Here is a 72,089-nt window from a genome sequence, read left to right on the forward strand (position 1 = left end):
CTCATATATATGGATTTTATCTACAGGAGGCTTACCAATTCTAACAAGTTCTATACCTTAAGGTATTTCAGGAACCGATTGAGAGACAGGAGGGTGTGGCGGTTGTTGTACAGCCAAATTTGTTCTTACAAATTCTGTAAACATTCATTCATCATTTGGAAGAAGACTCCATGGCTCTTATATACAGGCCTTCTACTACTTGAGGCTGCTCTTTGAATTCAAGCTTGAGCATCGCTCTCAGCTTTTTCGCATTCAGCTCAGATGGATGAGATTACTATATGAAAAACATATTTTAAAATGGTCAGAAGATATCACACTATCACAGGTTATATAATGGCATGTATAGCTAGACTCGTACTTGTTATGTTAGTTTGAGAATTGGCTAAACCTAGATCTGATACCAATAAATGTAACACCTCTAACACTTATCCGTCGCTGGAATAGGGTTACGGAGCATTACCTGAATTTAGATATAAAATACAGATAATTTTATATCATTACTCATTCATATCAGAAATCAACCATAGTTAACCATATTGTCCCTTATATGAGCCATCGAGGCCCAAAATATACAATAGAGATGAGTCAGGACTAAACCAAAAACTTAGAGAATTTTTCGCAAAATTTCAAAATTTTTCCTAGGTGCAAGGGACACACGCACATATGGCCAGGTCATGTGGCTCACATGGTCAAGAGACACGTCCGTGTCTTATCCCGTGTGGGCATTTGAATTAGAGGCACACAGCCGTGTACCAACCTGTGTCCAAATTTGGGTGCTTTCTGACTTGGGTCACACGGCCAAGCCACACGCCCTTGTGCTAGGCCGTGTAAGCATATTGACTTGCATTTTCTAAGGTGCGCCCAAGCCACATGCCCGTGTACTAGGCAGTTTGAAAATTTTTGAGCATTTTGTTTCTCAATTTTTAAGATGCAGGGGACACACGGCCAACTCATGTACCCGTGGGCCATACGGCCGAGACACATGCCCGTGTCTCTACCTATGTGGACGAAAATTGGTCATTTTTAAGGCCACTTTTCTCACCCAATTTGTCTTTCACCTAAACACATCAATTTTCACACTTACAAGTCATAACAAGACCCTCAATCCAAGCCAAAATCATTCTTCATACATCACATATGTTCGAATACCCAAGCTTTCCAAAATAACCATACACCCCTATATGCATATTTTACCAATTTAGCTATCTTAACTCATTCATCAACATACCTATAAACTATCCTTCATTCAACTACACTAAACATACAACAAGCATGATAAAACCACATGTTTACATATACATCAAAATATGTCCAACAACAAGCCATACCAATGGCTAATTTCAACCAAACATTTATATGCCAACATTGGCCCATTTTAGCTTATACATATCATTATAACTAAAAATTAGTTTGTTACATATACCGAGCTAAGTTGATGGATAGTGTGAGATATCTCCGCCAATGCTTCCAACCCAATGAGCTTTCGTAGTACCATAAAACAGAGATAATGAAATAGAGTAAGCATTTAATGCTTAGTAAGTTCGTATAACATAGAATTTAACTTACCATTCATTTACACATAAGGTAAGCATACAAAATACATCCAAGGAAATTTGGCCAATACCCTATACACATATCCTCGTCAAATATGTTAGTCATATATTTCACATGAATATCAAGAAACTTATATGAGCTCATTGTAACGCTCGGGTTTGTGCAAGTGTACACAGTCGTTATCAAGTAATAAGTAAGTATCGAGTTATTGTCTCCACGAGGATTGTATTTGTGCTAAGTCACTTAATTTATAAAAGTGTATTAACAATTTGATAAATAAAAACAATATAATTGAGAAGTGATGAAAAATTAAGTATATGAAACTAAATGTAATGATTCCTAATGCAATTTATCCTAAGTATGCAAACTATATGAATGAGATAGATTTTAGCAGAATTAACACAATAAGCAACAATTATAACATAAATAAGCTAGGACAATTACTTTAATTAAACTCAAATTACTATCAACATGCTTATCAATATTCGGAAAAACATTCCATAGCAACTCGATCTTTCATGAGTTTGGAAACCACATTAGGTCCTTTCGAAATCCTTTACTTAGTAAATACGCATTTTACTGATCCTTATTTACTAAGGGTTTCTTAGTATTCGTGCGAGGTAACAGGGACGTGTTAGGTTCGAAACAGTTTAATCACACAAATCTAAAAACTATACAGATAACAGAGCCTGGTTAGGGATGTTATGCAACCTGCAATTTAATCGAGTTAGGATCTAAATTGAGCATGCACATTTCAATTATGCGTCCATTAGCCGTCGTCTGGTTAGGATCGCTTAGCTAATTCAGGTGCATTTCAATTACATATGAATGAAATACAGACTTGATTTTAATTGAAAACATGATCAATTGAGGCACACAATATTATAAGCATGAATCAAATAATTATTATTAAATCAAAGCAATCATCCTAGCTTAAATAAAATTAAGCTATCATTGTTGTAAACAAGAACAAAGAACACATAGTAAACTTTCTCGAATTAAATTAAAGTAAGAAAGATTAAACCCAATTCAGAGTGGCTGTCACCCAAGACTCTAACTGATGAGGGCTCTTTCTTTCCTTCACTTTACTCCTTTGCTGTTGGCTCTCCGAGATGGCCGAACAAGGGTTCTTTAAGAGGCTAATTTGCTCAAAATATTTATGCAAAGATGATGATAGGCGTGAGGGCTAAGAGATTTGAGAGAGGAGAGAATGATGAATGAGTGAGGGATGAATGAAGGATGAGGGATGAGTGATGAGGGATGATTGAAAAAGTGAGAAAAGGGCTCTTATTTATAGGTGAGGCATGGGAGCTAATTTGCTAAAAATAGGAGTGTCCATCTTTCAAAACTCCTTCCAAGGGTGGCTGGCCATGAATTGAGGAAATGTGGCTAATTTTGCTTGATTCTTGGTCAATTTGAGTGCCACAACAACTCAAGACTAAGACTCGGTCATCAGCAGATCTTCGGGCAATTATCTGATTTCTTCAACTCTTCAAGAACCTTGTGTAATTAAAACAAAATATGGCTTATGAACCTCCATATTCAGCTGAATTTTGGGTTGACTTGGCCCTCCATTTGGACGGTTTTGTAATCAAATTAAAGCTTTTAGACCTGTCCAAAAATAAATCAATAAGTTAGAGGACCAAAGAATTAAATTTTGCCACCTTAATTAAATTAATTAAAACCCAAATTATTAATGAAATATTTTAAAATGAATTATTAAATATAATTTTATATTTTATTATTTATTTAATCATGCATAGCTCACTTTATGTCATAAAAATATAATATGGTCAATTTAATATAAAATAAGCCATTTTATGGATGAAAACTATACAATAAAGCATAAAATCACATTTTAATAATTTCTATGTCCTGTTTTCATATTTTCACATATTTCATTAATTTATTAAACAATTACTTGATTTTAACAACAAATTTAAGTAAAAGGTGATAATTTATATAGAAAAATTCCTATATATTTTTCAGTTTACACTCATTAAATACCAAATGTTCATGTTCATAAACTTTCCATGTCATGTATTCATATACATTTACAATTCATATCCATGATAATTCATTTCGAATTCATATTGTTTCATATCAGAACTTTGCCCATTGAATCATTTAAAATATATCGATGGATACACAGGTAGTACATACGATGTGCACAAATTTGAAATCCATCAATTCATATTCGGGAATGCTCTTACGAGCACATAAACGGGAAGCTCTTTCGAGCCATTAATCGGGAAGCTCATGTGAGCCATGTAACAGGAAACTTCGGAGAGCCATTAACGGGAAGCTCATACGAGCCAATATCAGGAAGGTCTAAGCAAGTCAATATTGGAAAGCTCCGGGGAGCCAATTAATCGGGAAGCTCATGAAGGAGCCTTTAAATGGGAAGCCTCGAAGAGCCATATATCGGAATGCTCATAAGAGCTGCAGTATGTCCACAACATATATAGGATCACAACCGATCAGGATGCTCCGAAGAGCTAATAACGGGAAGCTCGCAAGAACCATATAGCGGGAAGCTCATGAGAGATAATAACGGAATGCTCTTTCGAGCTGTGGTGTATCCGTAACACATGTAGGATTACAATACCAATTCCGGAACCTTGTATCCATCGAATTTCATTTATTCAAACATGACTTAATATTTGACGGTCATTGTCAGATATGTAATTACTTTCATATACATGGAAATTTGAAAAATTCACATGCATAACATTCAATTCAATTTAAAACATACAAATATACAATTTAGTTACACGAACTTACCTCGACAAGTGTTCACGTATGTAAAATCCACTAATCTAACACTTTTTTTTCCTTAATCTAACTCCTTATTTGATATTTCTGGATCTATACGAATAAATTTAACATCAATTTAATACATTTCATATTCAATTCAACCCAATTCACATCTTAGGCAAAATTACCATTTTGCCCCTATACTTTTAATTAATTCCAATTCGTCCTTAGGCTAGGAAAATGAAATTCATGCAATTTAATCCTTACTCCAAGCATAGTCGATTTTTACATATAAAATTGCAGCCCATGTATTTCAAAAAATTTATAATTTTTCCATAAATTTTCCATCTTTACAATTTAGTCCCTAAATCACAATTTCATCAAAATTCACTTTACAAAAGTTGTTTATCTATCAACAGCCTTTCATTTTCTACCATAAAACTTCATAATTCAATTATATTCATACATAGAAAAATGCTATTACTTTGAAAATCTTACAAATTAATCCCTGAGATAGCTATATTAAGCTATTACGATCTCGGAAATATGAAAATTACTAAAAACGGGACAAGAAAACATACCTAATTGAGCCAAATAAGTTGGCTTGAGCTTAGGCTTCCATGGATAGGGTTTCCATGTTTTTAATTTGGGAAAGATGGTGAAATTAGATGATATTTTTTTATTTAATCATTTATCATCTTTTATTATTTTTTACTTTCCAATTTAGTCCTTTTTTGTAATAAATTTTCCAATAATGAATCATCATATTTATCTACTAGCTCTTTTTAATGGTCTATTTTCCATATAAGGACCTCCAATTTTGAATTCCATAGCTATTTGATACTTATAGCTACTAGAACTCAACTTTTGCATATTATGCAATTTGGTCCTCTCCATCAAATTAGACATGTAACCAATAAAACTTCTCTACAAAATTTTAATATGATATTCCAATCATAATGTAGACCATGAAATAATATTAAAATAAATTTTTTCTGGACTCAGATTTGTGGCCTCAAAACCACTGTTTCAATTTCTTTGAAAGCGGTCATTACACTCAAACATGCCTCAAAATTATTATAAAACCATCCAAAATAAAATGTCCAAAGTCCAATTACAACCAAAATCAAACTAATTCTCGAGAGTACCATAATTCCCAAATACAGTCTCTAAAATGTGTAATAGAGTCTCTACCAAGCCTAAATATCTTGGAACTCTCTTGCTCGACTCCTCAGCTCCTCAATCCCGACGATTATTTTCATGAATGTGCCAGTGTGAGCTTTAAAAGCTTAAATGAATGTTAATAAAAATGAAAAGTAAATCAACATCTAATTCATGCTTAACTCACAATCAATCATTCACCAATTGACAGCCACACTATTTAAACATGTCGATTTAATTTCCAAAAGCAATTTCCATACAGAAAATCAATTATCCATGGCTTTCAATCATTAATTGATATAGCAACCATCACAATAAATATATATTGGCATACACTTAAATATCCCATTGAGTGGAGACTCATGCTCAACACTCCCTTATTTACTCCAACAAATAGTCCACCTAGAACCTCATTGCTCACAAATAACATATCAATATGGTGAGTACTCACAAATCCTATGGAATGCCAACTATATCGAATGGATCCACCATGCATATTGCCAATATATACAATCAAACATAGCAAATAAGTTAGTCATTATGATGCTCAATTTAATGTGACAAGATGCCTATGTATAACATGTAACATAATCATTTAGCATCCAATTAAATCAAACAATTCATTTTTCAATTCTCATATTCAATTATCAAATGTAGCACCAACATATCATGGTCAAAATTTTCAGTACACAAGTTTTAAAATCATCCTTAAAATTAAAAAAATTAAATAGCACAACACCACCCAAAAACTCACTTACCATTTTTTTCCATACAAATTCAGTTTATTGCACATTTATTACCAATCTTGCAGAATCAACCATTCAACCATAATTAATTAATTGAAGTCATTAATTAGGATACTAATTAAACATAATTGAGGGTCAATTTACCAAATCGCCCTTAGAAACACTCACCACAGAATTTTATTCTACCACAACAAATGATCAACTAGGCAATTTCTAGCTTCAATTCCAGTTGTCTTAGTCCTCTTCAAGATTCGGAGCTTTAACAGAGATAAAGTAGACATTATCACCTTTCCAAAGCTATATTAAACAAAAATTTAATTAATTATACTAATCGAAATTCTTTTACAAAGATACCTTACTGAATTTGTAACATCAAGTCGAAAACTTGATTCCTCACAAAATCGATCACTCCGGCCCTCCTAATCACTTCCAAGCATCAATACTAGACCAAATACACATAAACTAAGCATCAATTTCACATTTAAATCAATTTCACAAAAACCCAGAAAATCAGTTCATGAAAATGATGAAATTCGAATTTCTTCAAATTACCTCACTAATAATGTTTAATCTTGATAAATAAGATCAAAAACCTTTTAATAGATCAATTTTGAGTTGGAACATCCATTGATTTGTTGATTTCCTCTCAACATTTAAGATTCACCATTAAATCACCTTAAGCTTTTGAAGAAGATGACATGGATGAAAAATCATATAATTATCACTCAAATCATGTAAAAATGTTTCTAATCATCATAAAAATAAGTTTAGAAATAATAATTACCTTTGATTAGTTTTAAATCCTTTGATTGAAAATCTTGATTCAAGAGTCTTAAGAAATTTCAGAATATTTTTTGTTACTTTTGTGAATAATTTCGAGTGAAAAGAGAGTATTTTGATAAGGAAATTGTTTAGAAGATGATAGTAAAACCATGCAAAGAAAACAAAATTTATAACTCTCTAATATGATGTAAATGGTGTTAAAAATAGGCTAAGTGCATTGTTTTTAAAACTGAAACAACCCACCATAATTTAAAAATTGGGGAATTTCCCTAATGGCCACTCTCACATTTCCCTTTACTATTTAATCATTTCCTCTAAAATTTCAAATTTTAAGGTCTATTTGTCAAATAAATACTCTAATTTTCCTAGTTTTACTACTAAATACTATTTAGTTAATATTTAAATTTAACTCAAATTAACCCCTAATAAAAAGTATTTTAAAATTCTATTTCACCCAAATTAATTATTTTCACTAATAATTATTTAATTACTTTAAAATTAATTTTTAAAAATATTTTTATTTTTTGGATTATTGTTTAATCGATTTTAAATGAAATTAACCACCTAAATTAAATTAACTATAAACCCCATAAATTCCTAGTTTATCACTCAAAACACGAAAAATATATCCAAACCCAAAAATATATTCAAAACTACTAAACCCAGTCTAGGGATATTACAATTTATTTGTTTATTTTTATCTTAATAAAATGCCATGTCAAGAATTTGCACATAACTTAATGAAAAATTATGCCACATAAATAACGAGATGAGTGAAATGTAAAAATTAAACCAAAATTAAAGTTTGATGTATACAAATACACCAAATTAAAGATGATGTATAACATTCCAAATTTTATCAAAGTTCATGTATAATTTTAATGTTTATCCCATTTTATTATTATCTTCTATTATAAATTATTTATTTTTTACCCTTTGTTATTAATTGATTACAAAATGCTATCATTTACCTATTATGTTAAAGACCATATAGTATTAATTTATAATTATTTTTAAAATTTATTAAAATTGTTAATATGTTATCAATAATTTATGGAATTATTTACTAATAAATTAATTATATTTTATTATTTATTATTTATTATTTATTATTTATCAACAATTTATTATATTATTTAACATATATTATTATTTTATAATAATTTATCTTTTAATTACAAAATTACCATATATTATGAATAAATTATAGAATTAAAATTATTTATCATTGAACTATCTTAGAGGTTTGAATTCGGTCACCTAATTATTAAATTATTGATTTACATTCATTTATTAAGGAAGCTAAAAATATTAACCATCTAATAGTAAGAGACTAAGATTATTTTATTACAAACCACAACAATCAACAGTTATGATATTCCAATTATGAAATTTTAATAATGTCTAAAACAAAATATTATTAATTAAATTTTAAAATTTTAAACTTATATAAATTAAATAAAAATTTTAAAAATTAAGTGACAAAATATAATTTAATTTTCAAAAACATTAACGTTTTTATATAAATTCATATGTTGTGGCAAAATAAAGTATTGTGACATAACATCTTATAGATGCTGTTATATTGTTATGTTATCGTATCATTATTGATTAATGATTGAATGGCCAACATATTCAATGTTATTAACTATGGTGCTTAAGATGATTTTGATAGTTGAATAGTTAAATTAAACATATATTACTATTACATGTTAAATTATATGTTAAATTTATTTATTATTTGTTATTAATCATATATTACTATTTTATCAATAGTTTGCTACTAATATTATTCATTATGCATATCATTTTATTGATCTTTATATTACAAAATTTATTACAAAAAATGTTGAGGTAGTTTTTGAGCAGTACTTAGGTCAATACCAACCAGTCATGGCATTGTTTGCTTAGAAAACTTGTCATGTTGCTTAGAAAACTTGTCATGTTTAAGCAGTAAATTTTTGCAACAAAACATTTTTGGGCTTTGAATTTTGTTGATACTTTGGATGTTAGTCAACCCATCTTTAATATTCAAATTACACGTAGCAACATACTTGGAGATTGATTTGGATTTGGATCCAAGTAATCAAATTCTAAAGTTTGATTGATTAGATCAAATTGGGCAAAACTTGAAAGTATATCCTGAAAATTCAAGATTTTTCCTGCGGTGATTGAAGATATTTGTTATGCTAATTATCTTATTTTTTTCGAGATAAAATTGATTATAATTGATATAATATGTTAGCAAGTATCAATCTCTTATAAATTGAGGAGAGTTGTATGGGTGAGGTACTAAACAAAGAGCACTTATTATTATTCCTTGAGGAACGTTTCTTTTAACACTTACAAAAATTTCTAAGCATTTGACCAAATTTGAAAATTACTTTGAAAATAATTTCTCATGGTTTAACATGAAGTTTTACAAAATTTGATTAAGGAAATATTTTGTTATATCAAATCATTTGAAAATTAAAGTTAACACTAATAATAATTAATTAATTAATTAAAATTTTATAAAAATCTAAAAAATATTAAACCACTTGACTATCGATTTCTATTCAACTTTTCAATTTTATCATTTTCATATAGTTTTTCGATCAATTGATTCAATATTTTTGTTCGGACTATTATACCCATTAATTTTAATCCATCCAATTTGATATTATTCTAGTAATATTAATCACATCATTAAAGTAAAAAATTATATTATCTCTAAATATCTATAAAATCTTTCAGCATACATATCAATGTTTTTAATAAAACAGACAAAAAGATGACCTATAGGGTGACATATTGGGAACATATTACGAATTCATGACATATTTAGACTAGTCGCGAAGTGGGCAAGTCAACTAAGATGAAGATTCTAACCTTCATAGCCATCGGCTAAATCTTTTATACTTGCTGTTTCTTTTGAGCTGTACACAAAGCCTCAGTTCATTAACACAAGAAAGAACAGAAAAAAAGGAACAAAAGATGGGTGAGGAGCAGCAGGGAATTCAGATTCCCAGAATCAAACTGGGAACTGAAGGACTTGAGGTTAGATTCTGCTCTTCTTACACTACTCATGACAAAGGTTGTCTCTAAATATGCCCTGAATTTTTGTCATTTTTTTATCTGTTCCTCCAAGATATGCAGACTGTAGCTGGATTTATTTGTCTCAGTTCTTTTGTTTTGTAGGTTTCAAAGTTGGGGTTTGGCTGTATGGGTCTCACTGGAGGTTACAGTTGTCCAGTCTCTGAAGAAGTTGGGATATCGATTATCAAGCATGCATTCCACAGAGGAATCACTTTCTTTGATACATCTGATATCTATGGACCCAAAACTAATGAAATTTTGGTTGGAAAGGTAGACATGCTTGGACAAGCTGTTCGTATTTTCAAGTCCAATTACCCCAGCTTCTATTATTGTTCTTGTCTCATGAACCTGTAAAACCAATATCTTCCCTTTTCAGGCATTGAAGCAGCTACCAAGAGAGAAGGTACAGCTAGCCACAAAATTCGGTTTCGAAAAACTGGATTCAACAGGTATCAAAGTAAACGGTACACCTGAATATGTCCGTGCCTCTATCGAGGCTAGCCTAAAGCGCCTAGATGTGGACTATATAGATCTCTACTACCAGCACAGAGTTGACACCAACACTCCTATAGAGGATACTGTAAGTGCTGCAGTTGAAAGCACCATAAGATTATTTGTTCAATACATAATACCAAGTCCTAGATTTTCCTTCTTTCATCTTCTTATTGGGGGGAAACTATCGTTTAACTGGTTGAGCTTTCTGACTTTAGATGTCTGAACTCAAGAAGTTAGTGGAAGAGGGGAAAATTAAGTACATAGGTTTATCTGAAGCTAGCCCTGAAACTATAAAGAGAGCACATGCGGTTCATCCTATAAGTGCTTTCCAGACAGAGTGGTCGCTGTACACTCGTGATATCGAGGATGAAATAGTCCCCCTTTGCAGGTTCGTTCGTGTATCTTGAACCATTGAAACTTAAAAAAAAATGTAAAGTTTACTTCAGATTCGAACTCTAATCTTGCTAATCGTGTTCTATGCAGGGAACTTGGAATTGGGATCGTTCCTTATAGCCCTCTTGGTCGCGGTTTCTTTGGTGGCAAAGGAGTGGTGGAAACTGTGCCTGCAAATAGTCATCTGGTATGGGAACTAACTTATTTATGTCTTTAACCTATCCTTAATCTTTGTGTAGAAAGTAAACTAATACCCTCCCAACTTCTACCTTTTAAGCTATATTTCCCAAGGTTTCAAGGAGAAAACTTGGACAGAAACAAGATGTTGTATTTGAAAGTGGAGAAGTTGGCTGAGAAGCATGGATGTAGCCCTGCACAATTAGCACTTGCCTGGGTTCTTCATCAAGGGGATGATGTAGCACCGATTCCCGGTGAGTCACATTCTGTAATTTTCAACATCTATTTTCTCTTTTCGATAGCCTTGTACCAAGTACCAATGCATATGCCTTGTTTAGATAATAGAACTAGGACCATAGTTTTGATCCTTTCTTTCATTCTTGTTTTCACAGGAACAACAAAGATAAAAAATCTGGATAGTAACATTGATTCAGTAAAAGTAAAGCTCACAGCAGAAGATTTGAAAGAAATTTCTGATGCGGTTCCGATAAATGAGGTAGCAGGTGATGTTTTGCCTGATAGATTTTGTCAATTACACTGGAAGTTTGGTAATACACCACCAAAGGGGAGCAAAGTTTCAACCTGAAAAAAACCATGGATGCCAAGTCTGCAGCAAAATATGAAGTTTTGGATGAACGGACTCTCCAACAACTCAAACTATTGAAAAATTGTATCAATGATTTGGTAAGCAATTTGGTTAAAGTACTAATGAAGGGTTGAGTGAGAGTAGAAGCCTGCATTACCAAACCAAAACAATAAGCAGTTTTGTATTGTGTTTCTGTCTGTGATATGTAGCTAGTAATCTTCCAAGTTATGTAGTTTGAAAATGAACCAGGTTGTTTGTTTATCACCTGAATGCTGCTAGTAACAGCAGCATTATTGTATTAGGTTTCTACTACCTGCTTTACTTGGAGAAATAAAAAAAATCTACTTTTTCCAGAAAATTTAACACAAGTGAATGCGTCCCTTGCTCTAAATCTATTAAAATTATTGATCTCTTCTTTTGTTTCATTTCATTTTTACATGAGTAAAAGCTGTATCAAATAACAATATGAGATATCTTTCTAAAATAAAATAAAATCAATTTGTGGGATTTATATAATATGTTAAAACATGTGCACAACGAAGCACCAGTGGCCTAGTGGTAGAATAGTACCCTGCCACGGTATAGACCCGGGTTCGATTCCCGGCTGGTGCATATTGTGGGAGCAATGAAGAGAAATTCGCTTTTGTGATGTTTGGGTTCATCTCTGTCTCTGATCTTACGATGAAAAACTGCGCTTTTGAGCTCTTTTATTCTTTTTTTTTTCTCTATTTTAGATTCTAAATATCATTTTCCAGGTGAAGAAAAGGAATTTATGAAAATTCTAATTCTGAATTTCGTTGAATTTTTTCTTTAAAGTTAGTATACTTTAATTTATCATCTCACCTTCAATTTTGCAAAAACAAAAAAGTTTGCCAATTTATTGGTGCAAATCAGGGATTTAAATTGCGGTGGCAGTCGTGTTTAAGTTCGCGTTACGTTTATCACGGTTGCGGACATAAGAGATACTATTGCGGTCACTACAGGTATTGCCGTCGTGAATTTTTTTAAAATTCGCACAACTTATTGTAAATCATAATAATTATAATTAATATTATAAAAAGTCACTTTTAATAATTTTAGTGTGTTTTCTAACACTTATGAACTTTTATTAATATGATATGAGAATACAACTTTTATTATCATTAATTATTCTTATTTTTATTTACGAATTTTTAAATATGTTATATTAACTAATAACAAAGTAAAAAAAAGGAAATATTAAACATTTATCATATTTAATAAGTTTGAAAGTTTTTATAGATAAAATAATTGAAAATTCATACACGAGAGATGTCTTCAATATTTCTTGACAACTTTAAAGATGGTGAAGATATAAACATTCTATCTGCAAAAGGAAAAAGGAATAGATAAATGTATAGATTCTCATTAATTATTCATATTTCCTACCACTTATTCTCACTCTCATTCTACTTTCATATATAGTTTAACATGTTTCAATTCTTAATTATCTTTTCATAAAATATATTCCATTTATTTATCTAAAGATATATTTTAATGTTTTAATATCATCAAAATTAAGAACATTAACAAAAGTTTTCTTTAAAAAAAAACATACCTTACAAATAATGGTAGTGGTACGATTTAGTTTTCACTAATTAGTGGAATGACGAGGAAGATCAGATCCTTCACCTTCACTTTGAGAGCATTCTTGACTTGATTCTCTTGGCCTTTGTCCAAAAATATATCCAAAAAAAGTAACATTTTCACCTTGGTTTTCATATAATTGATATGGAGGATATATTTGAGGAGAAGGATACATGAGAGGTGGAGGTAGGTGATACATTGGTGGTAGAGGATGCATTTGAGGCTGGTATGGCACACCATAATTAGGAAATGGTGGATAATAACCATATGGTTGTGGATAACCATGTGAAGGTTGAAAATATAAAGGTTGTTCTGGTGGATAAAAACCTTGAGTGCTAGTAGATGAATCATTGTACCCAAGGTTACTAGAACTCGATCTCCTACCAGATAAAGAGCCTATAGAAGTATGCTTATTGCCTTTTCGTTTTGATGGAGCTCTAAGTTCACTTCTATCTCTCCTAGGTTCAGGAAACATATTTCCATCAAACTCTGATCTATCACGAAAATATCCACTAGTGGTACCAACCCCACTAGTGGTACCAACCCCATATTCTCCTCCATACTGACTAGAAGACCTAATTTCACCTCTATCAACACTATATCCATCATCCTCATCAATTGGACTTAAACCACCACCATCGGGTCCATCGCCACTCTGACTTGGCATTGAACTAGAACTTGAATGAGACAAATTTTGTTGTTGAGATTGATCAACATCCATTTCATCATCAGAGGTATCCACAGGCAACACACCGGTATTTTCACCATCTAATAATGGATTCTCTTTCTCATGAAGCCATTCTGATAGTGGATCAACATCTTCAAAGATATGATCAAGGCTGGTAGGATTAAAACTAGCGTTTATATCATCAGTGTTCATTTTTTTTTTTATGTCTTATCTGAATTCATTTTTTTTTGATGTCTTATCTGAAGCCTCATATTATAATAGGTAAACACTAGTTTCTCAAGTTTTTTATACTTTAACCTATTTCTTGCCTTAGTGTGAATATAACTAAATGTGCTCCAATTTCGTTCGCAATTTGATGCTGAAGTTGTTTGACTAAGCACTTTAATTGCTAATTTTTGTAATTCGGGGACACATGTGCCTTATATTATCCACCACTCAGCTGTATAATATTATTTAAATTTCAAAATAACTTCAAAATGTACAATATAATTAAATAATATAAATTAAATTAAATAATTTAATTAACTGTTTACCCAGATTCATTTGCTTCCAAGCTCTTTGTGCTTGTGGAGTACCGAATGTCTCATGTTTATCTCTAAATAGTAACAACTGCATAAATAAAAGATAGAGTAAAAATAAAATAAAATAAAATTCTATTTCAAAATATGTAACTAAGTTACAAATAATAGTACTTGAATATAACCTGATTAACCATTCTGACTTGAGTATCAAAAGAAGGTTCTAATCTTTCAATTACTGATCGTGTACCTTCTAATGTTTCTATTAGTACATTCTCAGAATGCTCCACCCCAAATTGAAATTGAGGATCAAGAAAATAACCTAAGTATAATTTATAAGAATATCATTAAATAATAATAATCTAAAGCTTAAAACAATAAAATAAAAAAATAGTTCTTAATTATATGAAACATTTTATCTTACCAGCTGAATGCAAGTCGGAATGCATAAAATTCCATCTATTGTCAATAATCTTTTCATACTCGGTGAAATATCAACAATCTTGTTGAATTGCTCGTTTAGCTCTATCAACAGCCTCATAAATAAAGCCCATTGTTCATTTTTCATCGCTATCCACAAGTCTCAATACTATTACTAGGGGCTCGTAAACTTTTATGAGGTCGTTGGCTTTTTTTCCAAAAATCTTTTCCCAAAACAATTTTTTTGGCTTCATAAGCTGGCCCTGACTTTTACTGTCCCCATTTTGATTCTTTAAATTCCTATATATTCATAAGAAAAATTTTAAAATAATATAATTTAAATTATTTGGAACTAATAAAATCATTAAAGGTTGCTATATTTAAGTAATTATATTAACTAATTATAAAATACTAACCTTGCTTTTGTCTTGTTATCTAATTATATTTAAGTAATTATATTAACTAATTAAACATCTCTCTCAGACCTTGCTTTTGTCTTGTTATCTCTTCAAGTTGAATGAAATGAGTTACAAATCGAGTAAGAGAAGGTCGAAGTATTTGTTTCCCTTGTGTATACTTCTTCATCAAATCAACAGTCCAAATGCGATTGTGTATAAAGCAAGTTACTTTCTTTGCCTTATCTAACACTTTTGCTACACTAGGCTTTTTCTCAATATCTTCAAGGCATAAATCTAAACAATGAGCTACACATGAGGTCCAATATAGATGTTTTCTTTTCAACATTAATTTTTTTCCAGCAGCTTCCATTGCTACCTCATTATCAGTCACTATTTGGACAATATAATTTTCTCCAATTTCTTCTACAACTGAATCTAGTAAACTGTAGTAGAATTCAGCATCTCTACTACGGACACTTGAGACATCTACCGATTTCCAAAAAATGGTTCCTTTACTACAATAAACAAGGAAATTAATGATGTGCATTTGATTCAAACTATTGGTCCAACCATTACACATTAGAGTTGCACCCAATTCTTTCCAATAAGTCTTTAGTCCATTTATCCAATCACGAACTCGTTGATACTCTGACTCCAAATACACATTTGAAATCTCATAAGGTGTTAGGAGCTTTACACCTTGTCCAACTTCTGTTGACACTTGAATTAAGTTATACAACCATGGAGAGCTTGCTAATTGAAAAGGAAGTCTTTCATATATTAAAAATTTAGATACCGCTTCACCTATCTTCCTTCGAAAACTCTTTAAAAAAGAGTCATTGACCTTTGCTTGCTTTGAACTTTTGCTTCTAACCAATTCAGGTATAGCTCCCCTTAAGGTAAACTCAGACTCACTTAGGATGGATTTACTTGTTCTTTCTCTATGATATTCTCTAGCTGATCCATGAGAAGATCGCCCTTCTTCATAAATGTTATTCCAACCACCAATACTTTGTTTGAATTCTTCCTTCTATGCCACTCGTGTTGTGATTGGATACTTTCTCGAGTTGCTTGCCTTATAGCAGAAACCTCATCAATGAATTCCTCGTGTTCATCCTCATCTTCTCTTAATTGAGGTAAGAATTCATCTTTTCTCCTCTTTTTGTCTATTTTCTTTGTCTTACTTTCTTTTAGTATATTCATCATACTTTCTCTAATGACACCTGTTAATAAAATAAAAATAATTCACACTTTATATTATTATCAATTATATATAATCTTTATAGAAAATTTACAATAACATTTAAAAATAATAATAAAGTATCACATACCAGTAACATTAGGGCATGGTGCAACATTGCCAGTTTTATGAGCAATGTGCTCTTTAAATCGTGTTATTCCTCCTTTCACAACTTTTCCACAAAGTTTGCATACGATATTTCCTTTCATATTTGGCACTGGAGTTCCAAAGTGCCAACCTATATCATTACTTGGTGCACCCTCCAATCCTTTAGTCGAGAACTCTTCACGTGGTGGCACGCTTTATTTTTATTTATATATAAGAAACATAAAATTATATTTAGAAATATAAGCAACTCATTACTTATATTATCAATAATATAATACAAAAAAGTAAACATCATTAACATGGAAAATTTAAATTTATTCCATAATCCATACATAATAATAATAAATAATAAATAATTATCATTATAAATTTTAATTACAATATTAATTAAAAATAACATATAAAGTAAAATTATAAACTGATAAGATTGAAGCTTTCATATTAAAAATATAATAATATGATTGTTGCCAAAGTAATTTTCATTTTCTATAAAATCTCTCAAACTCTAATAAATCAACCCAAATATACTTTGCTTCAACAAGTTAAAAGGTGAAGAGGATGGGAGTGAGAGTTGGTATTCACTCTTTTCCACTTTAAATACTTACTAGTTTATAGAAACAACAGGTGAAAACCTTTACGTAATATATTTATAAAAAATTGTTATGAAAATTAAGGGCATGAAATGATAAAGTTAAGATGATTTTAATGTGAGGTTTCAAATGTCATTATTTACATTTATATGCATGTATTTTTTCTAAATTTATCAAATATAAAAATATATAGATACCTCGAAATAATATTTGTTGTTTTATAAAATGAATGGATAATAATTTTCTAATTGAGTTTAGTCTCGGTTATTAGGTTACATCAACCCAATCAACTCTTTAATTTATAGTATAGATGATTTTTCATGGTTGCATTAGCATAGAATATAATTACACAAGAAAATTATTAAAACTCCATATGTGTATGTAAAAATTTAATTTAATAAATTATTAATATGTTAAAATCTATATCAATAAAAATTAAACAAATAGAATATGAATATTTATATTATACTTAATTGTCGATAAGTTAATGTCAAGAGTCAACTAAACACTAACTTGATTGGAAATTAATAAAAACATAACCTTTTTACTTAAGTAGCAAATATTACAATATAAAAGTGTTTTTACATTTTATACGAAATATATAAAAAATCAATTTAAATCTAAAATACATATGGAAAAATACAAACAATAATCAAATTTAAAACTTTCAAATCCTCAAATTTATCATTCAAATTAAAACTCGTTTTTATATTAATTTTAATAAACATAGTGAGGATATCATTCTCATTAAATAATATATAGTGGTTTTATTTTAAAATGATTATATATATATATATATATATGTTTAACCGGTATAATGAATTTCATTTATGAGCTTTAATTTCAAGTTTATATAGCATATTAACTTTAAGTCAAAGTGTCAAACATTACTCCCATTAAAGAGTGACCTGTCAAGAGAACACTGGTAGCCTAGACGGTGCCACCGTTTTGGCTAGGAGTAAAAGAAAATAAAAATGAAAAAAATAAAGAAAAAAGGAAATCAAATGGCAGAAAACTTAGAAAGAAAAACTGAAGAGGCCCTAAAGTTCCAGGATCTCGCCTCTCTTGCTCGTTTTCATCGCCGTTGCTGGATTGATTTCCTTTTTCTCGATTTTACAACGATTAGTAAGGAATTGATTCACTTTGTGTTGAAGCAGTTCAAATTACTTGGCACTATTTTTTTTTCTAGATTCTTTTATGTTGCAGACTATTAGTAAGGAGCAGATTTACTTTGTGACCTAAACTCTATCATCCTCTCAAAACTCATATCCTCTCAAAATTCTATCAAATTCTTGGAATATGCTGCAAAAACAAGCAAGAATCAAGACAAAGTTTCAGGTACTTACTTGAAAATTAGCAATCTCTGAATGTGCAAGTGATTAGGGGTTCAGGGTTTGCTTTGTTTGCCGTTTGGTTTGGAGTTTAGGGACTGAAATATGAGAAATAGAATTTTATATTTTCTATTGCTTTTGAGTTTTGAATTTTGATTGTTTTTTTCTGTTTATTTGGTCTTTTTTTTACTTTTTTTGATTGAAAACACTCTAATTTTGCAAGTAGGGGAATATATTCCCTTTGGTTTATTGTGTTTCACTGTTTCTATTGATAGATTTTTTTTAATTTACTATAATAGAAAATAACAGGAATAGTGGCCCGTTATTGCCGCAATTGGCCATTACCCGTTAAATTGCGGCCGCGACCCACCGTTCTCGGTGTGACTCCGCTTCACACCGTTATTTTCAGCAGTAGCGGTTTCAGACGATGCTGCTACCGCTATATAGTAGTCGCTATAGCGGTATCGAACCGCTATTTAAATCCCTAGTGCAAATCTTTTGTATATAAATTGAAGAATAATTGATTTTCCCTATTCATATATGAATAATGGGTAGGTTTTGGTTACGAAATTGGATTAACTTATTAGTTTTGGTAGGGTAAGAAGACCAACTTTAAACAAATTAAAATATAGGACTTAATTTATTAATTTTTGTAAAGTTGAAAAAAGATTTTCTGCAATGAACAGTGAAAGATTCACTCCATTTGGGAGGGGGATTAGGACTCTATTTTTAGAACCAAAACACCATTTTCCTCTCTATCTTGACCTCAATTGATATTGTGTATCAACAAAATTTGCTCAATAAAATTTTAAGTTAAAACCTATATAGTTAGCCCAAAATTACACAAATTATAAGTGTAAGCTTGTTTCAGAAGAGCCAACTTATAACTTTTTTTCGACAAGATGAAGGATAAATTATTATATAATTATAATAAAATATATAATAACTTGATTCAGGATTTGACCTGGTGATCCAGCCCGAAATACCTATGATTCAAATAACCTCACACACTCCATTTGAGTGGGGGGTTCGGACTCTATTTTTTGAACCAAGACACCATTTCCTCTCCATCTTTACCTCCGTTGATATTGTGTATCACTATATATATATATATATATATATATATATATATATATATATATATATTATCCTAAAAATTCAATAACTTTCTTCTCCAATGATCTAACAAATCATCTAACAAGTTCAAAATAATAATTAAAAGAAAAAAGAAAAGAAAAGAGCTCACTATCACAATAGCATTGACACTAGACAGATACTATAGTTTCCTCCATTCTTAACAAATTTCCACCAGAGAAAGTCAATGAAGTAACTATTCAACAGTAAAAGCAATAGATTTTTTCTTCATTTCTCATAAACCAAATTAACTAATAACCATCTCAATAAACCAAATTTGCACTTATAGAAAGAGGAAATGAATGGTATTACCATGAGAACTCCACTAATCCAGGCCAGAACTTGCTTTTCAAATTGTCCACCATCTTTGCCTGCCTAAAATTGACAAAAAAAAAACTAAAGAGTTTCAATAAAAGTTACTAAAGCCAATTCATAACTAAGAAGCAAATTTTAAAACCTGCAACTTTCACGCCAATTCCACATTGCATATAATTTGGTCCTAGTGTCGAAGTTCGCCGTACCGGTGTTGCTACTCTTCGGTTCTTCTTATTTCTTCGATTTTTACCGCCTCTATGGCGATCGATACCAATTGGAGTTTCCCCGAAATGGCGGTCAGATTAGAATCATGTCATTATCTTCCCCGACAATCTACATTATCCAAAATCAACCATAAAAAAAAGAGATCATTAGAGAGATAGAGAGCGTGAGAGAGCCATTCTACCTTTTGCTGATCGAGAGGAATTAAATTGAGAGAGAAGAGCCAAAACTGAAATACCTGAAATTAGAAAAAGTTGTAGAGAGAAAATAAATAATAGGAAATGACAAAATAATTTTTTTTGTACAGAGAAACTATTGGAGAATGATTCAAAATTAGTTTTTCTAAATTTAGATTTGGTTGGGTTGTGCTCAGTTTATTTTTTCCTTATTTTTCTGTATTTGTTGAGATATGATTTAGTACCAAATTTTTCCCATTGAGATTTGTTGATGTGTAAAGCCTATATAAGAGGCTGATCTTTAGTTGAATAAGATGCATTAGTTTTTCCCAAATATACTATAGCTTATTTGTGTCCATAACCTGTTTGATAAGATTACTCTTAAAAACCTTTTTTACTATCTCTTATTTTTAAAGGCTGTTTTGAGTTTCTTTCTCTTTGTGCAGTTGTCTCTCCAACATTCTTTGGTATCATAGCAAGGTTCAATTATTATTAGGTGCATTTTTCATGACGACAAACAATAATATCGTGAGTGTTTCTCAACCGACAATTCTCGTTTTCAATGGTGATAGCTATGAGTTTTAGAGAATCAAAATAAAGACACTGTTTAAGTCTCAAGAATTGTGGGACTTAGTTGAAAATGTGTATCCTGATGACGATGGGGAGGCTAAGTTGAGAGAAAACCAGAAAAGTGACAACAAAGCATTATTCTTCATTCAGCAAGCTGTTCACGAGTCAATTTTTTCAAATATTGCAGTAGCAGAAACTGCAAAAGAAGCTTGGACAACATTGCATATGGCATATCAAGGCACTTCGAAACTTGTTACAGTGAAGCTTCAGACTCTTCGTCGTGACTTTGAGACATTGCAAATGAAAAGTGGAGAATCTGTACAAGATTATCTTACAAGGGTAGCAGCGGTTGTCAATCAAATGAAATCCTATGGAGAGTAAGTTACGGATCTGTAACACCCCCTAACCCCAAACTGTCGCTGGAACAGGGTTACGAGGCATTACCGGATATATCAGACAACTTATGAATAATTCACAATTATTATAACATTCATAGTATAATTTAAGAATTTAGTCCCTATAATGGACTCTCGAAGCCCAACACATGTATTAAAAGTAGAATGGAACGGGACTTGTTCGATATTCCGGGATTTTTTTTTTACAAAAATTTCGACAACATTTCTTTTTATTTTTACATAAAACCCCCTGCAAATTCAAACTAGAAATCAACTAATCCAAAACCAATGGCACAATTAAAAACAATTTGAACCTAAATACACCTAATCATAACTAATTCAATAACATAATCATTTAATAACTAAACATTCATAATATTAATCCAAATTAACTAATAACTTCATTCATTTTTCATTCCAACTTAATACCAAATTATATAATATAATCTTTACCATTTTATCAAACTAATAACAAAATATGATATACCATTCTTACAACCAACATTACAAGCATATCTATATAACCTATACAACACCTAGTACATGCCACTTTCAATTAAGAAGGAAAACATCACCAAAAATCTTTTTGTTGGAGTCGGGATCGTTTAGATGCTTGACCGGGACACTAGACTCCTATTAACCTGCGCACGGAAACAACCGCACGCTGAGTATTTCATACTCAGTGGTATTACCATAATTCAAATTATAATAGCAATAAAAAATTTTAATTACCAAACATGTAACTATCTAATTTCACAATTATCAATTCATTCTTAAACTTTCATTAATCAATAATAACAATACAATTTTTAGCTATTCTTCAATTTCCATCACATATCACTTGTAACAATTTCAATCACTACATGAACATTAAGTTCATGCCTTTCATTTTCAATCTCAATTTCAATCCATTATTCAGCTTTCTCATTTCTTTCAATATTTCAATAATATAATCAATCAATTTATTTTAAATTTCTCATTTTAGATGTTCACCCTATTAACAACTCGGACTTTGACGGATACACGGATTCCAACCCAAACACACCAGTACGGCACATTGTGCCTAAAACGGTACATAGTATCTGATCAGTATACGACACATAAAGTGCCTAAAATGACACACGAGATGCCTGATACGACACACGAGGTGCCTGAAATACGACACATCAAGTGCCTAATCGGTAAAGCCGGCAAATCCCGTACACTTCTAGATCCTATGGCCTGCCAATTATATCCGACATAGCCCGACTAGTTAATAGGGTATTTTAATCCTCAATTCACTTTCATTTCCAATTCAAGATCAATTTTCAATTACAATTTCACATTCAAATCAATTTACAATTCAATTATACATACATATTCACCATTCAATTCAATATAATTCTCATTCGACTCAAATATCAATACTTACCTCATAACTCACTTATTAAAGATAGAATTTATATAAAACATATAATAAAAAGATAATTTGAATTATAGTAATACAAACCGTGAATTTCTCGTTTTAATCCTCGATAGCTTTCTCCTTTCCTTTGTGCGCCGATGTCTTGGGTTCTTTGTTAACTACGAAAATAATAATAACTTAGAATCATCAATACAACAAAATTCAATTTAATCCATGAGCCTAAACATGCAAATTTAACCATTTTTATACATATAATTCCACTATTTACTTATATGTTCATTCAAATCTATCTACTTGAGTCATTGTTACTAAATCATTTATATCTTGAGCTAGGAAACTCCAAATTAAGATCCACTAATTTTTCCTGAAACTAGACTCACATATCTTATTATCATAAAATTTTTAGAATTTTTTGTTTAGCCAATAAGTACATTTTATTCTTTAAAGTTGCCCCTATTCTGCTATCAAACAGCTCCGACTATTCTTCACTAAAAATTAATTATCTCCTTGTACAAGATTCGAACAATGTTCCCGTTTAATTATCTTGAAAATAGGTTCATTAAGGATTTTAAAAATATAAATTCTAACCCATAATTATTTTTATACAATTTTTAATGATTTTTCAAAGTTAGAATAGGAGAACCCAAATTCATTCTGACCTTGTCTCACAAAACTTATAATATCTCATGATCTAAAATTCCGTTTCTTACACCGTTTCTTCTATAAGAAACTAGACTAAACAAGATTTAATTCCATATTTTTTAATTCTCTAGTTCGATTTCTACATTTTTTGTGAATTTTCAAAATCAAAACACTACCACTGCCCAAAACTATTTTGTGAAAAATGTTAATAACCAAATTTACAACACCAATTCACACTTTATTTCTATTCAAATTTCATTCAAACTCAAATTTAGCTATTAAATTTTCAACATATTTTCCTAATTTTGAATTTTCCTCAATTTAGTCCCTAAAACACAAAACTTATAGTTTACTTTACATTTCAATCTCTATTCTAACTTAAGTTCCTTCAATTAAACCCCTATTTTATCATTTTGTTCAACATGAACTTTGTTTAAAAATCTAAAAACTTCTAAACCACCAACTTAATTCTATCAAACCTTGTTTTAATACTTTTAGAACATCAAAATTAAGAGAAAAGGACTTGATTGAGCTTACTAATTAAACTCCAAGCTTCAAAAACCTTATTTTCCCTTTTCTCTCTTTTATTTTCTTCTTTCCTTCCCCTGTTCGAATGCTTTCTGTTCTCTTTTCTCTATTCTTTTTGTTTCTTTTCTTTATTCTATTTCTTTTATTTACTTTAGTTACTAATAATATATAATAATAATTTATTTATTATTTTTTTTCACCATCCACTTGTCAAAATCATATTTTATTATCAAGTAAAAATTTTAGATTTTTACTCCTTTTGCTGCCTCATGTTCCCAAATAGGCTTAATTGCCTATTTGGCCCTTATTTTCTATTAATTTATAATTAGACTTTTACTCCTTATTCAATTTAGTCTTTTTTACTAATTACTCTAAATTAAGCTAAATTCACCTAATTTAAACCTAATTAAACACATCGCTAAACTCATAAATATTTCTAGTAATTATTTTCGAACTCAATTTACTAAGACGGAGGCCCTTTAATGTACTTTTCCGATGCCCGTAAATTTTGGGTCATTACAGGATCAAACTACTATTGAAAAGGTGTTGCGGAGTTTGACTCCAAAGTTTGATCATGTCGTTGCAGTTATTGAGGAATCTAAAGACTTAGCTACTTACTCATTTGATGAACTACAGGGATCTTTGCAGTCCCACGAAGTGAGATTGAACCAAACAAATGAAAAGTCTGACGAAAAGGCATTCCAAGTGATGGAAGAGCCTTCTAAGTAGCAAGACGATTCAAGAAAGGCCACATACAGAGGTGGTTATCGTAGTAGAGGAGGTCGACGCAGAGGTAGAGGTGCTGGACATGATGAACAAAAGCAGATGACAGAAAAATAGAAGCAATACAGGAGCAATGTTCAATGCTATTATTGCAAGAAATATGGGCATGTGAAGGCGGATTGTTGGAAAAGGGAAATACAAGCCAACTATGCAGAAGGTGACGAAAAGATTAAGTTGTTCATGGCTTAACAAGATAACATTATAGCTTCAAAAAACATATGGTTTTTGGACAACGGCTATTCAAAACATATGACTGGGATAAAATCTTTGTTCAAAGAGTTGGATGAGTCATACAAGGTGAAGGTGAGACTTGGTGATGACAAGTAAATGCAAGTTGAGGGCAAAGACACTATGGCGATAAGCAATGGTCATGGTAACATAAAGCTCCTTTATAATGTCTATTTTATTCCTACTTTATCTCAAAATTTATTGAGCATTGGGCAGCTTATGGGTAGTGGATATTCTGTCATGTTTGATGATATATTTTGTGTGATTAGAGACAAAAAATCAGGAAAAATTATTGTTGATGTTCAGATGGCACCAAACAAACTCTTTCCTCTTAAAGTCTCTAATGTAGAAAGTCAGGCTCTTGTTGTTAAAGAGAAAAGTGAGTCTAAGTTGTGGCATTTATGATATGGGCACTTGAATGTAAAGGGTCTAAAATTGTTGAGTTAAAAGGAAATGGTGTTCGGGCTGCAAAAAATTGAGTCTTTAGATTTGTGCGAAGGGTGTATATTTGGGAAACAATGTAAAAAACCATTTCCTGTAGGAAACTCTAAAAGGGTGTTACAGTGTCTTGGGCTTGTACATGTTGATATTTGTGGTCCCATGAAGATAGAATCCTTGGGTGGAAGTCACTATTTTTTGTTATTTATAGATGATTGCAACCGCATGAGTTGGATGTATTTTCTTCACTCCAAATCAAAAGCATTCGAAACTTTTAAAAAGTTCAAGGCGCTCGTTGAAAAGCAAAGTGGAAGAAGTATCAAGGCTTTGCGCACTGATCGAGGAGGAGAATTTTTGTCTAATGAATTTAACCAGTTTTGTGAAAAGTATGGCATACATAGAGAGTTGACAGCAACTTATACACCGCAGCAAAACGATCTGGCTGAACACAAGAACCGAACGATTATCAAAATGGCAAGAAGTTTGCTGAGATCTAAGGGGCTGCCAGATAAGTTTTGGGCTGAGAGTGTTGTTGTTGCTGTTTATTTGCTGAATTTGTCTCCAAAAAGGGTGGTTCTTAATCGAATACCTTATGAAGTGTGGAGTGCTAAGATGTAACACCCCTAACCCGTAACCGTCGCCAGATTAGGGTTAAGAGGCATTACTGGACATTTTACGATCAATTCACAAACACCAATCATATCATTATTTCATAGCAAATCATACATAAAGAGTCTCTTTAGAAGGTCTACGAGACCTTGAACATGCTTTGAAGAAGGTTCGAGACTAAACTGATCTCGTATAAAATTTCTCAAAACTTAACAATTTTTTTTCTAAGTTATAAAGGTCACACGCCTATGTGAACAAGTCGTGTGCCTCACACGGTATTAGACATGCCCGTGTGTCTAAGTGTGGCAAAATAGGGCATACATACTGACTTATTCACACGGCCGAAGACACGCTCGTGTGCCTTGGCCATGGTCGAAACTGACTTGGGTTACACGGTTGACCACACGCCTGTGTGTCTATCCCATGTACCCTTCAAAATAGCCACATATGCCCATGTGCCTAGGCTGTGTGCCTCACATGGCCACCAGACACGCCCGTGTATCTAGGCCGTGCTCGAGACTGACTTTAAATTGTAAGACTACTCCAGGGGACACACAACTATGTAGCATGACTGTGTGTCGCATACGGATGAGACACACGCCCGTGTCTCTGCCTATGTGGACAAAATCAAGCATCATATATGCAACATTTTCAGCCAAATTCAACTCCAAATAAATATATCAATCAATCCATAATATCATCAATCTATTTCGTATTTAGTTTCTATACCAAAGCACACCAAAATCACATGCCAAATTCATTCACTCATACTTCAATATCATTAGTCATTTCCATACATAATTCCAACTCAAACATATTAATTCTATGTACCTAATTCATACCATGAACACATGATTCATATCACATTTTCCACCATTTCAAGATTATAACAATCTTACCAAAAATACCATTTTACTAGGCCATATATATACACAAACATTAACATCATTAACAAGCCATTTTCGCAGGGCTACATATATACAAATCAAAATAAACCATATCGAAACTAATCTATACATGCCACCTAACTAAAAACTCAAAGCTTTTATTTACCGAAATGATAACCAGATAGTGTGATGAGGTCTCTTACGACTTCCAACCCGAGCAAGTCTCCGAAACTCTATAAACAAAAGGAAAAACACACAGAATAAGCTTTGAAATCTTAGTAAGCCATAAGCAACCAAATCATTTCAATGATAATAATGAACAAATATCATTAAACCAAATTTAACAAATTTCAATCACATATACATTCATTTTACTCATAAATTCCATATAACCACATTAAAAACTCCATTTATCTTATTTATCACTGAACATATAACCATGCTTTCAAATTCGAATAACAACCGTCAGCTCAATCATATAAATCAAGCTCATACATATTCATTATATCGCAAACCAACCATGGTCATTTCATTATCCGTTCAAGTTTTCGAACCAAGTAATCATACATCAAAACCATGTTTCATGTTTCATAATTCTCATGTCCGAAACAGAAGACCACAATTTCATATATTGAACGTATATAACACATCATTCATTTGTATACATTCATATCATTAGTTTCCATATATTTCACGTATAGTCATATGAAACATACTCACCTTTCATTACTGAATTTCATAAACAAATCACACGTACCTGTATCGGATGCTATTTCACATAGTTATTCATTTCTTAGAATACCCGTTGAACTGTTCGGAATCAATAAGGATACTTGGATAGCTCATAAATTCATACAATACCAACGTCCTAGATGTGGTCTTACATGTAATCAAATATCGATGCCACTGTCCCAGACAGGGTCTTACACGAAATCAGATACGATGCCAATGTCCCTGACATGGTCTTACACGTAAATCACAAATCGATGCCAACATCCCAGACGTGGTCTTACACGATAATACATATCGAAATTCCTATGTCATGACATATGTATCCTAACTATTCCTATGGTTCGTACGAGGCTTTTTAGACATCGTTGCATTATCGGAACTTTCTCAATATCACATATTCAATCAATCCATGCTCATAACAGATTCTACAAAGCTTAGTTCATTTCAGTAACACACATATATTTCTTTACAGCTTAATTTAGCACATGTAATGCACATACATTTCAATTTAACAATATTTATTTACTTGTGAACTTACCTCGTACTAACACGAATGGACCGGAACGACTATTCGACAATTTTAGACTTTCCCTAATCCAAATTTGATTTCCTCATTTCTTGATAATTGCTCCCCCAAAGTGCCGAACTATTTTGAGCATTCAAACCCTATTTTTATTGCGATATTCTGTCAACTAATGAAGAAGATGAACGAAAATTAATTTTGGTTTTATTTATTAAACATTAATAAAACATTTACTAAAATAACCTTAATAAAATAACACCAAAATCATTCATTTAATGGCTCTTATTGTCCATTTCCACTATCCATGGTTCAATTGCTACATAAAGACTTCTCATTTAATAAACCATAGCTTATAAGCACTTTAAACAACTAGCATGTCACTTTTGCATTTTACGCGATTTAGTCCTTTTATCAAATTGAGCACACAAACGATAAAATTTTCACACGAAATTTTCACACATATCACATATCATGTTGTAAACATAGAAATTAATATTAAAATATTTTTCTGACTCAGATTTTTGGTCTCAAAACCACTATTCTGACTAGGGTCTAAATTGGGCTGTTACATAGTAGACCTTTTATAAGCCATTTGAAAATATTTGGTTGTATTGCCTATTCTTTGGTCGATTCACACAATCGAATCAAGCTTGATGAAAATTTTGTGAAATGCATCTTTGTTGGTTTTTACTCTCAATCCAAAGCATATAGGCTTTACAACCCTTTGAGTGGCAAGGTGATTATTAGCAGGAATGTTGTTTTTGATGAAAATGCAAGTTGGGATGGGAATGAAGAGCAGGTACATCAGCAAATTTCTATGCCCATTGAGGTTTCACAAGATGAAAGACAAGAGTTAAATTTAGCAAGTTCACCTCCTAATTCACCAAGACCTACAACTCCTAAAGAGCCTATAGTTGAACAACTCTCACTTAGAAGATCAACAAGGGCCAGAAAGTCGAATCCAAAATATGTTGATGACACTTATGTATCTTGTCAGTTTGCTCTTACTATTTCAAATCCTATATACTATGAAGAAGCTGTCGAAAATGAAGAGTGGCAGAAGACAATAGAGGAAGAGATAAAAGGATCGAGAAGAATGGAACATGGGATAAAAGTGCAATTGGCTTGAAGTGGGTGTTCAAAACAAAGTTTGCTGCTGATGGAAGCTTACAGAAATACAAAGCTCGTCTTATGGCTAAAGTTTATGCACAACAACATGGTGTTAATTTCGAAGAAGCTTTCTCTCTGGTAGCTCAGTTTGAAACAATGAGGCTTATTCTAACATTGGTTGCACAACTGCAATGGCCCGTTTATCAATTTGATGTCAAGTCAGCATTCATTAATGGAGACCTACAAAAACAGGCTTATGTAGCATAGCCGGAAGGTTTCATAAAAAAGGGCAATGAAATGAAGGTGTACAAGCTAAAAAAGGCGTTATACGGATTGAAGTAAGCCCCTCGAGCATGGTACAACAAGATTGATGGGTATTTTCAGAAAAAAAGGGTACGTGAGAAGTGAGAGCGAGCCCACCTTGTATGTGAAAAAGGAAGGTAATGATTTCATCATATTCTGTCTTTATGTTGATGATATCATTTATACTAGTTCTTCTACCTTTCTTGTGGATAAGTTTAAATCTCAAATGATGAATGAATTTGAGATGTCGAATATGGGTCTACTGCATTATTTCCTTGGTCTTGAAGTTCATCAGGCTGAAGATGGTATTTTTATCTCACAAAGAAAATATACCAATGACCTTCTTAGTAAGTTTGGCATGCTTAATTGCAAGTCTGCAACTACACCCATGAATATCAATGAGAAATTGCAGCAAGAAGATAAAGGAGAAATGGAAAATGCAAAAAGGTTTAGAAACTTGGTAGGTGGTTTAATTTACTTGACGCACACCAGGCCCGATATTGCATTCCCTGTTAGTGTTATTTCCAGGTTTATGCAACAACCTTCAACAGTTCATTATGGAGCAGCAAAAAGAGTCTTGCGTTATATTGCAGGAACTTTGGAGTATGGCATTTGGTACTCCAAAACTTCAAATTTCAGATTGTGTGGGTTCACAGACAGTGATTGGGCAAGTTCGTTGGATGATAGATGAAGTATTTCAGCAAATAGTTTCACTCTAGGTTCGGGAGTGATCACTTGGAGTTCGAAAAAACAAGCTACAGCAGTACTGCCAACTTCTGAAGTTGAGTATATAGTAGCAACCTCAGCAGCTTGTCAAGCCATTTGGCTAAGAAGAGTGTTAGCAAATCTTCAACATGAGCAAAAGATAGCAACGAAAATATTTTGTGACAATAAAGCAACTGTTATCATGACAAAAAATCCAACATTCCATGGTAGAACGAAGCATATAAACATTCGCTATCATTTTATACGCGATTTGCTTGCAAAGGAGGAGATAACATTGGAATATTGCAGCACTCAAGATTAGCTGGTAGATGTGCTGACCAAGTCATTGCCCAAAGAGAAGTTTTGTTATTTTAGAGCCTTACTTGGTGTGTGCAAGTTTGAATCAAGGGGGAGTGTTGGAGAATGATTCAAAATTAGTTTTTCTAAATTTAGATTTGGTTGGGTTGTGCTCAATTTATTTTTTGCCTCATTTTTCTGTTTTTGTTGTGTAAAGCCTATATAAGAGGCTGATCTTTTGTTGAATAAGATGCAACAGTTTTTCCCAAATATACTATAGCTTATTTGTGTCCATAACCTGTTTGATAAGATTACTCTTAGAAACATTTTTACTATATCTTATTTTTAAAGGTTGTTTTGAGTTTCTTTCTCTTTGTGCAGTTGTCCTCTCCAACAGAAACAGACTTCAAAACCATCGTCAGTGTTGTAATTGACGGTAAACGTTGAGTCATCATGGCGAACCAGGAATTTGCGAGCTACCATTTTTCTTTTCTTGTTTTCTTTATATAAGTTTGACAGCTCTTTCCAAAAATTTGTTGCTTCTGAATTATATTTATAAAATAAAAAGAGAGAGAACAACCTTTGCTGCTTTTTTTCCAAGAATTTTCTTGCTTTTTTTTTCCTCCTTTTTTCTTTTCTTAATGGTCTAATCTTGATTTTTCATCCCTCAACTTTACAAAACCTACCCATTATTCATATATGAATAGGGAAAATCAATTATTCTTCAATTTATATGCAAAAGATTTGCACCAATAAATTGACAAACTTTTTTATTTTTTGTAAAATTGAAAGGTGAGATGATAAATTAAAGTATACTAACTTTTAAAAAAAAAATTCAACGAAATTCAGAATTAGAATTTTCTTAAATTCCTTTTCTTCACCTGGAAAATGATATTTAGAATCTAAAATAGAGAAAGAAAAAAAAAGGATAAAAGAGCTCAGAAGCGTAGTTTTCCATCGTAAGATCAGAGACAAAGATGAACCCAACATTCACAAAAGAGCGGTTCTCTTCATTGCTCCAACAATAGGCACCAGGCGGGGATCGAACCCGGGTCTGTACCGTGGCAGGGTACTATTCTAGCACACTGGTGGTTCGTTGTGCAATCGTTTTAACATATTTTATAAATCCCATAGATTGATTTTTTTTTTTTTTGAAAGATATCTCATATTGTTATTTGGTACAGCTTTTACTCATGTAAAAATGAAATGAAACAAAAGAAGAGATCAATAATTTTAATAGATTTAGAGCAAGGGACGCATTCACTTGTGTTAAATTTTCTGGAAAAAAGTAGATTTTTTTTATTTCTCCAAGTAAAGCAGGTAGTAGAAACCTAATACAATAATGCTGCTGTTACTAGCAGCATTCAGGTGATAAACAAACAACCTGGTTCATTTTCAAACTACATAACTTGGAAGATTACTAGCTACATATCACAGACAGAAACACAATACAAAACTGCTTATTTGTTTTGGTTTGGTAATGCAGGCTTCTACTCTCACTCAACCCTTCATTAGTACTTTAACCAAATTGCTTACCAAATCATTGATACAATTTTTCAATAGTTTGAGTTGTTGGAGAGTCCGTTCATCCAAAACTTCATATTTTGCTGCAGACTTGGCATCCATGGTTTTTTTCAGGTTGAAACTTTGCTCCCCTTTGGTGGTGTATTACCAAACTTCCAGTGTAATTGACTAAATCTATCAGGCAAAACATCACCTGCTACCTCATTTATCGGAACCGCATCAGAAATTTCTTTCAAATCTTCTGCTGTGAGCTTTACTTTTACTGAATCAATGTTACTATCCAGATTTTTTATCTTTGTTGTTCCTGTGAAAACAAGAATGAAAGAAAGGATCAAAACTATGGTCCTAGTTCTATTATCTAAACAAGGCATATGCATTGGCACTTGGTACAAGGCCATCGAAAAGAGATAATAGATGTTGAAAATTACAGAATGTGACTCACCGGGAATCGGTGCTACATCATCCCCTTGATAAAGAACCCAGGCAAGTGCTAATTGTGCAGGGCTACATCCATGCTTCTCAGCCAACTTATCCACTTTCAAATACAACATCTTGTTTCTGTCCAAGTTTTCTCCTTGAAACCTTGGGAAATATAGCTTAAAAGGTAGAAGTTGGGAGGGTATTAGTTTACTTTCTATACAAAGATTAAGGATAGGTTAAAGTAGGGGTAGGCGTTCGATCGAATCGAACTGAATCGAATAAAAAAATTTCGAGTTAATTGAGTTGACGAATCATATTTTATCATCCTAATTTGATTTGAAATTTTCTCGAATCGAGTCGAGTGAGATGGAATTCAAATCGAATTGAACCGACTATATTTGTTTGAGTTAAATTTTAAAAAATAATTTTGAGTCCTTGTAACCACTGTCACCCCTCGTACTAAAATTTGCCCACCTTAACCAAAATTTTTATTAACTTTCATCACCTCATAATTTATTTATTAATTTTATATGCACTATTTATTTTGGAATTAAAAATATATTAAATATAAAAATATAATTTTTAATAAAAGTTATTTCAAAAATAAAATGTGAAATGGATACTAATATAAAATTTTAACATGAATATTTAATGGCATAATTAATAATTCAATTTTAATATAAATATTCAATATGACTAAAAATTTTAATAATATAAATAATATAAAATGTGAAATTTAATTTAATAATATAAATAATAGATATAAATAAAATTATTACTATTTCGTTTAGTGATTTTTTTTGGATAATTTTAAATTTTTATTTGAGAGTAAAGAGTGAGAAGTAAAAGTTTAGGGGAAAAATAAAAAGTTTTGGGCAATAAAAGTTTGAGGGAAAGTAAATAAGGGGAGTAAAATTTTGGAGAAAAAATATTTAAAAAAATTTGGGGGGGAGTTTGGGATAGATGGGAGGTGGGATGTGAAGGAAGTAAAAATTTTAAGGGGAAAGTGAAAGGGAGTAAAAATTTTGGGAGAAAATAAAAAATTTTAAAGGTTTTTAGGAGTAAAATTTTGAAAAAAAATAAATGAGAGAGTAAAATTTTGGTGGGAAATAAATTTTGGGTAGATTAGGGGTTGGGATAAAAGGGGAGTAAAAGTTTTGGAGGGAAAATGAGAAGGGGTAAAAGTTTTGAAGGAAAGTAAAAATATTTGAGAGTTTAGAGTAAAAATATAAAATATTATAGTTTGATATTTGAATTATTCGAGTTATTCGAATTCGAAAATTCAACTCGATTCAAACTCGAAATTCGAAAAAAAATTCGAGTTGACTCAAGTAACTCGAATAACTCGATTCGTTTAACTCAAAATTTAAATTTCTTTTTTAATTTTTTCGAGTCGAATTGAGTTTTAATCACTAAATAAGTTAGTTCCCATACCAGATGACTATTTGCAGGCACAGTTTCCACCACTCCTTTGCCACCAAAGAAACCGCGACCAAGAGGGCTATAAGGAACAATCCCAATTCCAAGTTCCCTGCATAGAACATGACTAGCAAGATTAGAGTTCGAATTACAATTTTTTTTTAAGTTTCAATGGTTCAAGATACACGAACGAACCTGCAAAGGGGTACTATTTCATCCTCGATATCACGAGTCCACAGCGACCACTCCGTCTGGAAAGCACTTATAGGATGAACCGCATGTGCTCTCTTTATAGTTTCAGGGCTAGCTTGAGATAAACCTATGTACTTAATTTTCCCCTCTTCCACTAACTTCTTGAGTTCAGACATCTAAAGTCAAAAGGCTCAACCAGTTAAAAGACAGTTTCCCTACAATAAGAAGATGAAAGAAGGAAAATCTAGGACTTGGTATTATGTATTGAACAAATAATCTTATGGTGCTTTCAACTGCAGCACTTACAGTATACTCTATAGGAGTGTTGGTGTCAACCCTGTGCTGGTAATAGAGATCTATATAGTCCACATCTAGGCGCTTTAGGCTAGCCTCGATAGAGGCACGGACATATTCAGGTGTACCGTTTATTTTGATACCAGTTGAATCCAGTTTTTCGAAACCAAACTTTGTGGCTAACTGTACCTTCTCTCTTGGTAGCTGCTTCAATGCCTGAAAAAGGAAGATATTGGTTTTACAGGTTCATGAGACAAGAACAATAATAGAAGCTTGGGTAATTGGACTTGAAAATACAAACAGCTTGTCCAAACATGTCTACCTTTCCAACCAAAATTTCATTAGTTTTGGGTCCATACATATCAGATGTATCAAAGAAAGTGATTCCTCTGTGGAATGCATGCTTGATAATCGATATCCCAACTTCTTCAGAGACTGGACAACTGTAACCTCCAGTGAGACCCATACAGCCAAACCCCAACTTTGAAACCTACAAAACAAAAGAACTGAGACAATTAAATCCAGCTACAGTCTGCATATCTTGGAGGAACAAAAATGACGAAAATTCAGGGCATATCTAGAGACGACCTTTGTCATGAGTAGTGTAAGAAGAACAGAATCTAACCTCCAGTCCTTGAGTTCCCAGTTTGACTCTGGGAATCTGAATTCTCTGCTGCTCCTCACCCATCTTTTGTTCCTTCTCTTTTTTTTTTTTCTGTTCTTTCTTGTGTTAATGAACTAAGGCTTTTCTTGTTTGAGTACAGCTCAAAAGAAACAGTAAGTATAAAAGATTTAGCAGATGGCTATGAAGGTTAGAATCTCCATCTTAGTTCACTACTCTAAATATGTAAAGAATTCTGAATATGTTGCTAATATGTCACCCCATAGGTTATCTTTTTGTCTGTTTTATTAAAAACATTAATATTTATGTTGCAAGAATTTATAAACTTTGATAATATGTTCCTAATATGTCATCCCATAGGTCATCTTTTTTTTTTTTCTGTTTTATTAAAAACATTGATATTTATGTTGCAAGAATTTATAAATATTTAAGGGTAATATCCTTTTTTTCCCTCTCAACGTGATAAATCGGTCTAATTTAGTGTTTGTAATTTTTTATTCACTTTAATATTTAAACTTGACAATTAGACCCATTTTGATCTCGACATGGATATTATTTAGATTTAATGATGTGACTAGTGTTACTAGAACAAGACCGAATCGAACGGATTAAGAATTGATCGATATAATAGTTCAAATAAAGGGATTGAACCGATTGATTGGGAAACTACATGAAATTGGTAAAAATCGGAAAGTGGGGCAAAAATCGATAATTGAACTGGTTTAGTAATTTTTTAAAATTTTTACGAATTTTTAATTAATTAATTAATTAATTATTGTTGGTGTTAGCTTTGATTTTTCAAATGATTTTATATAACAAAATATTTCCTAAATCAAATTTTGTAAAACTTCGTGTTAAACTTTGGGAAATTATATTCAAGTAATTTTTAAATTTGGTCAAATGCTTAAATTTTTTTTATAAGTGTTAAAAGCGTCCAAAATACCTTTAAAATCTAACTTTGAAAGAAAAAATTTGGGTTGTGCTCTAATACTCTTATTAAATAACACTTAAATCTTTGACACAATGCACTTAAAAGAAAAAAATTTTAATCTATAAGAATAAGTGCTCTCTATTCAGTATCTCACCTATAACCTCAATTTATGAAGAATTGAGACTTGCTAACATATCATATTAATTACAATCAGTCTTCCCTTAAAACAAGCAAGATAATAAGCATAAAAAATATCTTCAATCACTTCAAGATAAGTTTTGAATTTTCAAGATATAATTCCAAGTTTTACCCGATTCGATCTAATTCATCAAACTTAATCCACCAAACTTAAGAAATTGATTCATTCGGTCCAAATCCAAATTAATTTCCAAAATATGTTATTGTGTGTAGTTTGAATATTAAAGATAGTTTGACTAACATCCAAGTATCAGTAAAAATCAAAACCTAAAGATTTTTTGTTGCCAAAATTTGCTACTTAAACATGACAAGTTTTTTGAGCAGACAATGCTACAAACCGGTTGGTAATGGTCCAAGTATTGCTAAAAAACTACCTCAATAATATTGGTAATAAATTTCGTAATATAAATATTAATAAGAGTAAAATAATAATGTATAATCAATAATATTAGTAGCAAACTATTGATGATTAATAACAAAAAAATAACTTTAACATATGATTATTCCATTATTCGAGATGTTTGATTGAACTATCCAACTATCAGAATGATATCAGATATTTACTATTTTATTTTTTTGATACCAAACACTGATACTAGATAGTCTTGGTTTGATATAGGAATGTTAATTTTATGTCATTGTATTATTCTTGGGTTTGTGGTATGAGATTTTGAGTTATCTATTTTTATTAGAAAGGTTTCTCATTTTGGGCTTTGAAGTAAAACATTGGTATTAACTATAGAACACATAGCTTTAAAGTGGAGCCGATAAACTATAGTTAGTACTTCAAATTCAGGAAGCATTTTGTAATTATGGATATAAATTTGAAGGGTCAAAGATGGTAAAATGTTTTTATCAGTTAAAGAAACCATAAAATTTGAGTAGCAATTAAAATGTATTAGGCTAGTATATAGATTTATTTTTATATTTCCTAGTAAAGAATCATTAAACATAATGCGTCTTTGGTCTCTTAATACAATTAAAATTGAGGTGTTTTTAATAGTTTTAATGTTAAGAGGTTTGACACCAACTTAGATCAATCCAAAATGGACATATTTATATTTTTGTTCTTTGAGTTTATTAATGATGACCTTTATCTAATAATTGGATTGCTTCATATTCTTTTGAATAAGTAAACTTCTTTTTTTTTTATAAGGTAACTACAAAAGGCCTTTAAAGTTTTAAAAGTTATTTTCTTATAAACTTGATTTATTCGAACTCTCGAGAGAGTCTAATTATCAAATCTTTGGGTTAAAATATAGAAATTTATTAAAAATATAAAAAATGCAAAAAAAAGTATTAAAAGAATTAAAACTATATAAATGATATAAATTACAAAAATAAACAATTGTAAAATTATGAAAATATTAATAAATTAATAAATTTACAAAATATTATAAATAAAAAAATCATAAAACTAAAAATTTCATTTACACACTAACCATCATTTCGTCATTAATGAACCTCCCAAAAAATAACCTCCGAAAAATATATATCATAAATGAGTATGCAAGTCAACTGGGTGGATACAAGCCAACAAATTAAATATATTATTCAAAAATAAAAATAAAATAATTAATAAAATATATCTTCTTGTGTAGATACTTTATGAATCAACACATAATCAATTACTTTAAATATACCATTTAGAAATTAAAAACTCAAAATAACAATAAAACAAATTTTAATTTTCTTTCCCAGTGGGTTGATTAGAAATATTAAATAGATTTGTAAATTAAATTATACGATGTATAATATATATATATATATATATATATACACGCAAACAACTTTGTATGCATACTTTTAGAAAATGATTAAAAAGTAAAAACTCCTCTCCGGTCACTCTTGATTTTAATTTTGACTAATTTTATCTCTCTCAAAAAATTTTAAAGCAATTTAATTTTATCAATTTCAAAAGTGGGTAACAAAAGAAAATTAATCACTATTTTTTTTCAATTTGTACATACTTTTTATTAGTATAATAAATTTAGCCATCAAAGCTTACATATTTTATCAATTTATTCTTGATTTAACAAATTTAATCTTCAATATTTATATATTCTGTCATTTTGGTTTTGATTTAACAATTTTAGCTTACATACATATTCGTTCAACATTTACACAAAATATATAAACATCGAGAGCTAAATTTATTATTGTATTAATAAAATTTATGTACAATTAATGAAAAAACATTAACTGCCGTGATTAAATATTTTAGTTACTCACTTCTAAAATTAATAAAACTAAATTTCTTTAAATATTTTTGAGAGAGGGACTCGTGTTTTACCCTAGTAAAATAACTTAATTAATTTTTCCATCCAGTGAGATACAAATTTTAAATCAACTCATTAATAGTCATGCAAATTAATTTCTTTAAAATACAATGGTTAATTTATACATATATGTTGGAAAAAAAATATTTGAGAAACTAGACTGAATTTCTACAAATTTACTAATCTACGCTGTTTTTGGAGAAAGAAAGGAAAATGTATCTTACAGGGTGTGTTTTCATTGCCACATCAGTGAAAACGTGCCCTGTAGGATGCATTTTCAATAGGAAAATTTTTTTTTTCCTTATGATTGGAAATTAAAAGTTTGTAGATTGATTTTTATCAATATTTGAGATAAACATGGTTATAGTTTTAAGTAATGTTTGAATTTACGGTGGTGCCATAGAGTTGGGTGACTTATAAAGTTCATCTATTATGTGAGTATGGAGCCATCATCCGAAAAGCTGAATCATGTTTCAACTCAAGGTCCAAGTTGACACTGATTATACAGTCTAGGGTTGAAGTGTAACTAGGGCTTCAAGTTTACAAAAGTTATGCTGTCAAAGGATGGAGCATAAATGGGGGCCAGTTGGCAATGGTTATGCGAGAGCATGGCAACCAGTTTTTCCTCGTCAAGGGTGTCGGAAAGTGCATTCTCAGGACTCCGTTCCCGTAAATTAGACTCGTTAATATTTTTAAATGAAGTTATTTGTGTAGTTAATTAGGTTTCGGTTAAGCGAATGAATTAAGAGTTATTATAGTTTAAGGACTAAATTGCGTATAAGGTGAAAGTTGAATTATAGCTTAAAGACTAATTAAAAGGGCTAAAGAAGAAATTATGCCTTATTCCATTAAGTGGACGGCATTAATGTTACACAAATAGCATATGTGTAAACTTATTATTATATATATATATACATATTATAATGGTTAAAAGTTAAAGTATGTATATATGTATTATATAATATATATGTTATAATAAAAGAAAATAAATAATAAAAGATAGTGGAAAGGAAAGAGAACATGCAAAAACAATTTAGAAAATAAGAGAAAGAAGAAAAGAGTGGGACCGCAGCCTAAGGGTTTCAAACTTTTCAATTTCAATTGGTTAGTCAATTTAGTCCCTTTTCTTGTAATTTTTATATTTTTGGAATCCTGGTGTTTAGTACTAACCGACCCATGTTGAAATTTTAGCAATTATTAAGATTTTAAATGTTGCTAATGTTGAATAGTTTTGGTATTAGGGATTAAATTGATAGGTTTCTAAACTAGAAATGAAAAAGGATTAAATTGTAGAGAAAATTGTAAATTTTGTGTAATAGGGACTAAATTGTGAAAAATTCAAAACTTAGGAGTTTAATTGAAAATAGGGAGTTAAATTTAGTTTAAAATGAAATTTGTATGAAAATATAGAATTAAATGTGAAGAATAAAAATTAGTCTCGGTTTCGGGACTAAATTAGAATTTAGGAAAATATTGTAACGAACCATATTTCACAAGCATCGGAAAAGTGAGTTTAGGGCTTCCGTCTTAGGAAAATGAGTTCGTAAATATTTATAAAAAATAATATATTAACGAAGTTAGTTGTGAGTTGAATTAAATTTTAATTAGGTGAATTTATTTTAATTAGAAGTAATTAGTAGAAAGGATTAAATTAAATAGAGCATAAAAGCTTAATAATAGAATAGAGAAAGAATAAAGGATTAAATTAGTAATTAAACTAAATTAGTGACATGTGTAAGTTAGAAAATAAATACATGTGTATTTAAATTATTAGTACAAATGTATATAATATATAAATTTACTTATAAATTAAGTAAAAGATATTTACTTATTATTATTATTATTATTATTATTATTATTATTATTATTATATTTTATCAATTAATTGAGATAATGACAAATGTATGGTGATAAAATATTACGTGTGTACATGTGTGTATGAATACACATGTAGTATTTTATTTGTATTAATTAGATATTTTATTATTAATTAAGTAAATGAAAGAAATAAAATGAAATAAAGAATAAATTAAAGAAAGAAAAACAAGAAAAAGAAATAGAGAAGAAACGAAATAGAAAGAACGAAAGAAGAAAAGAAAAGAAAAAGGAGAAATTGGGGTTTGAAAGCTTGGAAGTTAAATTTCAAACAAAGAAACCGAGATGTTGAATGCCAAGGCAAAGGAAAAAGTGATCGAGGAGTAGCTCGAGAAAATATCGGTTTGTATTACATTAATTCAAGTTATTTACTATTAAATGTTTAATTTCAATATATGTGCATGAAAAATGAAATTGAGGTAAGTAGTGATATTTGAATTGAATGAGAACTGGATTTGATTGATGAATGTATACATGTGTGAAATTAAATTGTATAATGATTTTTGGTGAATTTGAAATTGTGATTGAATTGTTATTGTGACTGATTTGAATTCGAATGATTCCGATACCCTATTAACTAGTCGGGCTAGGGTAGATATAGTTGGCATGCCATAGGATGGGAAGAATTCAGGGATTCTTCGACCTCGAGTCGATGAAATACTTGGTGTGTCATATTTACTTCAGATAGATTCGATGAGGCGTTGGTCGCCACTTTGCTTTGGCTTAGCCGATGAGATGTTGGTCATCACTTAATTGCTTCGAACTATCCGATGAGGCGTTGGCCGCCACTCTGGTGTGTTTGGTTGGATCCGTGTATCCTCTAAAGTCCGAGTTATGTTAATAGGGGAAATATATGTGAAGAGAAAAAAATCAAATGAAGTTGATAAATGGAATTATTGAATGAAATGAGAAAGTGATATTGCAAGATGAATTAAGAAATGCAATTTGTGCGATGAGATTGAAGGCATAAAACCAAGGTTCATGAATTATTTATATTAGAATGTAAAATGGATATTTATATGTGATTGAGAGATGAACCAAAGGTTCATGAATAGTTGATAATCTTTTTGATGAAATATTGAATCAAATAATGAAAATGATACAATGGAAATATTATAACTTGGTATGAATTATATGTATGATTTGTTAATTATTTATGCATGTTTATGATATTTTATATTTGCTTTAATTTGAATTATGGTAATACCACTGAGTATTTCCAATACTCAGCGTACGGTTTGTTTCCGTGCGCAAGCTAGGTAAAGTTGAAGTTTGGTGCAGCATCTGAGTCAATCCCGACCTCAACTTAGTTTCTAGTGATGAATCTATCTTTTGGAAATGTCGCATGTATCAGGTTTTATTTTAGTCACTCTAATAAATTTATGTTTTGGGTGTAAGTAATTTGTAACTTTTAAGAAGTATTTGAAATGAATAGATGAATTTTATTTGATCAAGATTTATAAGTCAATGTATTGGGCATGAATTAGGTGTGTGTTGATATGTGAAAATAGCTTTAAAATGGTGAAAAATCATGTTTTCACATGGCCAAGTCACACGGGCGTGTGCCCAGGCCATGTGGAAAAGTCAGAATTGCCCACAAGTTAGTCCCACGGCCGTGTGAGAAAGTCAGATCTGCCCACGGGCTGGCCCCACGGCCATAGGAGCCCCATGGGCAGGCCACACGGGCATGTCTCAGGCCACACGGGCGTGTGCCTCTATTCTCAAGGAAAAGTTTCTAAAGTTCCCGGTTTAATCCCAAATCACTTCCTAAGTATGTTTTGGGTCTCGTAGGTCCATATTAGGGACTTAAAGGTGGAAACTTGAGAAATTCTAAATTGAAATATAGATTTATGACTCGGTGTTGTTCGTTATTAGTGTTTAACTTCGATAATGCTTCGTAACCCTGTTTCGACTACAGGTTGGGGTTAAGGGGTGTTACAAATATTGAGTAAAAATTGAAATATTCTATATGAAATTGAATTGTGTTGTATTGATGAATTTTAATGTTTTAATTCCGTAGCTAACGTCGTACTGAAATCCTGGACTAAAAAGGAGAAGGATAAAATCGACGTCAAATAGCTTGGAATCCACGATTTGTATTTCTATAATCCGAACCTAGTTGTTAATTGTTGTAATTCGACTTAATGCATATAGTAAGTGTTTGAGGTGAGTATTTGACATTTTGATAGTTGATTGAAATGGATTGAATTGGTATATACATTATGAATGTATTGATTATTGAATTGAGAATATATGTGCAAATATGAAAGTTGGATACTGATTATTATAGATTGAATTGAATTCATGTGTATATGTGATTATATGAAAACTTTATTTTGGATATTGGTTGTATTTGAAATGTGAAATTAAACCTTATTAACTGTATAGAGCTGAGTAGGATATAGATGACATGCAATAGGATAAGAATAGTTCAGGGATTTCTTCGACTTTGAGTCGATGAGGCATTGGGTGCTAATTTGCTTCGATTTAACCGATGAGACACTGGGAGTCAATGTATATAGCGTTGGGTGCAATTATTACTTCGAATTTATCCGATGAGGCACTGGGTGCCAAACTGGTGTGTTGGTTGGATATGTGTATTCGTCTGAGTTTGAGTCGTGTTAATAGGGGTAATTAAATAAAACAGTTCTAGAATTGATATTGGATGATATTATATGTGAATTGGAAAATAGGATAGAGATTTGAAACATGAAAATGAGATATGTTATGAGTAAATGAGATACATGAGTTATGTACTCATGAATTGCGTATTGAATGGCTAATGCCAATGTATAAACAATTGTGGTTTGATATGTGAATAGATAATTATATAGCAATTGTGTGAATTGAGACATTGTTAATCAAATAAAAGATGTTAGCATGTGCAATTTGAGTATAGTATGAAATGATGTGCTAATATGTATGAATTCAAAAGGTTGACATATGATAGTTATGATCCTAATCATTAATATGTGTTTATATTTCAATTGTGCATTTTGTACTCTCTTATCTTTAAATGTTTGGATTATAGAAATATCACTGAGTTTTACTCACCTTACAGTTTTTGTTTTCCGTGTGTAGGTTAGGTGCTTCTCTTTTGATCGCCGATTCAGCATCCAATAATGATCTCAAACTCAAATGTGGTGAGGTTTATCTTTTTTGTTGGCATGTACCTAGGATGTTTAGTTGATAGTTATTTTGTGGATGGATTGTAAATAATGTTATAAGTGTAATGTTGGTTTGGTTTATAAGTAAACATGTGTTTGTGTTTGAAGCCATAGTATGGTATGGTGAATTGAACCAATGCTTGATATGTGCATGTGAATTTAAGTTAATGTTTTAGGTAGATATGAGCTAGGCCAAATCGATGGATTTTGGCATGTTTATAAATTTGATCTGAATGATGCATTGATGATATGCTTTGATATAGAAATGTGGTACCAATGAGGGTACATTGGTTAGACACCTAGGATAATTGTTTTGGCATGTTTTGAATGTGTTTGATCGTGTTTTGAATAGGTTAAATGAACATTTTTTGGGTTACTTAATGCCCAAGCAAGCAGGAAATGGTGAACTTGTTGTTTAAGGCATATTTTAGGTTCACACAGCTAGACACACGGGCGTGTGACTTGGCCGTGTGAGACACACAGCTAGCACACAGACGTGTGAAGTAATTTCAAAGGGTACACTGCCTAACACACGAGCATATGACCCAAGTCAGTAAGTTACACAGGCACGGACACGGGCTGGGACACGACTATGTGTCCCTACTTTGAATGCCCATACGGCCAGGCACATGGGTGTGTGACCCCTGTAGTTAAAATTTTTGTAATTATTTTCTAAACTTCTAGAATTATTTCAAATTAGTTCTAGCCTATTTTTAAACTACGTTTAGGGTCCCACAGACTCGTAATAAGGGTGGTAAGAGTAACTTTTACTCTGAATTGGAATAGATTAGCAAACCTATATTGGGTGCATTTTGATAGCATTATTGAATATAAATTAAAAAAATAATCGTAGACAAAGTATGGACTAATACTCTGACGCTAATAATTGGAATAGTCTTGTATGTATCCGAATTCTGACATTCTAGAAGAGATAAATAGTTATAAGAGTGTAGACAGTGTAAGACCAAACTTAGAAATGCATAGTGTAATACCCCAAAGCCATATTCGTTATCGGAACAGGGTTATTGAGTATTACTAATAATTTCAAAACAATAATAGATAATTCAAATCAATTACAATTCATTTTCTGAGATCATTTATAACGTCCCTTAAATGGACCATCGAGGCCCAATATGAGTAATAGAATCGAGTCGAGACTAAATTAGGAACTTAGAAATTTTTTTGTGAATTTTCAAAAAATTTCCAAGATGCAGGGCACACACGCAGTGTGGTCCAAGGGACATGCCCGTGTGATCTTAGGACACGCCCATGTTGCAGGCCATGTTCAAAACTATGTAGCTCTCAGACTTATGCCATGCAGCCAGCCACATGCCCGTGTGCTAGGCCATGTGGTTAATTAAATTTCTCAAAATTAGGTGCAAGTTTCACACGGCCAAGACATACGCTCGTGTTCCAGGCCATGTAGCACACATGGCTGAGACACACGCTCATGTCTCTACCCTTGTGGTCAATTCTGAGCATTCAGTTTCTCAAATTTAAAGTGTAAGGGACACACAGCCAGACTACACGCCCATGTGTATGACCGTGTGTCACACATGGCTAAGACACACGGCCATGTCTCTACTAGTGTAGACAAAAATAGGCCATTTCAAGGTTACTTTTCTCACCCTTTTCACAAACAACCTGTACACAATACTTTCATATACCAATATAACCTAACCAAGCAACCAATTCAAGTCAAATATCAAGTTTTAAACCTAATGTGTCATCACACTACTTATTTGCATAAACTTACCATGTAATTCCATTCATTGACTACTATTAGATACTATTAAATACATGCAGATAATCTAACATATATGTAAAAGAGCCATTTATAACCATATTACAAATTTATTTCCTTTTCATTCAATCCTATACATGCCATATAAACCATAAGTTGTATTACAAAATCTACCGGTGAAATCAAGATAGTGTGGCCCGATGTGTTGATCCGATCCTCCGAACTCTTGTTAATCTACAATGAACATTTAACACATAAAAGTAAGCTTATGAAAGCTTAATAAGTTCATAGGCTTTAAAATAAATCTTACCAAACAAGAAATAACAAAACATTAAATAGAGCATTTCATTATTATTCCCTGCCAATCACAATCTCAAATGATGAATTTACTTGATTGAAATCAGTATCACAACTTATTGAATTGTATCACTTTAGTTCATACAACACTTACCAATTCTTGTGAAATTAGAGAACATCTTACGAATTTAAGTATATCATTTGATTAATTCCATAGTCTTGCATATATCACAATGCCATAGCCCCGCTACGGTCTTTCAATTTATTATGATGCCATAGCCCAGCTATGGTCTTACACATACACACATATACTGCCATCGTCTAACCATGGTCTTACGTTCACAATGCCATAATTAAGTTATGATCTTTTCACTAAAATGCCATAGCCCAACTATGGTCTTACACTCCAAACTTTTCCATGGTTCAACCATGGTCTTATCCGTCATTTCATCACTGATCATAGAACGATCGTACTCTATCCTGCATTCTACTCAATTTGAACTTTTGTTTCGATTTTCATATTATCACAATAATCATTATTCTATAACAAAGATATGGAAATAAAATACTTTATATAATCTCTAATTTTAACAATCAATCATAAAATTTAACCATATGAACTTACCTAGCTAATTTGTAGAATTTGTAAAGATTCAATGACTAGTCGGAAATTTTCTCTTTTCTACATTTATCTTCAGATTCTCGATCTATAATATAAAATTTTCAACTTATTAGCATCTAGTTCACTTCACACTTTATGCCCTTCAATTTTCAAAATTAAACTTTTACCCTAAATTTTGTAGTTTTTACAATTTAATCCCTAATCAATTAACCCATCAATTGAGATTATTTTTCTAAATTAACACTTTATACCATCATTCTAAACTACTACACAACCTTTGGTATTCATAATTTCAGCACAAAATCCTAATTCTTAACTCTTTCACAATTAGGTCCTAAAAATCAATTTCTATTAAAATCACTTAATAAAATCATCATATAATGAAATTAAAGCTTCAAATCCATGATAATTCATCATAAACTTCCAGCACTCATTCATGGTAACTATCAAAATCACTCATAGAATCAAAAATTAGTGAATTAGGTAGTTGGACCTAATTGTAAAAGTCACAAAAACATAAAAATTATAAAGAAAAAGCAAGAATTGAACTCACATAGTGCAAAGCATGAAAAACCAGCTTCTTTCAAACCTCATATGGTGTTTTTGGCTGATAATTAGGGAGAAATGTCTAGATTTCTCAATTTGGTCACTTGTATTATATTTAATTTTAACCAAATTATCATTTTGCCCTTAGTTCACATTGTTTTCTTGTCTATTTCTATACCCGTACCATGCAGCCCATATAATTTGGATCTAATTGCTTTTTAACTCCTTCTTTACTAGACACTTAAGCTATTTAATCACTTTAGCAAATTTTTCACCCTTTACAATTTAGTTCTTTTTAATTAATTAACTATCAAAACATTAAAATTTCCTAACGAAACTTTAATACTAACTCAATAACATTCCATAAAAAATATTTATGGCCTGGTTTATGAATTCGAGGTCTCAATACCTCGTTTTCGACCCAATTTTTCTAATAAATCCTTTTAAATTACAAAATTCACTAATTCAAAAATACTTCTAATGCCATACTTGACTCATAAATGTTAATTTATTTAAGTTTTCAAACTCATTTGTCGAATTTAGTGATCTCGAATCACTGTTTCCGACACCACTGGAAATTAGGCTGTTACACATAGCATAATTTATGATTCGAATGTATAAGAATCTAGCATGATAGTATTAGATTGTCGTGACCTGCCCCTGCATATTATAATGTTATTAGTTAGTTTATATGTTGATTATAATTGAATTAATTGTTTGATTTGTTAGTAATGCTCGTGACCCTAAACCATCGTCGGAGAGGGGTTAGGGGTGTTACAGTTGCACTTTAACCCCAGACAGTATAATCACTGTCAATTTGGACCTCGAGTTGCAAAGCGATCTCGGTTTCACAGGTGATGGCTCCATACTTACACGGCAAGTGAAATTTGTAGGTTACTGAGTTTCATGACATTACTGTGAACTTAAACACAACTTAAAACTATGACTACGTTTCCCTCAAAGTGAGAGAGAAATAAAACATCAAATTCAAAAATTTGTACATGCAAGAAAAAAGAAAAAAAAACAATTTAAGATACTAAATTAGGGGATGGGAACATGCATTTATATAAGGAATGGGGGCAGGATAAAAAGGGATATATTTTTTTTTATCTCGGGAATTCCAAGTTGTAGGGGTTCAGAGGCAGAAGCAATGGAGTTGGCCAGGGGTTGAATGGCTAGAGAGAAAACGCTCCCTGCAATAGGCGCTTTCATCTGACATAGCAGTGAAAGCACTCCTTACAAGGAGCGTTTTCCTGCCACATGCCAATTGAAAACACTACCTACAGAGAGCGTTTTCACTACTGTGTCAAATGGAAACGCTACCTGCATGGAGTGTTTTCTCTCTAGTCATTTCAACCCCCAACCAATTCCGTTACTTCTACCTCTAAGCTCTACAACATGAGATTTTAGGGATAAAAAAAGAATCTCTTTTTCCCTACCCCATGCCTCTACGAGGGAGTGTTTTCTCCCTCACAAAAGAGCTTTATAAAAAAGAACTTAATATAGACCTTTGATTTTCCATACCAACATTCGAAGCAAATTATTGATCTGAAGGATACTTGGCACTAGGAGTAAATGGCGTTGTCCTAAAAACTTGAATTTTATCCTTATGTTGTTTTCAAAGCAAAGGTAATTTGTTAATTTAAGTGTAGATTTAAGGTTTTGGGTGATGAGCACTATATTTTTTTACTATTTTCTCAGTTTTAAACATGTGGAGAAGGTTACTTCGTTGAAGATGAGAGGACAAGTGAGAGCTCTTATCCATTACAACGGTCAAATTTTTGAGACCTAAATTGGCCCCGTTTTTACTGAATTTTAGTGAAATTTTTATTTAGAGTATTTTCTTTCAACTTAAATAAATTATATTTTTCGCCACAACCATTGCTTCTTTGTTAGCTTCTACACTTCACCAACGGAAGTTTATTGACGTAGAAATGTATGGCATTTTTAATTTTAAAAAATGACACACGGCATCACTAGGTTGGTCCATAATGCCACGTCTGACTTCCATCGCGATTTGGGTTTAAGTGGCTAACCGCGTAGTTTTACAGGAAGCAAATTGGGAGAAATAACCATAGGTACCATATTGATTAATAAGGTACAGTTCAGGTACCGATTTGCATATTAACTCAAAATATATTATAAATAGTTTTAGTTGAATAATAATAATAATGCCCCTCGTGGCTGTTTCCAAATTCCAAAAGTTGGTGCTTTGTGGTTCTCCATTCTTTAATATTAAAATGGTGTATAATCCCATAACATCCATCATAAACAAATCAAAGTTTTCAAACACATGGCTTCTATTTATCTTTCTCAATGATATTATATGCAAAGTGTGGTTCAACTTGCTGTTGGAAAAACAAAAATGGTAGTTTTGAAAATTTATGAAGTTATACCAATATATGAATCTTAATGGTCTCTGAAGAAAGAAGGCTGGAAATAGTGATTTGTTCGAAGTACCGTGTTTGACTCTCTAGCCTATGGCCTATACAAACATTGGTAGGTATTCCAAAGATGTTGAAAATCTTGAAAAATATTAAATTTGTCGGGAATGCCGAATAAGGTGTATCATCTGATAACATCATTATTCTGCCATTTTTGACTAATTGTTTGCCTTTTGATATTTAACAATTCTTGCAGCATAAATTTCAATGTTTTTAACAAAGCAGTCAACAGGATGACCTATTGGGTGACATATTTAGAGGAGTCACCAAGTACTAGATGCAGATTCAGGATTCAAGGTTGCTAATAGCCATCTGCTAAATCTTTTATTCTTACTGTACTTTCTTTTGAGCTGTACACAAACAAGAAAGCCTCAGTTCATTAACACAAGAAAGGACAGAAAAAAGGGACAAAAGATGGGTGAGGAGCAGCAGAGATTTCAGATTCCCAGAATCAAACTGGGAACTCAAGGACTTGAGGTTAGATTAAGTTCTTCTTAAAGGATTATATCTGTTCCTCCAAGATATGAAAACTGTAGAATTATGTATTAAGATATACAGAGGAACTTACTTGTCTCACTTCTTTTGTAACTTATATTTTTCATTTTGTAGGTTTCAAAGTTGGGGTTTGGTTGTATGGGTCTCACTGGAGTTTACAATGATCCTGTCCCCGAAGAAGTTGGGATATCGATTATCAAGCATGCATTCCACAGAGGAATCACTTTCTTTGATACATCTGATTTCTATGGACCCAAAACTAATGAAATTTTGGTTGGAAAGGTAAATATGCTTAGACAAACGGTTTATATTTTTAAGTTGAATTGCTACTGCTTCCAGATTTTGCTTCTAAATGCGATTCCATTCTTTAAACAAAAGGCTATTTTGTTGATCACCCTGATACGGTTTTATGTTAATTTCCATTATTGTTCTCGTCCTTTTTCCAGGCATTGAAGCAACTACCAAGAGAGAAGGTACAATTAGCCACAAAGTTTGGAATCGAAAAAATGGTTTCGGCCGGTGTCACAATAAACGGTACTCCCGAATATGTCCGTGCCTGTATTGAAGCTAGCCTTAAGCGCCTAGATGTGGACTATATTGATCTCTACTACCAACACAGGGTTGACACCAACACTCCAATAGAGGATACTGTAAGTGCTGCAGTTGAAAGCATCTTAAAATTATTTCCTTGTTTCATAATCTTATAGTGGGACAGTAATCTTTAGCCTGCTTGAACTTTCTATGTCTAGATGTCTGAACTGAAGAAGTTGGTGGAAGAGGGGAAAATAAAGTACATAGGTTTATCTGGAGCTTCCCCTGAAACTATAAAGAGAGCACATGCAGTACATCCCATAACTGCTTTACAGATAGAGTGGTCGCTATGGACTCGTGACCTTGAGGAAGAAATAGTCCCCCTTTGCAGGTTTGTTCATGCATCTTAAAGCATTCAAACTTTTAAAAAGTAATGTTTACTTCATATCCAAACTCTAATGTTGCTAGTCTTTTCGTTTCCTAAGAGACTTGCTAAACTCATGCTATCAACCATTACTTAAGCCTCCATCTGCTACAAGCCAAAGCACAATAAATGCCTGAATAAATGTTTTAATCTATGCAGGGAACTTGGAATTGGCATTGTTCCATATGGCCCTCTTGGTAGCGGTTTCTTTGCAGGTAGAGGAGTAATGGAAACTATGCCTGCAAATAGTTTTCTGGTATGGGAACTAACATCATTCATGTCTTTAACTTATCCCTAATCTTTGTATAGTAAACTGATAGCCAACTTCTACTTTTAAGCCAACTTTCCCAAGGTTTCAAGAAGAAAACTTGTACAAAAATAAGATCATATATTTGAAAGTCGAGAAGTTGGCTAAGAAGCATGGATGTAGCCCTGCACAGTTAGCACTTGCCTGGGTTCTTCATCAAGGGGACGATGTAGCACCGATTTCCGGTGAGTCACATTCTGTAATTTTCAACATCTATTTTCTCTTTTTGATGGCCAACAGACATTTCAACTAAAAGTCGCAGCAGAAGTAGCATAATTGGCCTGAAAATCTTGTACCAAATACAAATGCATATATACTTAATTATTTGTTTAGATAATAGGACTAGGACCGAAGTTTTGACCCTTTCTTTCATTTTTTTTTCACAGGAACAACCAAGATAAAGAATCTCGATAGTAACAGTGATTCACTAAAAGTAAAGCTCACAGGAGAAGATTTGAAAGAAATTTCTAATGCGGTCCCGATAAATGAGGTAGCTGGTGATTTTTTGCCTGATAATTTAAGTCAATTCCACTGGAAGTTCGGTAATACACCACCAAAGGGGAGCAAGGTTTCAACTTGAAATAACCATGGATGCAAAGTCTGCAGCAAAAAATGAGGTTTTGGATGAATGGACTCTCTCCAACAACTCAAAGATTGAAAATTTGTATCAATGGTTTTGCTATCTGTGATTGTAGCAAGTAATTTTCCAAGATATATAGTTTGGAAATAAAACAGGTTGTTTTTCACCTGAATACTGCTGTTTCAGCTACTTACAGCAGTATTATTGTAGCAGGTTGCTACACCTGTTTGTCTTGGAGAAATAAAAATCATAATTTTTTCCAGAAAATAATGTTATTTGAGATGTGTATGTTGCCTTTATCTCTTCTCTTGTTTTGTTTCAGCTAATATATTCACATTTACATTGGTAAAATCTTTAGAAAATAACTATCTAAAGTAACAAAATTATACATAGCAATGAAACTATGGAAATTGTTGGAACATGTTGCTGTCAAAGCTTTGGTGATTTAGTGTTAGACTAGGACTTTGCCATAAATAAATGATTGTTCACGACATATTCAAATCCAACTAAAAATGATAAAATTTAAGAAAAAAAATTCATTTGTCATTCTCCTATTAAAAAAATGTAGGAATAACGTAGAATTACAATTTTATACAATCTCTTCTCCTCTGCTATGTTACATCTAAGTTGTTGTTTAGTTTTTTGTTTTTCCAGCTAGATGGCAGTTTTTTGGTAGGTAGTTAGATGGTAGTTTTGCTTATAGGAATGGTTTGATTAGAAGAAAATTTTGAAATAATTATAAAGGGTAAAAATTATTGTTGGTAATGTCAAAATAATCATAAATTAAGAGATAATAATAATAATAATAATAATAATAATAATAATAATAATAATAATAATAATAAAGTATATTATCACTCATTAAAATAAAATACTTGGTTAATAACATTAAATAATTATTTTATTTCTAATTAACTAAATTAATAAGAGAGAAATAATAAATAAAATAGTTTAAATTCTTGTTAGACAATGAAATGAAGCAATTAAATTCTACAAGAATTCTCTTTTATTCAAATATTTAGTAATTTAGGTGTGTAATTGAACTGAGCTGAGCTTGAATATTGTCAAGCTTGAGTTCGATCGAACATCTATTTTTAAGCTCGGCTCAACATATAATCAAGCTCCTTGAGATCAAGTTCGATTGTCCTCACTTACTAATTTTTATACTTAAGCTTGAACCCAAGCTCGAGATCGGCTTAATAATTAAGCTTAGGGTTAATAATACATATTAAGGGCAATAGTGTAATTTAATAATATAAAATATAAAAAGCTTGATAAGGCTCGCAAGCCGTTCGAGTCAAGTATTACGAAGCTTGAATTTGGCTCGATTGATTAGGGGTGAGCAAAACTCTATTCGACTTGAAAATTTGAAAAAAATCGAATTTCGAATTAATCGAATCAAGTTATTCGAGTTATTTTATTTTTTTAGTTAACTCAAATAAGTAATTTGAGTTTCAAATTTGAATCGAGCTAAATTTTATGATTTGAATATCTCAAATAATTTGACTAACTAAAATAATATATTGATGTAAATATAAATTTGGTCCTTGTCAAGTTTAAAATGAGCAAAGTGATCTCTCTTATATCAAAATTACATAAAAATATAAAATAACTTTTAAAATTCCAAATATTTATAAAATTCCAAATTTTATATTTTAAAAAAATTAAAATATTAAAAATCTAAAGTGTCGAAACCATTTTTTTGTTTGAACATGAAGAAAAACGGGAATCGACTTTTAAAACAAAGTGTGGAGTCGCCACCAATCTTTTTGTTTAGGTGTAATTGGATCACCTAATAAAATATTTTGTTCCATTTAAATCAATGTTGGTCTACGTAAATTTGAGAAAACGGGTTCGGGAGCCGTTTAAGTATGAGGAAGGATTAGCACCCTCACTACGCCCAAAATTGGTACCAAATTGATTAAGTACTGTCCTTATGTCTAAGATTTAAAGTTATTTTTAGAATATGATTCCTTTTAAAACATTTGAATGGCTCAAGTTGGTCGTCAAAATTCTCTTGTTTCAAAGGTATACAGCATCACATCCAGCACGATAGGACACGATCCTTTATACCCTCGAAAACATGATAAATTTTTGACTTCCAAAAGTTCATATGTTGAAAATTACAAAAGGATGCCCAATTATTTAGCTCAACGAAAAACCGAAACCCAGCACAGTAGGGCACGATTCCTCGAATTTCCAAACATTGAACATTGCCTTACTTTATAATTTAAAAAACACTAGTGAAATTCTAAAGGAATATTCAATTATTTTGAACAAATCAGAAATCCAAACCCAACACGATAGGGCACGATTCCCCGAATTTCCAAATATTGAATATTGCCTTGTTTTAGAATTTGGAAAACACGAGTGAAATTCTAAAGCAATATTCGATTATTTTGAACAAACGGGAAATCGAAACCCAGCACGATAGGGCACGATTTCCCGAATTTTCAAACATCAAACATTGCCTTCGTTTTAAGGAATTTTCAAATGAATAATTATAAAATCAGCTTAAAACGCATTAATTTGACTTGAAATAAAATGGAATAATTAATTTTAAAGAGTTGGACATTATAAAACGACATTTGTAAACCACGAGAAAAAAATAAAAACATGGGATGCTATGCATGCGTAAAATATGATAATGGATGGATGAAAATAATATAACTTATTTAACCAATTAACCAAGCAAACAATTAACTCAAAATATAGCAAAATTCATAAGCATGGGTGAACAACAATTGATTTAATAATACATAAAACGAGTAAACACGATGTAGCAAATATACATGAAATAACATGAAGATAATTAATACATGAGACTCCAAACAATATAAAACCAATATGATACAAAATAATTTCTAAAAATGATGGACTAACGAGCGAATAACATATGCTAGAACTCAAATAATCTATAAGGAAAAAACAAAGAACATATATATAATTTTTTTAAAATTGATGTTGCAAAAAGAAGACATTTAAATCAAATAATATGCCAAATATTAATATATATATATATATATATATATATATATTTACAAAAAGATTGACAGTATACACACAAAGAAGGAGAATTTAAATGATACACAAAATATAAGAGGATAGTAAAAATACATGATAAAATATGATCTTAGAAAATAATTATGCACACAATAGATTTAAAAAAACATATGCATATATAAACGAATTTAGAAGCAATTATATGTAAAAAAATAGCTTGGGAATAATAATGCGTATAAGATTAAATTAATTTTGCTATAAATTATATATGTGCAAATATATATTAAAGCATTTAAATATGATACTAGATAAATTTCTAAAATAATATAATATATAAAGAAGAATTCAAATAATAATTCTAAACACAAAAATATGAAGTTTTTGTTTTAAATGGATTCATACATACATAAAAACATTAAGTAAATTTTAAAACAATAGGTATTTTGAATAGAAAACTCAATGGGTATAAATATACACAAAAATATTTAAACAAAATTTTATATAAATGATTAAAACAATACAATGTAAAATAGCTTTAAAATAATGATTATGTAAAGTAAAGATACCAAAATAATTTAACATACATATATAAAAAGAACTAAATGAATTCTCAAAATCATAATGAATAGAAGGCTCAATTTAAATAATATAGGTACAAATATAGAAAAGATTTGAGTTAAAATAAAATGATAATTTAAAAACAAATTATTAGAATCAAAATAGGGACCTAAAATACAAATATTCCAAGCTTCAAAACACAACATTTAAACAAGAATCAAATTGAAATGATGCGCAAATTACAGGGCGAATTAAAAAAACAAAGAAATCTGGACTAACTAAATGCACAAATTTCCCTTTACCGCAGCAAACGCGCTGATCCTGAGGGTATTGGAGCGGGTCATCGGGCATGGCTTCCAGACGACGTCGTTTTTAAACCATTGAAGTTGGTTTAAACAGCGTCGTTTCTTTGTTTCCTTATAAGGTTAAATATTGCCTTCATTCAGCCGAACCTTAACAATGCCCTAGCCTCTCCATTTTGTTGCTCAGTCGAACCCCAAATGCTCCCCTAGGCACCGATACGCCAACACGAACGGCGACCAGTGTTTTCGAACTTCGAAGGGGTGGTTTTTAGCCTTGAGATTCCATTTAGGCTTCAATTTCAACGAAGTGAAAAGGAACCGATGGCCGACTCGTAAGGTAAGGTCTCGTTTTTCCCTTTTTCTTTTGTTTTTAAATGCAACGATGAAAAAGCAATGAAGCAAAGAGATAGGAAAAATCAACAAAAAATTAAAGAAACTAAAAGAAACAGAAATCACCTCTTCAAAAATTGCTTTCGAATTTTTCTATTCAGTTATGCGTAAAAAAAAATGAAAAAGAAGATACATTCGCCTTCTAAGGCTTTATATAGTCGAAATCAAAAGAAAAATACATCTTTTTTTTTTTGCTATTTTGTGCTGCTATTGTGTTTTTTGTTTGCAGGTATAGGGTACGGGGCCAGTTGAGGCTTACGGCTTGTTGACGTGGAGGCGTGAGCATGGGCGTGGCTGTGGCGCAAGGAGGCCGTACGATGCTGAAGGCTGAGGGCTGCGGCGCTCCTTGCTACTAGGGCTTACTAGCTTAGTCAAACCTAGGTTTAGATTTTGGGCCATTGGGCCCTATTGTAAATGGGTATTTAGGTTTGTTATTGGGCTTGTATTGGTTGTAATCGGACTTGGACTGCTGGTTTGGCTTTATTATTATTTGGTTTATGTTTGTACAGACCCGGGCTAAATTGGCCCATTACAGTTGCCCCTCTTTGCTCGTTGTCGTGTAACAAGAATGGAGCAAAGACTCTAAAAGGGCCAATTTTTCCAGGTCTCCGAATCTCGACTTCTTTGGCACTCTTATTCTTCGAGGTAGCTTTGTTCCAATCCTCCACAACTTCAGGGGTATAAGAATTGTCGCTTCAGTTTACTCCACTGTAACTCTAGAGAGCCTAGCCTTGTAGCTTTTAATCTTCTCTACTGCAACTGCTCCACTGCAACTTCAGGGAGATAAGGTTTGCATATTTTTATCCTGCTCTATTGTAACTTCAGAGAGATACGGATTTGTTATTTCAACCCGCTCTACTGCAACTTCAGAGAGATAAGGATCGTGGCTTCGATTTGCCCCACTGCAACTTTAGGGAGACAAGATTTGTTACTTCAACCTGCTCTACTGCAACTTCAGAGAGATAAGGATCGTGGCTTCGATCTGCCCCACTGCAACTTTAGGGAGACAAGATCTACTATCTTCAGTCTACTCCAGTACAACTTCAGGGAGATAAGACTCGTTACTTCGATCTGTTCCACTGCAGCTTCAGGGAGACAAGATCTGCTATCTTCAGTCTGCTCCACTACAACTTTAGGGAGATAAGACTTGCTTCGATCTACTCCGCTGCAACTTTAGGGAGGCAAGATCTGCTATTTTTAGTCTGCTCCACTACAACTTCAGGGAGACAAGACTTGTTACTTCAACCCGCTCTATTGTATCTTCAGAGAGATAAGGTTTGCTATGATGACTTAGTCCGACTTACTGCAATTTCAACGGTGTAGGATTTGTGGTTTCACTGGTCTGTTGCGCCACTCTCTGGGGAACATGACCTGTAGAATCGATTTTATGGGACTATGTTTATGCCGAATGATTAGAATACTTTGATCAGAATGAATCGAATGCTCCTAACTAGGTGTATATAATATTTGTATGAATGCAGAATGTCGTGAAAAATGGTCCTTTTTTAATATTTGGATTGTCATTGCTCGTTGTTCATCAAGGTTCTGCCACTGATGTGTTATTACTGTTTGTTCATCTGGTTTTCTCTACTGCATCTTTAGGGAGATAAAACCTGCAGTTTCTTCTATCCATCCCACTGCAACTCAAGGGTGTAGGATCTGAATCTTCCCCATCAGTTTAGTCTGTTACACATTCCTCGGGTTTCATGGCCAGACGTGTATACCTGATGAATATAAAGTATTATTTTTTCTAGAGTGAGCTTTTTTTATATTGATCATTTCTCATTGAGATTGCATCATTGACGCAATATCTCGTTTTTTGTTCAATCACTATTTTGGACCAAAAATCCAAAGAGATGGTCTCTACTTAAACCATTCCCACTTAGGTATTTCCTTAAGCTTGGTGAGTTCCAAATAACAGTCATGTTTCAGATTCCTGTATTATTTAGAAGCTTTCCAAAGTAATACATGAAACTCCTTTTGTGAAAGTATTATTAATCCATTAATCATTATCTCAATGCAACATGCTTGTAACAAATCATAGCAATGGATAACAATGGAATTTAATTAGGGCATAACTTGAAATGAATAAATTATCGAAGATAAAAATGAAAGTCTATTGGGGATGCATATCTTGAAAAGAAAAATATTTCAAAGATAACTAATTTATTATGGACAAGGTGAAGAATAGGTGCCCCTGATATTGCAGCCTAAGCTTCTTTGTACGAACTTTCTGAAGACCAATTTAAACTTGACATGTGTTTAAGAAATCGGAAGCACTTTGCCAATGCCCCAAGATGTGGCATACCCTCTCCCTTGTCAATTCAGGTATAACAAGATCATTGCCTTTCCCATTTTGATCAACATCTGAGCCTCCTTTTTTGGGTTTTCAACTCAAATCCCCTTTGGTCTCAAGGCATCCTTTGCAGGTTTTCACCTTGGCCTCTCATTTTTCTCTTTTTTTTTTAAGAAAAGTTTCAAAGCGCCCTTTGCGGGTTTTCACTTTGGCCTCTTTCCCTCTTTAAGTGTAGTACTTCTTGACAAATTCGAATTCACAGGATTGGGCAAATTTTTTCCATCCATCTCGGCTAGGATTAATGCTTATCCGGAGAAAGTTTTCTTCACCACATAAGGCCCCTCCCAATTGGGCATCCATTTTCCTCTAAAATCCTTTTGTATAGGAATGATCTTTTTCAAAACTAGATCTCCATCATGAAACTCTCTTGGGCGAACCTTTTTATCATAAGCCTGTATCATTTTTTTTTATACATCTGACCATGCTGAATAGCTCTTAGCCTCTTCTCTTCAATCAAATTTAACTGATCATATCGAGACTGTATCCATTCTGCTTCATCTAACTTCAACTCTGACAAAACTCAGAGAGAAGGTATCTCCACCTCAATGGGTAGAACTGCTTCCATTCCATAGACCAATAAAAAGGCGTTGCCCCAGTAGAAGTTCTGACAGATGTTCGATAAGCATAAAGAGCGAATAGTAACTTCTCATGCCAATCTCTGTAAGTTTCAGTCATTTTTCCCACAATTTTCTTGATATTTTTATTGACTGCTTCCACTGCCTCATTCATTTTTTGGCGATATGGTGATGAATTATGGTGTCTGATCTTAAACTGACTGCAGACCTCTGCTATTGTGCTATTGTTCAAATTTAATGCATTGTCAGATATGATCCTTTCAGGCATTCCATATCGACATATGATCTCCTTTTTCAAGAATTTGCTCACAGCTGATTTTGTAACATTGGCATATAAGGCCGCCTCTACCCACTTGGTGAAATAGTCAATGACCACAAAGATAAACCGATGCCCATTTGAAGCCTTCGGTGAGATTGGCCCTATGACATCCATGCCCCATATGGAAAACGGTCATGGGGAAGTCATAACATGCAAAGGCGAATGAGGTACATTAATTTTGTCACCATAAATTTGACATTTGTGACATTTCTTGGCATAATTAATGTAGTCTCCTTCCATGGTAGACCAATAATATCAAAACCTCATAATTTGTCTAGCCATTGTGAAGCTGTTAGCATGTGTTCCACAAACGCCTTCGTGAACCTCTTCCAAGATTTTCTTGGCTTCCACAGCATCCACACATCTCAAAAGTACTTGATTCTTTCTTCTTTTGTACAGGATTTCACCATCTAAGACATAATCACAAGCTAGCCTTCTCAACGTCCTTTTATCATTCTCAGTTGCCTGATCAGGATACTCATGATTTCTCACGTATCGCAATATATCTTGATACCAAGGGTAGTCATCTCTCTTCTCTTCCTCTATGCTGTAACAATAAGATGGGGCTTCATAAATACTCATCTGAATGGGTTTTACATCTTCTGGTTTGCCCACATTGATCATGAAAGCCAAAGTGGCCAAAGTATCTGCCATCTAGTTCTCATCTCGCAGGAGATAATTGAAAGTAATATCATCAAACTCCTCAATTAACCCCAGCACTATGCTTCGATAATTAATCAATTTGGAGTCCCTTGTCTCCCATTCACCTTTAAGCTGGTAGATCACTAGTGCGGAATCTCCATATACTTCCAACACCTTGATCCTACGTTCTATGGCTGCCCGGAGTCCCATGATGCATGCTTCATATTCTGCCATATTATTTGTGCAATCAAAATCCAACTTACATGTGAATGGATAATGATCTCCATTAGAGGATACCAAAACTACCCCGATCCTATTACCCACAGCATTTAAGGCTCCATCAAAGTTCAATTTCCATGGGTGACCTTTTGTAACGTCCTCTTCGGTAGTCGCCACATACATTAATTCTTCATTAGGGAAATCAAAATTCAAAGGCCCATAATCTTCTAAAGCTCTACTGGCCAGAAATTCTGCTATTGTGCTCCCTTTCACGGCCTTTTGGCTCACGTAGACTATGTCAAATTCAGAAAGAAAAATTTGCCACCTAGCCATCCTTCCGTTCAAGGCATTTGACTCTATCATATATTTTAGGGGGTCCAACTTCGAGATTAATTAGGTCGTATGGTACAACATGTATTGCCTCAACCTCCGAGCTGTCCAGATCAAGACGCAACATAATTTTTTGATTGGCGGATATCTCAACTCATATTCCGTGAATTTCTTCCTGAGGTAATATATCGCCTTTTCTTTTCTTCCTGATTTATCGTGCTGACCAAGCACACATCCCATAGAGTTATCAAACACTGCTAAATATAGTATTAGCGGCCTATCTGAGCTTGGAGGTGACAGCACTGAAGGGCTTGACAAGTACTTTTTAACCTTGTCAAAAGCTTTCTGGCATTCATCATCCTATTTTACTGGGTTTTGCTTTTTAAGAAGACAAAATATAGGATCGCATTTCTCAGTTAATTGCGAAATGAACCGAGTAATATAATTTAGTCTTCCTAAGAAGCCTCGAACTTTTTTTTGAGTACGTGGTGAAGACAATTCTTGTATAGCCCGAACTTTGTCTGAGTCAATCTCAATTCCTCTTTCACTGACTACAAAGCCTAGTAGCTTTCCTGATCTAGCTCCAAAAGTACATTTTGCTAGATTAAGCTTTAGCTGAAATTTTCTCAATCTCAAGAACAGCTTTCTCAACACTTTAATGTGCTCCTCTTCAGTTTGGGATTTGGCAATCATATCGTCGACATAAATCTCAATCTCTTTATGCATCAAGTCATGAAATAAGGTCACCATGGCTCTTTGATATGTAGCTCCGGCATTTTTCAGCCCTAACGACATCACTTTATAACAGAACGTGCCCCCACAAGGTTATGAAGGTAGTCTTTCCCATATCCTCAGGATGCATCTTTATCTGATTGTATCCCGAAAAGCCATCTATGAAGGAGAACAATGAGTAGCCCGCCGTGTTGTCTACTAGAGTATCAATGTGAGGCAAGGGGAAGTTGTATTTTGGGCTAGCCTTATTTAAGTCTCTATAATCCACACACATTAGTACTTTCCCATCTTTTTTAGGAACTGGTACAATGTTGGCTAGCCATTCCGAGTATTTGACCACCCGCAAGAATCCAGCATCAAATTGTTTCTTGACTTCTTCCTTTATTTTTAGCACAATGTTTGGCCTCATCCTTCGAAGTTTCTGCGGAATTGGCTTGCAATCTTCTTTTATAGGAAGGCGATGTACTACAATATCGGTGCTCAATCCGGGCATATCTTGGTAGGACCAAGCAAAGACATCTTTAAATTCTTGAAGTAGCCCAACAAGGTCTCGCTTTGTTTCTTCGGTTATGTACGTTTCAATTCTTACAACTTTTCCTTCTTTCAAAGTCACCATATCCACTGTCTCTTTATGCAGCAGAATTTGCTTTAACAAGTCCCGAGATAAGTCATAATCTCTGTCATCTTCAAAGTTTTGAGATCTCTCTAAATGCATGTCTTGCTCAAAAAGTGATTCTGAGTCAGCAGTAGCGTCACTCATGACATTGATATCCTGGGACCTATTATAGGTACAAAAATATGCAAAAAATGAATGAATTTAAGAATTATTATTTTCATGGCATGATTATGAAGGAATAATTGGAGAAAGCCTAAAAAGACCAAGATAATTACTCCGACGGAAAGAATAAAATAATTACTAATGGAAAGAATGAAAGAATATTTGCTCAAAATGATAGCGAAAATGTACTTCATTGAAATAACGATGTTTGAACATGAGCCTCTTTCACAAAGAAATCCTCATTGCTTTTAGGCTTAAAGCAACAAGATTGTTTCGAACATTACTCTGAGTAAGCTCTAAATACTACAGGAATGTCTTCTCCAGTCCAGTTATCTAGAACACTCCCGGGTTCATAAAGACGAATATCTGACAAGGTCCCCTCTTCAGTTGCTTGTTCGAATATGGAATTGACGTGTATATCCTTCAACATTTCCTCGATGTCTTTTTTCTCCGACGTCCTCTATTCGGGATGAATAATCCCTCCTGATACAAAAGTCTTCGATATGTGAGGGATTATCATGGGTTCCCATTTGAATTCATCACCACTCACACGTGCCTTTCTTCTCTCTTACCTTTTTTCTAATTATTTCTTCCTCTGTCTTGCATCTGGCCTGAACCCTAAACCAAAACGGTCACATTTTTCTTTCAGCATAGGCACCTCAACTCTTCCCTAAAGACTCCTCCCAAGTCCCCTTCCTGGTAAAGCTCCTTTTCCAACGATCAACTGTAGACTCATCCTTGTAGTTTTGGATAATTTCGGCGTCGGAATCTTGCTCCCTTCAGTAATGAATGTCACATTAACAAATTTCAAAGACGGAAATGAACATTCGATTGCTTCGTCATCTGTCTCCAAATATGGTGCATCACTGCTTACAGCTGCAATGATATCCTCTTCAGTATTTATTGTTATCAACCGACCCTCTGATACTAACTTCAACTTCTGATGCAACGATGAAGGCACTGCCCCTGCTGAATGTATCCAAGGTCTTCCCAAGAGGCAGTTGTATGAGGGTTTGATATCCATAACCAAAAATTCCACCTCATATGTAGTTCGACCAATCAACAAATGTATTTCTATTCTCCCCATGACTCTTCTTTTTGTGCCATCGAATGCCCGCACTATATTCTGACACCCATTCATGTGCGAGCTATCCACTGGTAATCTATTTAATGTAGACAAGGGCAATACATTCAATGCCGACCCATTGTCTATCAAGACTCCCGGCAATGTGTATCATTTGCATCTGGTAGTAATGTGCAGAGCTTTAGTGGACCCCATACCTCCTAGTGGTATTTCGTCATCGTTGAAGAAGATGAAATTATCAACACTTATGTTATTAAACAGCCGATCCAACTTATTGACAGAGATATCATTAGTCACGTACGTCTCATTTAGCACTTTCATCAATGCATTTCGGTAGACCTCTGAACTTAGGAGAAAAGCTAGTATAGATATGCAGGCTGGTTGTTTATGCAACTGTTCCACCACGCTATATTCACTATGTTTCAGAAATTTCAAGAATTCCTTAGCTTTCTCCTCTTTCACTGGTTCATTAACTGGCAACTCAAAGTCAATAACTTTTCCTTTATTTTGTTCTACTATCGGAGTTTTTCTTTTTACAGGTTCTGTTTGGGCATTCACCAAATCATAGCATTTTCCACTACGTGTGTAAGAACCTATATCTTGATCCTCCTTAGTTGAATTATCCTTTTCCGGGATTGTCACATTACAATCATAACTCCATAAAACCCTTTTGTTGTTCTCGTAAGAGAAAACTGCTGGTTTCTGAATTATAACCTTCGGTGCCATTTAAATTCCTACCTCATTTTTCGGACGTGAAATGATGACCACAGGATAATTGACCTTTGGGCCCTTCAACATTGACTCTGACGTGCATATACACCCTTCCTCTTTAGCCTCTTCATAAAACTCTATCTCTTTGTTGTCCATCAAGCCCTGAACCAAAGCTCTGAACTCTTCACATTTTTGAATTTCGTGCCTCTCTTCATGATGGAATTCGCAGTAGCTGTAACGCCCCAATTTTCGGGAATTTTAAAAATATTGGAAAAAATTTAAAAATTCTGTTTTCTGTTTGTTTGTCGTAGGATTAAGTACGTTAGTGGGCCTCTAGAAGGCCCAAGCTTAAGGTAAAACCCGGTAGTTTTAATTAATTTTAATTCCATAAGAAAAAGGGGTTCTGGTTAATTGGGCTTTTAGATATTAATTGTGTAAAATAAATCACAAGGAAGCATGTGGTAAAGTGGCTATGTGACGCCACTTAGGGGCTTTAGAGGTGGCGTGTGGATGACCAAGGAGGGCTAAGGTTCGAGTAACAAGGTAAGCAAATTAATGATATTAATTTTTATGTACAGAAAAGGTAAGTAATGGAACTGAAGTGAAAGACTATTAGGAAGAGTTAGAGTTGCTCAAGAGATTGAGTAAGGAGGGGATAAGGGAGAGAATTTAGGAGCAGATAAGGGAGGAAATCTAAGAGCTGATCAAGGAACAAGAGGTGGCCGGCCAAGGGACTTTAGCATGAGAATTTCGGCTAGGGTTAGTGCCAGTATAAATTCGGCATTAGTGGTAAGTGGTGCCGTTTCCCTGACCATTCTCCTCTTCTTTTTCTCCATCCACTTATTCTTTTCTTCTTCTTTTCCCCATAGCCGAATCCTTCAGCTACCCTACTCTATACCACCTTCCTTCCATTATTTTAAGACTATAGCTGATTGCCTCAAATCCCAAAATCCTGAAAACTTGACTCCTTTTGTACCGATTTTTCCCTAGCCTAATCTCTTATTTTTCACATCATCTTTGGCCGATTCTCTCAACCTCTAAACCCCAGGTTTCTGTCAACAATACCACAAGTAAAAACCCTCATATTTTATCTTTCTCTACACTTTTGTAAAAAGCCGAAACATCCACACTATCCTAGGGACATAACCGGATACTGAGATCACTAAAGGCTCGACTTTTGTTATCATTTGAGGGCTTAGAACTACATCAAAATCAAGCAGGAACTAAGGGGGAACGTTGACTGAAAGAATCGGTGGTAAGTCTTTCCAACTTAGTCTATCTTTCATATTTTAAGAAAAGCCAGAATCCCTAAAAGGTTAGGGAGGTTGTCGTTTTTGGACTTGTAGCCCTAAGGGGTTGTGATAATAGTATTATTTTGGTAATAGTGTGATTAAGAGGCTATTGATCAAGGGCTTGGACAAGTGGAGTGAACGGATCGGGATCGAGACGCTATTTTCGGCAAAGGTAGGAACGCTAAGGCCTAAGGTGTCGTTGGCCGAATATGGTAAGAAGTTAATATGTAGTTCGTTTCGGTAGTAAGATTAACGTGGTAGTATTATAATTGTAGGCAATTCGTGCGTGGATCTCGTCAACGAATCGTCATAAAACAGGTGTGTAACTGACACCCTCTCATAGACTAGATCGGCAAAAGTCGAAAAGCCAAAATGCCGGAAAGTTGGTATTTTTGGAATTTGCGAATGCTCGTAAGATAGTTGGGTTTGTATGTTTGATATTCTGAAGGTAATAAACTACAGTACGTGCGATTTCGTGCATTTTGATAACATGGGCTTAGTGGGCCAAAAATCGGGTTCATGGGCCAACGGGCCTAATTCAGTAAATATGCGCGGTAAGTGTTCTGATAGTACGTAAATGGTTAGGATATGCATGAAAACCCTAAGAGTAGCTAAATTACTATGATACCCTTATGTATGGAAAATTACCATGATACCTTTAGGTGTAAATGACCAATATGCCCCTAGGGTTAATTTTGTCTGAAAAGCATGTTGATTTAAATCTGTATGATGTATGCCATGAATGAATATTTGTTGCATGGGGACATGGGTTATATTTTGGAGGAAGCGTCCGGTGGCTATGCCACAATTATTCGATCTGGTGGCTCGCCACATATTTACGATACGGTGGCTCGCCACGATTATCTCAGATCTGGTGACTCACACATTATTCTGCTCGGCGCCATGCGTGCATAATTACGTGGCTTTAGCGGTTTGGTGGGTCGAGTAGTCTCCCACATGGTGAAAGGTTGGTAAGGGAGGTGTGTGGTTGGTTATGGTTTGGGTTCTGCATATACATGAAATATCTGATCGATCATTATGGGCCTATGGGCTTAATCACAGATTCGCTCGGGCTAAGGCCACTTTATTCTGTTTCTGTGGTTTGAGCTGATATGAGCTATGGTTGGGTTAATTTTACATACTGAGTTTCCCAAACTCATCCCTATTTTCATCCATGCGTAATCCCCAACCATAGTGGGCTTGAGTCTGCGAGGATTCGGAGTGGCCACTGCTCGCAATATGGATTTCTTCGGTGATTTGGACTTCAATTTTCTTTACTTTGATGATTTGGGTTTTGTTATGTAATAAGCCCGCTTATAATTATTTTTATTTGGGTTTTGATTTATAACTTATTATGATGATATTAAATTATATTAACTATCAAAATGGGCTAGATCTAGGGTTCGTTTTCCAAAAACATAAACTGATTTCAAAGTAACACGATTACAAACAAGGCTTCTGCTACGATAATGTTTTCCAAATTTGAATACGTTTTATTCTAAAATAGACATAATTACAATGGTAACCTAAAAATATACGCGATGTTAGAGTGTGGTAATGGCGGTGTGCATGTCTAGGATTGGATTCGAAAAAGCTTGGTACTTAAGCAGTCCGATGAACTCACCTCTTCTTTTCCGGTTTCCTACTTGGTGCACAGCTTCCATTCACTTTAACCCTCAATGAATTAATCCTTTGAACATCAAGTATGATTTTCTGAACTTAGAATGGGAAAAATGTTTTTTTACGTTTTTGATGTGGCACGTCAGATCCGGTCATAACGTCTAGGCCAGGGTTTGGGGTGTTACAGTAGCTCTCTATCCCTCTACCGCTCATTTCTAGATCCGAAATAATTAATCCCCTTTTTGTCATCTCCTTCCAGACCCATTTCAAAGGAGTTTTTACTTCTGTAATGTCTACCTCGATCTTCCTCCCCATATTTTCACTTATCGCGTTTACCCCACTGTCAGTGTGATTAGGTAATGTATTTTCTGCACTGGGTACATTATCAAACTTCACAATGCCCACTTTAATAAGTCTTTCAACTACTTTCTTAAAGGTAGTGCAGTTTTCTATTGAATGTCCCGAATTCCTGCATGGTAGTCACATTGAGCGTTTGCGTCGTACCATTTGGGGTATGGGGGTTGTAATGGCTTTAGGTAAAAAGGGGCCACCACATGTGCATCGAATAAACTTTGGTACAACTCCTTATATGACATTGGGATAGGCATAAATTGAAGCTTCTTAGTATTTTTCTTTGTGCCAGACTCTTGTATTAATAAACCTTGACTTCCAGTAGTCGCTGCTCTTGGCTGATTAACGATAAACGATTTTGCATACGCTATGTTCGTATTGTTCTCCTCGTTTTCCTTTTTTCGCAGGGCTGACCTTTTGGTATTTTCCCTTGCCTCTATCCTTCCACTTCTTATTACATTCTCGATCATTTCTACAATCATTACCACATCTGAGAAGCTTTTTGTGGCGCTTTCCAGCAAGTGTGTAATGAACGGGGCCTTCAAAGTGTTGATAAAGAGCATTGTGGTTTCTTTTTCTAAAAGCGGTGGTTGAACTTGTATGGCAACTTCTCTCCATCTTTGCGCATATTGTCTGAAACTTCTATTTGGTTTCTTTCCATATTCTGTAGAGTAATCCTGTCAGAAGTCATATCCGTCACATGGCTATACTGCTTTATGAATGCTTGGGCCAAATCTTTTTATGAACTAATCTTAGTACGACTCAGCTGATTGTACCACTTAGATGCTGCCCCCACCAAACTGTCTTGGAAGCAATGAATCAGTAATTGATTATTGTTAACATATCCAGTCAATCTTCTGCAAAACATGGTAATATAAGCTTCAGGGCAGCTCGTTCCATTGTACTTCTCAAATTTCGGCATTTTGAACTTGGGAGGGAGGATTAAGTCCGGGACCAAACTCAGGACCTTAGCGTCAATTCCATGATAACTATCTGCGCTTTCCATCGTCCAGAATTTTTCCTCTAGCAATTTACACCGTTTCTCTAATTGCTTTTGTGATTCCATCCTTGCCTTTTCCTCTTCTGCAACTTCATCCAAATTAGGAACAAGCGGATAATTCGAGTTATTAACAGGATCAGAGCCTGAGCTGGCTTAGAAATTCATTGGTATCGAAGCTCCAGCCTAAATCTGCTGAGGCCTGATCGTGACAGATGGTCTCTGCAGATTAATTTCAGGTTGTGTCGGTACATGTGTTGGAGTGAGGCCAGGAGGATATTGAGGGTCTTCATTATTTTCCCCAACATTATCCATAGGACCCTTTCCCTTATCCATTCTTCCCATCAGTAATTGGGACAACTGACTCATCATCTCTCTTTAGGATTCTATCATTTGATCTTTCATCTCTTGCTGAATATTGGCTAGCTGTTCTTGTATCTGTGACTGCATTTGTTCCTGCATGTCCTTTTGCATTTGCTCTAATTTTTCAAGTCTTTTGTCTATTGACTTGGTCTTTTTCCTTGTACCGTAAGGATGCGTATTAGGTTGGTTTTTGTTGGTTTCTAGATTACTGAAATAATTTTTAATTAATTAGACTCTTTTTATGGCCTTTAATGCATATGATGTAATGTAATGCAAATGCATGAATGTAAATGAGGCATCAATTTTGATTCAATTCCATTTAGAAAATTTTACTAGAAAATAAAATTCTTTACATAAAACTGAGTTACAAATAAGACTTCGCCCTAATGCTCAGAGCCTTAATTTTTCTAAGCAACGGGGCTAGCTCCTGCCCCCGATCTGACTCTAACTCGTACTTCACGCTCAGTATGTCCGCTTGTACTGCTAAAGCTTGCAAGTAATCGACTACCTCCCAAATCTGGGTTACGGCTTCTCCCATAATGTAATCCCTATTTCTGAATCGGCCTTGCGCATGGTGAAGCTGTTCCTTCCAACGTTCCTCACTTGCTTCGAAAAACTGAATCCACATCTCATAGCTTCGTAATGACGCTTCTAATTCTTCTAGTTTTCTTTTCATTTCTTCTACCTTACTCAAGCTTGCTCTCAACTCCATTGCGGTATTACGGCTTCAGTACTGATGAAGAGACTTCTCGAGTTCTGCCACTCTAGCCCTCAATTCACCTCGTTCATTTCTACTTTTTGACAGACTCTTCTCTAAATCCTCATTTCGTGCCTGAGCCTCTCGAAATTTCCTTTCCCATCGGTCGGCTTTGGTCTTTTCCTCTCAAATTTCATGGCGGCATTGCTCTGAAGTTTTACCTAACCCAGCAGTCCTCATAGACAGGCGTAATTTCTTACAATCTATCTTCAAACTGTCCAGATCCTCTTCGGCCTTACTTTTCCCTTTTCTCCACTTCTCAGCCTTTGACTTCTAAACGTCTACGTCTAATCTCAGATGCATCTTTTCTTCCTCCAACTGTTCGATCTTCTTCCCAAGCTCAAAACTCTTCTTCTCAAAATCCTGTTTTATAATTTCCAACTTTGACGGGGCAACTTACAATTGTTCCTCTATAGGTCGAGTATCTTCTAAACTTGGCCTAGGAATATTATCATTGACCCTTTTCCTAAACCATCTATTGTATTTAGGTGTCACTATGGAACTGACAGCCAACCTCTTCATCCAATGAGTTTGCTTCCAAGCATCAGACAGTTCCCGAACCTTCTTCTTATAGTGGTCACCTTTATAGGAGAATTCACACTGAGCAAGCCCGTAAGTCGTGGGTACAAACTGCCTCAATTTATATTGCCTTAATGCAAGCAATGGAGTATACCTAGTAGCTCCCCAAATTCATGACAATGGCACCCAATCAAAATTCCTGCATCGATATAGGATTTCATCAAGAACCATTCAAAAAGCTCTCCACTCTATATCCTCTTCCTTGAGATTTTGAAGAATTTTCATCCATTTTTCTTCTGAAATATCATCTCTTCTTTGCATGGTTACCTCCTCTTTTAACTGGGAATAACTTTCAGAAAAGACCCGGTAAGAAACCTTGTTCACTTTTCAAAAATGCCCATGAAACCACACCATCAACAGTTGTGCGCATCCAATAAACTGCCCGTCGCCTGTTTTCTGACACATGCTCAAGGATCTTAACGTCTCAGCCAATATTGCAGGTACAGGTGTGATTCCCTTCTCAAGATGATCGAATAAGTAGGTGACTGCCTCATCCACGTGCCTTAAAGCCTTAGGAAAAATCACCAATCCATAGATGCTTAAGGCGAAGATGGTGACCCTCTTCTTTTTATCTGGGTGTGTTAGAACCAAATCTCTCAAATTCTCTCAAGGAATACACTTATTATCCCCCTTTTGTTGAATTCGAGTAGTGACCCAAGGCTCGCTCATCTCCGAAATAGTCATCAATTTCTTCGTAAAAGTTGAACCGTTAAAAACCTTGGCATAAGCTTTTCTGACTTGAACTTTTAGACACCTCAGGAGAGTAGTATATTCCTCCATGGTAGGCACCAAATCCACTTCCCCAAAAGTGAAACAATTGTAAGCAGAATTCCAAAACTGAGCCATGACTCGGAACATACGCTTGTCCACCTTGATATCGAGCAAGTAAGCTATATCGCCATAACTTTGATAGAACAACTGTTTGGTTCCCTCATCCCAACGAGCCCATATATCTCTCAACTCTTACAACTCATTCTGTGCAACATTGATGCGAGTGAATTTCTACAACTCTGACGTATATCATTCTGCCAGGCTATCCCCTTTCTCTAATTGTAATTTCTCTGACCATGTAAGAACTACAGCATTATCCTCAATTTTATCAAGAAATTCATTTTCCATGTTCAATCTTCTAACTTAGTAATCGAATACAAATCAACACCTTCTTTTGTATGCAATGTTATGCAAAACACAATCAAAACAAAACACAACGAGTCAGTATCAAATATTAATAATAAAAAAAAATCAAAAAAAAGATAATCAAAGCACATATATGGGCAATTACCTAAGTTTAGTCTAGCTCCAACTAAAGAAGGCTCTTAGGGTTTACTATATGTGGTTTAGTTCTAAAGAGAATGTACCTGAACAAGCAGATTCCTCAATCCTCACCCATTATAGGCTCATATGGATCGAGTTCGGTTCAGGGGGATACATTTCCCTATGACCATACGGATATGAAAATCTCACAAAATCATAGGTATAAATGTACCCTGAAAGCAATCCACTAGCCCATGCGGAGGTGAACCTCACGAAAGCATAGTTTCTTACTCCCACTTAAAAGGTGTGACCACAACGGTCATACAATGAAATGCAATATTATTCTACAAGACCCGAACCATAACAATCATACAATCAAATGCAATCGAAAAAATCATGATTTTCAAAACAAATTTTCAATTCTTTGACAAAAGGACAGCAAATAATCAACTTTATGGCTTGACTCTCTTGTTCAATCCCCAGTGGAGTCGCCAAGCTGTCGAAACTATTTTTTTGTTTGAACATGAAGAAAAACTGGAATTGACTTTTAAAACAAAGTGTGGAGTAGCTACCAATATTTTTGTTTAGGTGTGATTGGATCACCTAATAAAATATTTTGTTCCATTTAAATCAATGTTGGTCTACGTAAATTTGAGAAAACGAGTTCGGGAGCCGTTTACGTATGAGAAAGGATTAGCACCCTCACTACGCCAAAAATTGGTACCAAATTGATTAAGTATTGTCCTTATGTCTAAAATTTAAAGCTATTTTTAGAATATGGTTCCTTTTAAAACATTTGAATGGCTCAAGTTGGTCGTCAGAATTCTCTTGTTTCAAAGGTATACAGCATCACATCCAGCACGATAGGACACGATCCTTTATACCCTCGAAAACACGATAAATTTTTGACTTCCAAAAGTTTATATGTTGAAAATTACAAAAGGATGCCCAATTATTTAGCTCAACGAAAAATCGAAACCCAGCACAGTAGGACACGATTCCTCGAATTTCCAAACATTAAACATTGCCTTGCTTTAGAATTTAGAAAACACGAGTGAAATTCTAAAGGAATATTCAATTATTTTGAACAAACCGGAAATCAAAACCCAGCACGATAGGGCACGATTCTCTGAATTTCCAAACATTGAATATTGCCTTGTTTTAGAATTTGGAGAACACGAGTAAAATTCTAAAGCAATATTCGATTATTTTGAACAAACGGGAAATCGAAACCCAGCACGATAGGGCACGATTTCCCGAATTTTCAAACATCAAACATTGCCTTCGTTTTAAGGAATTTTCAAATGAATAATTATAAAATCAGCTTAAAGCGCAC

The 72,089-nt window shown here is 33.2% G+C and overlaps 5 protein-coding genes and 3 non-coding genes across 8 annotated transcripts; 5 read left to right on the top strand and 3 right to left on the bottom strand.

Moving 5' to 3' along the window:
* The first annotated feature begins 9,779 nt into the window (after window positions 1–9,779).
* Window positions 9,780–12,088, top strand: LOC108470691 (perakine reductase-like). Its single transcript, XM_017772115.2, has 7 exons — window positions 9,780–10,040; window positions 10,182–10,349; window positions 10,456–10,659; window positions 10,790–10,962; window positions 11,058–11,154; window positions 11,245–11,398; window positions 11,537–12,088. The coding sequence occupies exons 1-7, from the start codon at window positions 9,978–9,980 to the stop codon at window positions 11,728–11,730; spliced, it is 1,053 nt and encodes a 350-aa protein (XP_017627604.1). The 5' UTR covers window positions 9,780–9,977; the 3' UTR covers window positions 11,731–12,088.
* Window positions 12,089–12,271: 183 nt separating this feature from the next.
* Window positions 12,272–12,342, top strand: TRNAG-GCC (transfer RNA glycine (anticodon GCC)). Its single transcript has one exon. It is a non-coding gene; the product is annotated as a tRNA-Gly (tRNA).
* Window positions 12,343–12,350: 8 nt separating this feature from the next.
* Window positions 12,351–12,435, top strand: LOC128284605 (small nucleolar RNA snoR114). The gene has a single exon (XR_008275030.1). It is a non-coding gene; the product is annotated as a small nucleolar RNA snoR114 (small nucleolar RNA).
* A 17,260-nt stretch (window positions 12,436–29,695) lies between these two features.
* Window positions 29,696–30,319, top strand: LOC108472098 (uncharacterized mitochondrial protein AtMg00810-like). Its single transcript, XM_017773618.1, has one exon. It carries the CDS (start codon window positions 29,696–29,698, stop codon window positions 30,317–30,319), a length of 624 nt encoding a protein of 207 aa, XP_017629107.1.
* A 1,245-nt stretch (window positions 30,320–31,564) lies between these two features.
* On the bottom strand, window positions 31,565–31,649 carry LOC128284607 (small nucleolar RNA snoR114). Its single transcript, XR_008275032.1, has one exon. It is a non-coding gene; the product is annotated as a small nucleolar RNA snoR114 (small nucleolar RNA).
* A 255-nt stretch (window positions 31,650–31,904) lies between these two features.
* On the bottom strand, window positions 31,905–35,384 carry LOC108471111 (perakine reductase-like). The gene is made up of 7 exons (XM_017772699.2): window positions 35,105–35,384; window positions 34,802–34,969; window positions 34,492–34,695; window positions 34,189–34,361; window positions 34,009–34,105; window positions 32,597–32,750; window positions 31,905–32,458 (listed from the first exon to the last, which is right to left on the bottom strand). Exons 1-7 carry the CDS (start codon window positions 35,165–35,167, stop codon window positions 32,265–32,267), a joined length of 1,053 nt encoding a protein of 350 aa, XP_017628188.2. The 5' UTR covers window positions 35,168–35,384; the 3' UTR covers window positions 31,905–32,264.
* A 13,914-nt stretch (window positions 35,385–49,298) lies between these two features.
* Window positions 49,299–51,811, top strand: LOC108470440 (perakine reductase-like). The gene is made up of 7 exons (XM_017771753.2): window positions 49,299–49,681; window positions 49,814–49,981; window positions 50,146–50,349; window positions 50,449–50,621; window positions 50,814–50,910; window positions 50,993–51,146; window positions 51,348–51,811. The coding sequence occupies exons 1-7, from the start codon at window positions 49,619–49,621 to the stop codon at window positions 51,539–51,541; spliced, it is 1,053 nt and encodes a 350-aa protein (XP_017627242.1). The 5' UTR covers window positions 49,299–49,618; the 3' UTR covers window positions 51,542–51,811.
* Window positions 51,812–66,901: 15,090 nt separating this feature from the next.
* On the bottom strand, window positions 66,902–68,875 carry LOC108472099 (uncharacterized). Its single transcript, XM_017773619.1, has 3 exons — window positions 68,580–68,875; window positions 67,600–67,951; window positions 66,902–67,480 (listed from the first exon to the last, which is right to left on the bottom strand). The coding sequence occupies exons 1-3, from the start codon at window positions 68,873–68,875 to the stop codon at window positions 66,902–66,904; spliced, it is 1,227 nt and encodes a 408-aa protein (XP_017629108.1).
* Between the last annotated feature and the right edge of the window lie 3,214 nt (window positions 68,876–72,089).

Source organism: Gossypium arboreum, chromosome 11, assembly GCF_025698485.1.
Source record: "Gossypium arboreum isolate Shixiya-1 chromosome 11, ASM2569848v2, whole genome shotgun sequence".
Taxonomy (NCBI): domain Eukaryota; kingdom Viridiplantae; phylum Streptophyta; class Magnoliopsida; order Malvales; family Malvaceae; genus Gossypium; species Gossypium arboreum.

What these genes read in the sequence shown, in the direction of transcription:
- LOC108472099 (XM_017773619.1), bottom strand. Translation starts at nt 68,875, where the DNA reads ATGGAGTTGAGAGCAAGCTTGAGTAAGGTAGAAGAAATGAAAAGAAAA. An exon ending in CGGGGGCAGGAGCTAGCCCC is followed by an intron (nt 67,952 to 68,579) that starts GTTGCTTAGAAA and finishes TTTCTAAGCCAG; the next exon opens with CTCAGGCTCTGATCCTGTTA. An exon ending in ATTGCTTCCAAGACAGTTTG is followed by an intron (nt 67,481 to 67,599) that starts GTGGGGGCAGCA and finishes GACTTCTGACAG; the next exon opens with GATTACTCTACAGAATATGG.
- LOC108471111 (XM_017772699.2), bottom strand. Translation starts at nt 35,167, where the DNA reads ATGGGTGAGGAGCAGCAGAGAATTCAGATTCCCAGAGTCAAACTGGGA. An exon ending in TGGGAACTCAAGGACTGGAG is followed by an intron (nt 34,970 to 35,104) that starts GTTAGATTCTGT and finishes TTTGTTTTGTAG; the next exon opens with GTTTCAAAGTTGGGGTTTGG. An exon ending in ATGAAATTTTGGTTGGAAAG is followed by an intron (nt 34,696 to 34,801) that starts GTAGACATGTTT and finishes TTCCTTTTTCAG; the next exon opens with GCATTGAAGCAGCTACCAAG.
- LOC108470440 (XM_017771753.2), top strand. Translation starts at nt 49,619, where the DNA reads ATGGGTGAGGAGCAGCAGAGATTTCAGATTCCCAGAATCAAACTGGGA. An exon ending in ACACTCCAATAGAGGATACT is followed by an intron (nt 50,350 to 50,448) that starts GTAAGTGCTGCA and finishes TTCTATGTCTAG; the next exon opens with ATGTCTGAACTGAAGAAGTT. An exon ending in CGATGTAGCACCGATTTCCG is followed by an intron (nt 51,147 to 51,347) that starts GTGAGTCACATT and finishes TTTTTTTCACAG; the next exon opens with GAACAACCAAGATAAAGAAT.
- LOC108472098 (XM_017773618.1), top strand. Translation starts at nt 29,696, where the DNA reads ATGGGTATTTTCAGAAAAAAAGGGTACGTGAGAAGTGAGAGCGAGCCC.
- LOC108470691 (XM_017772115.2), top strand. Translation starts at nt 9,978, where the DNA reads ATGGGTGAGGAGCAGCAGGGAATTCAGATTCCCAGAATCAAACTGGGA. An exon ending in TGGGAACTGAAGGACTTGAG is followed by an intron (nt 10,041 to 10,181) that starts GTTAGATTCTGC and finishes TTTGTTTTGTAG; the next exon opens with GTTTCAAAGTTGGGGTTTGG. An exon ending in GAAATAGTCCCCCTTTGCAG is followed by an intron (nt 10,963 to 11,057) that starts GTTCGTTCGTGT and finishes TGTTCTATGCAG; the next exon opens with GGAACTTGGAATTGGGATCG.